This window comes from Podarcis cretensis, assembly GCF_951804945.1.
Source record: "Podarcis cretensis genome assembly, chromosome: 4".
In the NCBI taxonomy this organism is placed as follows: Eukaryota; Metazoa; Chordata; class Lepidosauria; order Squamata; family Lacertidae; genus Podarcis; species Podarcis cretensis.
The window spans coordinates 38,774,364-38,846,452 of NC_137173.1; the positions used below are offsets into that span (position 1 = coordinate 38,774,364).

At 40.8% G+C, this 72,089-nt stretch overlaps 1 protein-coding gene across 1 annotated transcript; it reads left to right on the plus strand.

Annotated features, from left to right (window-relative positions):
• The first annotated feature begins 14,103 nt into the window (after positions 1-14,103).
• NECTIN3 (nectin cell adhesion molecule 3) lies at positions 14,104-57,068 on the plus strand. Its single transcript, XM_079974439.1, has 8 exons — positions 14,104-14,460; positions 23,504-23,842; positions 31,929-32,225; positions 33,346-33,463; positions 37,147-37,298; positions 48,874-49,012; positions 50,761-50,845; positions 55,094-57,068. The coding sequence occupies exons 1-8, from the start codon at positions 14,289-14,291 to the stop codon at positions 55,268-55,270; spliced, it is 1,479 nt and encodes a 492-aa protein (XP_079830565.1). The 5' UTR covers positions 14,104-14,288; the 3' UTR covers positions 55,271-57,068.
• The last annotated feature ends 15,021 nt before the right edge of the window (positions 57,069-72,089 follow it).

Consider the following 72,089-nt stretch of genomic DNA (forward strand, 5'->3'; position numbering starts at 1 on the left):
CCGTGGCCGGTCAGTCACTAGCAGAATCCGTCAGTGGGCGTTTCTTGAACCTCCTCCAGCATAAGAGCTGTTTGACGCCAAGTCTCCTCCTACTTTCCCTGCGCGGAACTCGTCTGAGCAAGTAAGGGGAAGGCAGAGGCGTGTCAATGCTCTCCCCACTAGTCTCTGGTGAAGGGTCTTGGAGCCCTGTCTCCAAATCCTTCATCTCCTTCTCTTCTCTACTGGTGTTACGCTGAATTCCTTCCCCCCTGCTGGTCCCCTCTCCTGCATCGTTTTGGAGCCTTGCCTCCACCTCTTGCTCTGATGTCAGTTCCCTGACAGAACCCAAAGCTAAGACACTATCAAGAATGTATAACCTGCTGTTGAAATGGAACACTGAGGATGAATTGGTAAAACCTGCTATGATAAAATGGGCACAAGATATCGGACATGACATTATGTTTGCTGATTGGGAACAGTTGTGGACCACATGTATGAAATTTATGGCATGTAATGCCTTAAGAGAGAATTTTATGAAAATGATATACAGGTGGTACATGACCCCAGTCAAGCTTGCAAAAATCTATCATTTGCCCGATAATAAATGTTGGAAATGTAAAGAGACTGAAGGTACATTCTTTCACCTTTGGTGGACGTGCCCAAGGATTAAGGCTTTCTGGGAGATGATATATAATGAAATGAAAAAGGTATTTAAATATACCTTCTTGAAGAAACCAGAGGCCTTTCTCCTGGGCATGGTCGGCCAATTGGTGCCAAAGAAGGATAGAACTTTCTTTATGTATGCTACAGCAGCAGCAAGAATACTCATTGCAAAGCATTGGAAGACACAAGACCTACCCACCTTGGAAGAACGGCAGATGCAAGTAATGGACTACTTGGAATTGGCGGAAATGACTGGCAGAATCCGAGACCAGGGAGAAGAGTCGGTGGAAGAAGATTGGAAGAAATTTAAAATCTATCTACAGAAATACTGTAAAATTATTGAATGTTAATGACGTTGGAATGAAACGAAGTGGTTCTAGCAATAAGGAAAAATAAGAATATGTATGAAGGGATTGACATTAGATGAAAATTTGAAGTTAGAATATGTGAGGATAAATAATTAAGGTTAAATTAAGAGGGTATGAATTTGATGAACAAATTTTTAAATGGAATACAAAGAAGGGAGGTGTGAGGAAGTCAGGAAAATAAGTAAATGATTGTAAGATACCAGAAAGAGGGATTTTTCTTTTTTTTTTCTTTTTTCTCTTTATGTTAAATCTCGGTTTTTGTATTGTATTTGGATTTTCTTTATGTGTTTTTTGTTAATTGTTTATTCTTTTTCTTCTTTTTGTTAAAAACTTAATAAATATTATTTTTTTAAAAAAGAGAGAACAGAAATTGTGCAGCGGCAGCGGGAAGCCCCATTAGCTAAAGTGGTACCTCAGGTTAAGAACAGTTTCAGGTTAAGAACGGACCTCCAGAATGAATTAAGTTCTTAACCCGAGGTATCACTGTATCACTTTCTTTGTATGAGAGAGTGTCACACTAGTGTGCACTCCATTGCTTATCAAGCCACCTTTCCTTGAGAAACTGACATACAGGCCCAAGTGTACAAACAGTGCTTTTTCCCTAAGAAACAAAATGCTGGAACTCACCGCTCCACTCACCAACCCATACGCTGACGCCATCTTGAAACCAAAATCACGTGACACCAACTTACAGAAAGATTCAGATTGTTTCCCCTTCTCATTGCCTTCGCTCATTAGCGGGCAGCAAGGCGTTCATGTGCTGTTCTGGGCTGCTGTTTCATACCCTCGTTTCTTTGCGCGAAGCTTCCCAAGCAGTGTTACTTGGTGGGCACGCCATGCGGCACAGATTTCCCGCATTGCACACGGCCGTGGCAGCAGCCAGCAAGCACCACCTTCCCCTTCTGGCCTGCACCCGGCATCAGCCTGGCTTGTGTTACACAGGCGCCCTCCAAGGGGCAAGTCTCGATGCATTTCTGCATCACGAGGCAGCTGGAGTGCCCCTTCTGCCCCACTGCTGTGCGTGTGTCGCTCTTTGGCTCTCGCCAACCGCTTGGAGGCTGTGGCTTTTGGAAACAAGTAGCACTATCATCATCAGGAAGCCAACCCACAGTGGCACCCACCTGAGATGCGCCAGAACTGCATTTTGGCACATCCAGTCAGAGAAAAAAAGCCCTGCCTACAAGTAATCTGCTGTTATCCAAGCCTTTCACAGTGTCCATCCATGATGTAGGATATTCAGTGTAGACCCTTCAAACCAATGTCTCTGGAATGAATCCTTTGTCATTTGAAGGGGTCTGCCAATACAAGTTTGGGTAGCAGAGCTTCAAAAGATCTCTTGCTGAAACCTTAAGAGCTTCAGCCAATCTAAGGGAGCAATACTAGACTAGATGAACCAGTGTAATTCAGCTGATGCAGCATGTAAAAGTTCAGTGCAGTGGGAAATCAATGCACGTAGGATATCCATCAGCATGTAGAAGTCTGCCCAGCACATTCCTTCTGTAGATGTGGGTTTCCCCACCCACAGTCCTTTCTGCAGCCCTATCCCCCACTTGCCCTCTTTATTCTCCCCATATCCCAAATCATTATTTCTTCTCTGTATCACCAAAGGTCTCTCTGAATCCTATATCAACCCCACCTCCCTCTTTCCAGCTTTTCTTACTCTATTGGTTTCTCTCTCCCACTTCCTCTCTTATCTATGCTGCTTGCTGAGTTCAGTGGCAACCACACGCAAGGCTTTCAACCTCCCAGTAATGTGAAGGAACATCAGCCATTGTGAGCTATGCATGGACTGGGGGGCAGCAACAGTCCACCACTCACTTCCGTGGTGAGGAAGAACAATGGAGAAGGTGGTGTTCTCCCATGAACACTTTGAAGAACTGAGATTCCCACAAAGTGGTGGGAAAGGACTACATATTATGAATTCAGGAGGCCACAAATGGTCCTGGTGGAAGTTGCAGTTGCAGTTGGGCCACAGGTCTTGCCTTTTGCAGGGCTGTTGCAGACAGCATCAAATAATAGATATTCACTGGGCGAGGAAAAAAGGGGAGATTTAAATTTTATTTACTTATCAATAGTCTAGCAAATCATCTTGTTCTTTCTAAGATCAGGTAAATCTGTGGCTTGGGAACTAATTCCCAACATTCCACTTTCACATAATCATAATAATCATAGAAAGCTTTGAAAAGAACAAATGGCATATAATATATTCCATAGTGAAATACAAGGTTCGTATTTGCACAAAATATTCATGAATGTTGCCAAATAAACTCATATTTAGTAAGAATGTGCCAACCATGAGATTGTTTTGTCTTATAAATCACAAACGGTCCCCAAGCAGAAGCAAAGTCAGATGGGTCCACATCATCCCTAGTGACACGTATTTTATGAGTCAGTTTTTCGGAAATGGCAACGAATATGACTTTTTAAAACCATAGGCCCATAGATCTTAGCCATTGCCATTGCAAATTATGATTACAGCAAGCCAGGAAAAAGAAAAGGTAATTTCTGTGTGGTGGTGGTGGTGGGGAGCTGATGAGCCTGTAGAATAGTGTGACATCTGAACTGAATTGTTAGCATGATTAACACGATGGGTGAAAACCTCAAGATGTATACTCCAGAGTAGTGGGAATCTGCACACACAGTCTGTGTGATATGTTAATCACTGTACAGACCTTGTCGTAACTAACTAATAAATGTTCCAGGTTCTTCTAACACAGCAGTAGCACTGATGCTTAACCCTTGTTGATAAATATAGTGTAAGAACGCAAGCTGGGTTATAGACACTTTAAGAGCCATTGCTAGGTTAGAGTTATGGCATTTTCCAAATTCCAAATAGAGACATAATAATCTCATAATATTACACTCCAAAACAATGTCTTGCTGTCTTGCCTTTATAGCCTTGCTCTTAACTCTTAATAGATATGCACATGCACGAACAAGAAAACATATCTACATATTTAATACTTCTGTATAAATAGGTGCATATCATTAACTGAAATTAATGCCTGTAGCCTTTTCATGTATAAAACAGTCACGGTGTAAGGTATAGTCACACGGTACATCATTTCTAAAGCCTTGCACATGCTTCACACATATTTGGAAGAAATGCCTGTGGAGATTGCTGCAGTCCTGTGAAGCTGTGCGCTTGTGTTTCTAGTTCACATGGAATTATTACCTGCACAATCACGAGGATGCTCAAGCCAGAGGATAATCACACTGAACAAATTCAGTAGTACTACTCCACCTGTAATTCCTGACTGGAATCCAGAATTTATTCCTCACTCCCCATTGGTTGGCCAGGGAAGGAAAAACCTGCAGGCAAAACAACCCATCACCTGAAATGTATAGAAGAGGGAAAGAGATAGAACCTACTCGCATGAGACGCAGGCCTTCGACTAGGACTTGTAATCTCAGTAACAGTTGCTGAGATCAGACTGCATCTACAGGAAGACAGAGAACATAGAAACCTACCTTATACCATCAGACCATTGGTCCCTCAAGCTAGGTACTGTCTACACCAGGGTTCCCCAAACTTGGGTCTCCAGCTGTTTTTGGACTACAACTCCCATCCTCCCTAGCTAGCAGGACCAGTGCTCAGGGATCATGGGAACTGTAGTCCAAAAATAGCTGGAGATCCAAGTTTGGGAAACCCTGGTCTCCACACTGACTGGCAGTGGCTCTTCAGGGTTTCAGATAGGAATCTTTCCCAGACCCACCTGAAGATGACAGGGATTGACTCTGAGATAGTTTGCATGAAAAATCCACTAAATTAAGGTCCTTCATACACAAGTTCTGTGGAAGAGAGCCCTCTTTGGGTTCTACAAAAGAAACCTCTTAAAGAGTCTAATTCTTCTTCTTTTTGGTCCTTGCATTGCCTTTCACACCACCATTTGACATGCCCCCTTTAAACAACAGACTTAAAACAGTTTGACACGGTCAACAGGAGCACCTGTTCATAGGTAGATTTATTTGCAGACAGGCACCCAAGCCACTGCTTCAAGCACCCCATTTGTACTTGTATCTTTCCCCTCATTTCTGTTCTGTTCTAATATTTACATATGCAAACTTGAAGCATTCATAGATGAATTTGCTTGGGAGAAGTGCATGTTAAATCTCTCTCTCTCTCTGGCTTATCAGTTAACCACAGGGTGTATGCTTCTATGGTGTTTTGAATAAGATTACTGTATATGGTAAAAGATATGCAGGTAGTATCTAGCACTGTATTATACTTATCTGTGTTAATTTTTTCTGCTTTCTCAATACAGAGTATTCCTCTCTTTCTTATTTCTTCTTCTGCTGCTATATGACCTTTTTCATGTACGAAGTATGAATTATTGTGTTGCAGTCTGTTATAGTTCTTTCACAGTCTTCTCTCTCTTTCTCTATATATAGAGAGAGTTTGCCAGAGGCAAAAGGAAGTTATAAGTTCTTTGTTTCTTTTTAATAAGTCACTTATATTACAAAACTGAAGTGAGTACCAAAGTCATTTTGAAGCAATATTTAACCATCACTCCAAAGCCATCAAAGTGAGAAAATCAGTTAAGGCTGATGCTCTAACTTGAATTCACAGTGAAAGAAAATAAACACCAGATGCTTGGGGGGTGGACGTGATATACAGAATTAAAATTATACACACTATTACACAACAACTACTGCTGTGTTGATCCCAGAAGATGGAATGTTGACTTGCTCAAATGGAAATGAACAAACACCAAGTATCGTAATGAAATACATAATAATGAGGGTTATCACCAAAGCATTCGCAAGGGCAAAGTCCTAGCTGAACCCAAAACAAAAGTTTATGAAATAATCACAGCATCAAAGGGGCCTGAGAAGAGGGGTGCCCTGTTCCTATTTGTAAGCATCAATGGGGTTGCTGGTGGAAGAGTACTATAACAGAAGCCAACAGGTGACAGCTCACTTTGGAAATGCTAATACCCTACTGGGGCAGGAGAGGAAAGGGGATCAGGCGTGGGTTGTTTGGCTGTAAGTTATGGCCAACTGGACCGTCTCTCCACCTGTTCCTCCACCAGCATCCCATCATACTAAACTGTTCTCGAAGAGTAGATAAGAAAATAATTTAAAATACAATATGCGCAGTAAGTTGCAATACCATTACCAATTCAGTGGTTACAGTTTATTCAAAATAGTCATTTCCCCAAAGGGAAGAAAATGACTGTCTAAATGGCTTGGATAATAAGACTATGATTCCAAAAATTTACAGCCACTGAACTCACCTGTCCTCTGAGGTGGGAGAGATCTTTCACTTTATGTTGGGACCTGTTCCAAGTTCTCTGCTACGTGCAGAAAAGAGACCGGAAGGGTCAGTCTCTTACTTCAGCCTGTAGTCGAGTGACCCTTGGAAACAGTGAGAATCTCTGTTGATGCTTCTATGTGTCTCCCAAAGCAGACAGGAAGTGAGACTGAAGCCTCCTTGTTATCCTCCACTCCCCTGTCCTCTGCGGATACCAAAGAGTTAGAAGAAAGGCAGGATTTGTCTCTCACACCCAGCGTAAAGGGACAGAACACTCCCATGTCCACATTCTCTGCAGTGCTTGAGAGAACTCGGGGAAGGGGAGAGGTTTCTGACTTTGAGATGACACATAGGAGTAGCGATTCCCAGAAAAAGTGATGTGGTTGCCACCGGTCATTTGGCAGCTACATTTGTAGACCCCTGCCATATCGCTAATTCTCTACTGTACTCTAAATGCATGTATAGTACAATCTTACAGGGACGCGGGTGGCACTGTGGTCTAAACCACTGAGCCTCTTGGGCTTGCCGATCAGAAGGTTGGTGGATCAAATCCCTGCGACCGGGTGAGCTCCCATTGCTCTTTCTCAGCTCCTGCCAACCTAGCAGTTCAAAAGCACACCAGTGCAAGCAGATAAATAGGTACCACTGTGGCAGGAGGGTAAACGGCGTTTCTGTGCACTCTGGTTTCCGTCACAGTGTTCTGTTGCACCAGAAGCGGTTTAACCATGCTGCCCATGACTCGGAAAGCCGTCTGTGGACAAATACCAGCTCCCTCGGCCTGAAAGCAAGATGAGCACCGCAGCCCCATAGTCGCCTTTGACTGGGCTTAACCGTCCAGGGATCCTTTACCTTTTACCTTACAATCTTATACATTGTACTTTCCTACTGAGTTTTACTCATTTTCCATAAGGTTTTTCCCCCAGATTGCAGCTCTTAGAGTGGCTTTACAATAATAAACCTTTAAAATACCAAACCCTAAAGTATGCCTGTTATACAATCCCAGCATAAGACTAACGACCTGGATAAACGAAAGGGAGTTTGCGTGCTTATGAGAAAGAAAATAACAGATACGGCATCAAGCCACATTTTGCAGGAGAGGATGGCACAAGTGAACCAGCTCTGTCTTTGGCCACTATCTGTTATGGTGGTGGCCTGAGACCAGAGTCTCAGAGGCCTAAGTGTTCTTGCAGCGGAATGGATGATGTTGCCTTAGGTTGGGAATAGGCATCTGTTCCAGTGTTCCTTAGTAGGTTGTTCAAAGCCTGGCTAAAATAAAATATATTTTGCAGATTTGGAAACTGCAAACATACAAGAATAGGGAAGAAATAACAAAATTTGACTAGCTTTTGCTCACAATTTAACTTCACTGCCATCCTAAAGTTAAATCTGTCCCAGAAACATTCTCTGTGCTCTTATAAATATGTGTTTTTCTCACAATTCTTAACAGAATATTATTTAGTGACAAAATTAATTATGTATTTGAAGGCTTCTTTAAGTCACATCACAGAGGCCCCATTCAGATTGTATGGCTTCCAGCAGAAGTGCAGAATTATGGCAGCTAACAGATTGAGGTTGAATCCTGACAAGACAGAAGTACTGTTTTGGGGGGACAGGAGATGGGCGGGTGTGGAGGACTCCCTGGTCCTGAATGGGGTAACTGTGCCCCTGAAGGACCAGGTGCGCAGCCTGGGAGTCATTCTGGACTCACAGCTGTCCATGGAGGCACAGGTCAATTCTGTGTCCAGAGCAGCTGTTTATCAGCTCCATCTGGTACGCAGGCTGAGACCCTACCTGCCCGCAGACTGTCTCACCAGAGTGGTGCATACTCTAGTTATCTCCCGCTTGGACTACTGCAATTGGCTCTATGTGGGGCTACCTTTGGAGGTCACCCAGAAACTACAACTAATCCAGAATGCGACAGCTGGGAGCGGCCGCCAAGACCATATAACACCGGTCTTGAAAGACCTACACTGGCTCCCAGTACGTTTCTGAGCACAATTCAAAGTGTTGGTGCTGACCTTTATAGCCCTAAACGGCCTCGGCCCAGTATACCTGAAGGAGTGTCTCCACCTCCATCGTTCTGCCCGGACACTGAGGTCCAGCACCGAGGGCCTTCTGGCGGTTCCCTTGCTGTGAGAAGCCAAGTTACAGGGAACCAGGCAGAGGGCCTTCTTGGTAGTGGCACCCGCCCTGTGGAACGCCCTCCCACCAGATGTCAAAGAGAAAAATAACTACCAAACTTTTAGAAGACATTTGAAGGCAGCCCTGTTTAAGGAAGCTTTTAATGTTTAATAGGTTATTGTATTTTAGTGTTTTGTTGGAAGCCGCCCAGAGTGGCCGGGGAAACCCAGCCAGATGGGCGGGGTATAAATAATAAATTATTATTATTATTATTATTATTATTATTATTATTATACTTAAAAGTTCTTCCATGTAAAAAAACAAAACCCCACAGACCACCCCCCTATGCCACATTCATAGAAATTAGTACACTAGGGAGAAAAACAGACAGCTTGGCAATTTTCAAGGGTTAGTCATATGCTAAAGAAATAGCATCCACACCTGCAGTTGGAACAGGTATAGTCTCAACACAACTGTATCATTTTATTATTCTGAATATGTAGACTGACTCTTACAATAATAGGTTATTTAAGAGAAAAGGAACAAACTACCGTAACTTTGGCAGCTGAAAAACCCTAGACCTTGATTCATAAAACCTTAATTTAATGTGTGTGTGTTTTCTATAAGCTGCCTTGGAAGAGCTTTTAGCTTTGAGAGGCAGCCAACAAATAGCTCTGAAACATTTTTAGATTTGAACTGGATTCAAAATCCATACCTGTGTGCCTATGGGATGTATACTTTCAGTTCTACCAGGAGCTACGGGGTAGGAGAAAAGGCCAACTAATAGCTGCAGTGTATTCCAATTTACAGCTACCCCATGGCCTGTGACTTATGTTATACAACCTGAAATCACTGAGAACTCCCCAGCACTTCACACTGCAGACTCTTCTTCGAGCTCTCTACCTTTTGCTCTTCAAGCACAGCATGTTCCAAACAGGAAGGAAGGAATAATGCAGTTTGGCCTAAAGCTGCTCCTGTTAGGAGGTGCTTTTTCTTTGCCTGCCTACGGCTCCTTTATGTTCTTTGCTCCATTTCAAGTCAGGATTTTGACAGAATTGTCGGAAGTAGCAGAATCTGGCTAAGACAAAGGCTACTCCTTCATCAGCCACATCAAGGTCTACCTAGTCTGGCACCTTGTTCCTAGCTAGATGTTTCTGAGAAGCTCAAAAACAGGTTTTAAAAACAAAGAAAGAAACCAGCATCCCTCTGGCATTGCTTGTCCTCAGCATCTGATATTGACTATTTGCTACTTTTGCCTTGCAGGCTTCATTTAAAACCCATGGCTGATAGCCACAATAAAGCCATTATCCACATATTTGTTTAATACCAGGTGTTAAGGATACAATCCAAAGTACATTTACTAGGAAATATAGGGCTGTGCACACATTACCATTTATGCTACCTCTAGTATTTGAAGGAATGGACACACAATATTCGCCACAATCCAAATCTATCCTGTAGTTTCTTGAGGAATACTGCTGTTGGATTTCCCCTCACATCAGCTTCCATCCAATTTGAAAACATATTAATTCTTATTCTTATTCTTTATTGAATTTAGATACTGCCCTATACCCAGATGTATCAGGGCAGTTCACAGAACAAAATCAATACAAATCCACGAAATTCATAATCAGAATAAAAACAACAAACTAATAACCCTGTCAAAACCCCCCACATTTTTAAAGGGCATAGAATGTTAATAAGATCAACCAACAGCCTGGTTGAAAAGGAATGTTTTTGCCTGGCACTTAAAGGTGTATAATGAAGGCACTAGGTGAACTTACCTGAGAAGGGCATTCCATAGATGGGGAGCCACTGCAGAGAAGGCCCATTCTAGTGTTGCCACGCTCCAGACCTCTCAAGGAGGCACACGAAGGAGGGCCTCAGAAAATGATCTCAGGGACCAGGTAGGTTCATATGGAAAGAGGCAGTCCTTGAGGTATTGCGGTCCTGAGCCATTTAAGGATTTAAAGGTCAAAACCAGCACTGTGAATTGGGCCTGAAAACTAATTGGTAGCCAGTGCAGTCAGACCAAGATTGGTGTAATATGCTCATGGCCACTGAATTCTGTACTAGCTGAAATTTCCAAACTGTCTTCAAAGGCAGCCCTATGTATAACACATTACAATAATCTAACCTTGAGGTTACCAGAGCATAGACAACAGTAGTTAGGCTATCCCTGTCCAGATAGGGGCGTAGCTGGGCCACCAGCTGAAGCTGATGGAAGGCACTCAGAGCCACTGAGGCCACCTGAGCCTCGAGCGACAGCAAAGGATCCAGGAGTACCCCCAAGCTACGACTCTGCTCCTTCAGAGGAATGTAACCCCATCAAGAGCAGGCGATCTCTCACCCATCTAGTCTAGGGAACCACCCACTAACAGCGCCTCAGTCTAATCTGGACTGAGTTTCAGTTTGCTGGCTCTCATCCAGTCCATTACCGAGGTAAGACACTGGTCCAGCACTTCCACTTTCTCATCTGCAGATGTAAAGGAGAAAGAGAGCTGAGTGTCATCAACATACTGCTGACAACGTACTCCAAACCTCCAGATAACCCCACTCAATGGTTTCATATAGACATTAAACAATGTAGGGGATAGGACTGAGCCTTGCAGAACCCCACATTGAAGGTTCCATGGGGCGGAAAAGCATTCCCCAAGCAGCACCCTCTGGGAATGAAATTCCACTGCAAAGTGGTGCCAACCATTTAGGCAACATTCACTTCATAGGGAAGCTGAGGCAGCCCTTGCACATGTGCAGAAGAAAGCTTCATGAATAGGATTTGGGGGCTTACAGATGTGGTGAAACCAAACAGGTAATGCATATCAGGTGAAAGCATCCCTGCCTCCTATCTGGTGTGAACAGTAACATGCAAATGGAACTTGAAACACAACAGGGGGAAAACAACTTTGCTGCATTGTAAGCTGGGATACAGGTGGCGCTGTGGGTTAAACCACAGAGCCTAGGGCTTGCCGATCAGAAGGTTGATCAGAAGTGCATGTATAGTACAATCTTATAGGGATGTGGGTGGCGCTGTGGTCTAAACCACTGAGCCTCTTTGGCTTTCCGATCAGAAGGTTGGGGGTTCGAATCCCCGCGACAGGGTGAGCTCCCATTGCCCAGTCCCTGCTCCTGCCCACCTAGCAGTTTGAAAGCACATCAGAGTGCAAGTAGATAAATAGGTACCGCTCCGATGGAAAGGTAAACGGTGTTTCTGTGCGCTGCTCTGGTTCGCCAGAAGCAGCTTAGTCATACTGGCCACATGTACGCCGGCTCCCTTGGCCAATAAAGCGAGATGAGCGCCGCAACCCCAGAGTCATCCATGACTGGACCTAATGGTCAGGGGTCCCTTTACCTTTAAGCTGTTAATGTGTGCATAGTCACAGTGGTGTAGCGTGGGTTGTCAGCACCCGGGGCAAGGCAAGTAATTTGCGCCCCCTAACCCGTGAATTTGCACCCCCAACCCGTGGATTTGCGCCCCCTAACCTGTGGATTTGCGCCCCCTAACCCTAACCCCCAGATGTTGCGCCCGGTGCGGCCGGCCCCCCCTGCACCCCCCACGCTACACTACTGCATAGTCATAATTGAATCAATGGGACTTCCTAAGTAAAGGTGCTTGGATTTGGGCAGTAAATAACATGCTTTGTGACCTGTTTGGTCCTTTAAAAATGAGAAAGTTTGCCAAGTTGCACAGAGACTTGATAATAAGAATATCACACTATGTAGACAGTGATACCCAATAAGCAGAAATCCCAGTATTGAATCACATTTGTGAAAACACACTTATTTAGCATCCTCAACAGGTAGTTTGTGTTCAGTTTAAAAGATTGTATATGAAAACAGAAAAATTACACAATTCAAAAATTGATTTTGTTAACTCTCTCAGTTAATTTGCTCTTCAGGATAATAAAGCTAAGCAAGTTCACATAATTGGAAACTTAATTCTTATTTACTCTAACATGATTTACAAACCATGCTTTTACAAAGTACCGTTCGGATTCTCTAAATGTGTAGTACATACATATATACACTATTCTCAAACTTCTCTTCATCCTTGTTGAAGTAACATCCCCTCAACAACTGTGTTTCACTTGCAGTTTTCTTCAAATGCTCTGACTGAGATGCTGAACCATTTTATTGGAGCCAAAAGAACCTCCCCGGATGAAGAGAGTATTGCAAAATCAGGTTCTTAATATCTGCAAGTATCTCCATCCCACACTCAAGATCTGTTCATAAACATCCTTCTGCCTTCCCTTCATCTCCAAACCCATTATTTGCTAAAGAGATCTGATTGGCTAAGAGGATTGGGAACATGATACCCTGCTTTTCACTGGTGCCAGTTCTAATCTGTTTCCACAGTGCAGCAAGGAATGAAGCTTACGCCCATCCCACATCTTCAATGGACTGTGCAAAATGAGTTTTGTTGCAGTCTTATCGGCAGAGGGCAAATGCCCACATCCTAGAAATGACCACAGAAACGGGCAGTAGTAGTTGGGATGCAGGTTACAGAAGAAGAAAGCTTCTGTACCTTCTGTCACTTTCAGAAAAAGGCTGCAATAGATGGACAGGGAAGTAAAGGAAAGCTTGCACTGTCACTACCTTCATTAACCCCCATCTCCCCTCACGCTTTGAACGGATGCAGAAGGTGCAACTGCTGCAATTGTCAAGCCCGTATCCTTCACCAGCAATTAAATCTGCTGATAAACAAGCATTTAATTTTCCAGTAACTGGTTGCCACACCTAACTTTGTCAGGTAGCCTGTAACCTTTCCTCCTTCATTCCGGGTCACATGTCCTTTTCCATTCACGTCCGAAAACTCTAATTCCAAACAACTTTTTCCTTTCGTGGTTGCTGATTTTTATTTTTTTTTAAAGCGGCAAATGGGGCGGGGAACGAGGGAGGACCAGAAGGTGAACCTACTGGTGTTAACAGTCTCCTGCTGCGTCGTTAAGCGCTCCTGAACTCAGGTGATTATTTGAAGCCATGCCACGGTTGGAAGAAGAAGATGATGAGGATGAAGAAGAGTGTCGGGTATTTGCTTGCTCGCTGACGGTCGTTTGCAAGACAACCCTGTCGCCTTTCTGTCTCTTGCTGTGCTCCTGGTGCTTCTTCCAGCTGGTCGGAGGAGGAAGAGGATTCTTGGAGGGTCCTAGCGTGGAAGGAGAAAGCAACGATTTGCAGACGGAAAACCAGCAAGCCTGTATTTTTCACCAGGCACGAAGGACTTAATCACCACCCAGAGTAAAACTGGCAGACGAGTCAAAGGAAGGTAGAGAAGGGGAAATCATGGAGAGCAAAAGGAAACTCAATCGTGGTTAGAAGCAAAGAAAAAGAAAGAAATGCTACAGAGGAAAGGGGGGTGGGTAGGGAAAAAAATAGAAATGAAAGTATAAAAAACGGAGTGAGAAACACTGATTATCTCTCTCTGCCCCGCCCCCCCGCCTCTAAACCCCCCCTCCTAATTTGCAAGTAGGGAAGGGGAGGGGGAGGGGGAGGAGCGGCATGTACCACTAATTCTCAAAGGGAGGGGGAGGGAGCCATTGTGACATACCCTCCGCTCCCACCTTCCCGCTCCCGGGTGCCCGGCTTTCTCGTCGGAGGCGTCGAGTCGTTGAGACCGGGGACGTCCCGTCAGAGAAAGGCCTTCAGGGAAAGAGAAGCACAAAGGAGGGGGGACCCGCGCTCTCAACGCCCCTCCCCTGGCGGTCGGAATGGTCCGTCCCGTTCCTTCGGTGGGAGGAGGAGGAGGAGGAGGAGGGGCAGCGGGCGCGACGCCTCCCCGCGCAGCGACACACGGACCCGGCGCTGCGAAGGGAAGGAGGCGGAGGAGGAGGCTGCGCTGCCGAGCCGTAGCGGCGGCGGTTGCTGCTGCTGCTGCTGCTGCTGCTGAGAACGGAGCCCCCAGCATGGCCGGGTCCATTGTGGCGGCGGACGCTCCGCCGGCTCCTCCCGGCCGCCGCCGCCGCCGCCGCTGCTCGTCCTCTTCCCCTCCATCTCGGCTCTGTTGCCGCCGCCCGGCTGCGCCCGCCCTGCCCGGCTTGCTCTCGCTGGGCTTGCTCCTCTCCCGCGTCTGCTGCGGTGAGTCGCCGCAGAAACTTTTCTCTTTTTTTCCGCGAAGGGGGCGGCGGCTCCTCTCCGGACCAAACCAGTTCCCTCTCCCCCTCCGTCGTCCGAGCGCGGGGCGCGAAGGGGCCGCCGCTGTGGGAGGGACGGAGGTTGAGAAAGAGCGAGCGAGCGAGCGAGGGAGGGAGAAGTGGCGGGCGGGACTAGGGGAAACTTTTCCCTCAGCCGCTAGTCGGGAGAAGTTGCGTGTCCGGTGGAGGCGAGGTGGGCCAAGCCGGAGGCGAGAGACCCCGGCCGGAGGCGCAGGGGCGGCGGGAGGAGGGGAAGTGCCTCGTGGGTTTTCTCTTCCTGAGGGGAAATGGAGGAACCCACCTCGAGGGTCCTTCCCTCCCCCACCCCTTTTTCAACATTTCGCGAGGGGGGGGGCTGGAGGGTGAGCTTATTCGGTGGGGGGGCGGTTGCTGCTTCTGGGTGTGGCGCTGGAGGGGGGCTTCTTGTGAAGGGGGGGGCGCGAAGCCGGGCAAGAGTTGTGGGGCGTCGAAGAGCAAGCGATGTGTGCGAGGGTGTGTCTTGTCTGCAGCTCATGTTCCTCTGCTGAGATAAATATTCGTTTTCTCGTGCGCTCGTTAAAAGGCACACACATACACAGAGGCAGCGCTTTCCGAGCCCGTGGCTGCGCTAGCACGATCAACGTCGCCACCCGTTACAGAGGCGGGAGGTTCCCCCCGCTTCCCCGACTTGTCTCCGGCAGGCGGGAGCCCCGAAGGTCCGCCGCTCTTTTTAATAGTTTGTGTGTATTTGTGCGTTGCCAACCCCGCGCATCTGCTATTCCGGGAGCGCTCCTCTGCCCGGCGTCGGCGCGCAGGCGGAGAGAGTGAGCGTGTGTGTCCCGCCGCCTTGTTGTGTTTTGTTGTCGGCGCTGTTGCTGGGAGTTGGAGCTGTTGGGATTCCACTTGTCACTTGGAGCCGCCGCCGCCGCCGCCGCCGAAACCGTTACGTCCGGCATTCTGGGAGCTGCGCTGGCTGGAAGCTGCTCTCGCTCGTCTCCGTTCTGTCTCGGCTGATGACGGGGCAGCCGTGATTTGTGGGCAGGACAGGCCGGTGCCGTGATGTAGCTGGCCGCCGCCCTTTTAAATGCACCCCCTCCGGCTCTCTCTCTCTCCCACCCCATCCCGTCTTAGGGAAGCCCCTGACTTCAAAAACAACTGGTGTGCTTTGCCGGAATTGGCCAATAGCCAGTTTGATGGTGAGCAGCAGGTGCTGAAGCAAATGTGAATCTGTGGGGATGGCTTATCTTGGAACCACTCCTTTCAGGGACTGTTTGTAGAATCGTAGAGTTGGAAAGGGAGCACAGGGGTCATCTAGTCCAACCCCTGTAGAGTACTCTATAAGGAGAGTCAAATCAGCTGAGTGCTCCACTCATTACACAGCCACAGCCATTAACAGAGTCTTCCAGACTCTGATATACACCTGAAGATAATTGTAGGGTGGTGCAACAGATGCTTGTGGATTTACCATAAAAATGGTGTGTTTCATCCATGTATATACATCACTTCATGTCTACCTTAGTTTGTGCAAAAGCCAGAAATCCTATAGACCTCTGACTACTATACTTTCAATGCTAGTTTAATACATGCTTTTTAAAATTATCTTTTATTTGCAGGTGAGGTGCTTAATAGCTATTTGAGATAATTTGCTCCTAGAAGATGCACACTTTGTCCCTAAATTCCTCCTGGCTGCTTTCAAAGCAGTTGTTTAATGTTTGGCTCTAAACATTTCCAGGTGCTAGATATGATTGTAAACAATTATATTCACCTTCTTCAGTGTTATGGTGCGCCACCATTTCTGCATGATATCTCAGTGAAAATTCCATTAAAGACAGCAGGTTTCAGTTGATTTGATCTTTTTAAACTTAGAATTATAGAGTTGGAAGGGACTCTGAGGGTCATCTAGTCCAACCCCCAGCAGTGCAGGAGTCTCAACTAAAGCAACCATGACAGATGGCCATCCAACCTCTGTTTAAAAACTTCCAAGGAAGGAGAGTCCTCCACTTTCCGAGGGAGTCCGTTCCACTGTTGGAACAGCTGCTATTGTTAGGAAGTCCTTCCTGATGTTTCATTGGAATCTACTTTCTTGTAAGTTGAAGTCATTGGTTTGGGTCCTACCCTGTGGAACAGGATAAAACAAGCTTGCTCCATCCTCCATGTGACAGCCCTTTAACTATTGGAAGATGGCTATCATATCTCCTCTCAGTCTCTTCCTTTCCAAGCTAAACATACCCAGCTCCCTTGATGGTTCCTCATAAGGCTTGGTTTCGGACCCTTGATCATATTGAGCACCCTTCTCTGCACACGTTTCAGCTTGACAGTCAATATCTTCTTAAATTGTGGCACCAAGAATTGGACACAGTACTCCAGATGTGGTCTGAACAAGGCAAAATAAGAGCAGTATTATGACTTCCATTGATCTGGACAGTATACTTCTGTTGGTGCAGCGTAGAATAGCATTGACTTTTTCTGCTGCTGCATCACACTGTTGATGCATGTTAAGATTGTGGTCAACTAAGACACAGATCATTTTCAGGTATGTGTGTTATACAATCACCTGCATCCCTTTTTCTCATTCTAGATAGTATTACTAGTCATCACAGCTTTTTCCAAAATTGAAAGCTGAGGAGTTGGCTTATTTACAGCTCTTCATCTGAAGATTTTTAAATCTTCAACAAAAGGACTAATGTAATGAGGTATTCAAGTTCAGCTATATAAGTAAACATGAAATATTTACAAATCACCATAATATTACAACATTAATCGGAAAAATTAACACACACTGGCTCATCCTCCTTGAATCTGTATTTAAGACTATCTGTGAATTAGAGATTGGTAATGTGACATTTTTAGTCCTTTAGCAGGTACCAAGAGTGATAAGTTGTTCAATATCAAAATATTAATAACGTAACTATCATTTTAAGTTGTGTACATCTTTGAATTTTGTGGTGGTGTTCTTGGCTCAAAACTTACCAAAAGTGTTTTGAAATGTGTATTTTAGAAGAAAGTATGTTTAGAAATTCATACACTGAGGTAAAATACACTTATGTATGTTGTGATAAAATAGGAACATATAGCTGAATTCATCTGCACAGATTCCCCCTCCCCAATCCAGTGATAGACAGCATAGACTCCTGAAATGCATTTCAGTCATGAAGGGAATGGAGCTGGGCTGGATAAGGACCTGCTGAGTCCTAAGCTGATCCAGGTACTGGCCCAGCTGGCAGTGGATCATATATGTCTGCTGTGTCAGCCTGGAGATGCTGCAGTGACAGTCAGCATTCTTAATTGAATTCATGAGGACTGCAACATTGTTGTGCCTAAGATACTGAGATGTGAACCATCTTGTCTGAGGTTTAGATCTTGTCTCTACCATGAACTCAGTAGATGACCTTAAGCAAACAACTCTTGGCCTTGGTCCCCATCTGGTATGTGGCTCTAGTAAAACTTGCCTACATTGCAACCGTCTTGTAAATACCACTGACAAGAATATACGTATGTAGTACTCTGAACACACTAAGTAAATCCTAAGTTAGTATTTGTCCTAGACATATGCTTTAAGTTCCTTGAAGAAACCTAGCTATTGAATCTGTAATGTTTTGAATTACATATTGGAGATGATGAGGCATTACAACACTGAAGAATCGGGGAAAGCCAAATTCAGATTTTTGAGGTATTTTAGTAAAAGATTTACTTAGTGAAAATCCTCTGCAGACCATGGCATGTGGCCAAATGTAGTTCTTGTTGAATGAATCCTTGTCATATCTGTCAAGGTACTTAGAATATTTCAGTAAAAAATTAAGAGAGCCATATTCTACAGGATCTTCCTCTCTTCCTTTATATTGGCAGCACTGAATATTTTAATGATGGGCATGAAAATGAAACTAGTTTCATGTCTATAATTTTCAGGAAGAATTTTGTTCTTTCCTATCATACTTTTTAATCCTGGAAAGTCTTTCATATATTTATCAACACAAATTAGTCTAAGGACTCATTAGTAGCTCCAGGTATTTTTGAATGATACTGATTCCTTCCAATCAAAATTTTTGGCCCAGTGTTGAAATGGAACCTACTTTGGTTGCCCTAGTGGACCACTTGTGCTGGGAAATAAGAAAAGAGAATGTAAACTTGTTGATTTTCCTGGAGCTCTCAGTGACAGTTGATGGCATCGCATAGGATTTGTGTAGGAGGGGACTTTTTTCTATACATGGTTCCACTGATTTCTGGGGTGTTTGCTGCAGAAGGTGATGCTGGGGGACTGCAGATCTGCCACTGAGGTGCAGCAGAGAGGATATTGTTTCCCATGCATTTCAGTATCTATATGAAATGGCTGAGTGAAGTCCAGAGACACTTTGCTGAGCAGTGTGTTGGTAACACCTACCTTTTTATCTCTTCTTTACCTTGGAGGCTAAGGAGGCAAGGAATCTTGAAACTGTTTGAGTGTGAGACTTGATAGGATGTAAAAAAAATGAAACTTAATCCAGACAAGATGAAACTGCTGTTGAGTGGGATATTTTTCTAAATCTGGATTTAGGTGATACAGATTGTTCTGGACATGGTTACACTCCCTCTCAAGGATTGGGTTCATAGTTTGGGCTGTTCCGTGACCATCATATTTGTCCTGGAGGCTCAGGTGACATCAGGACATAGGAGTTCCTTTTACTAGCTTCAGCAGGCACATTAGCTGTGATACTTCCTGGCTGAGTCGAACCTCACCCATCAATAATGCCCTATTAACCTACAGATTATTGCAGAAATGTGTGATAAAAACAAAAACGTGATACAAAATGCTAGTGCCTAGGCTGGGTTGTGTGATTAGAACAGATGGTTGGAGTCTTGTATTATCTGTGCTAATTTTCTTTGTTTCTAGGCTTAAGGTGCTGGTTTTAACCTTTAGAGCCAAACATGGCATTGTGACAGGGTGTCTTAAGGACCACTTATTTATGTGCCATCACTCTGTTCAACACCTGGGCCTTTGTGCCAGATGCCATTGCCAAATAAAGTCCAGTAGGCATCTACTAGAAGCAAGATCTTTGATAAGGGTTACCATATAGAATGCCCACCCCAGAGATTTGCTGGGTCCTGTTTTTGTACTCCTGGCTGTAAACCTCCTTTCAGTAAGCTGCAGCTTGTTGTGGCTTGTTTATCTGATGTGCTTTTCCCGCTTTGTACTTCTTGTTGTATCATATATTGGTTTTATTTTGTGAGCGGCTTTGATTTTTATTCCTGATAAGGTGGGATATACATTATTAAAATAAACAGATATATCTGGAGTTTTTGGCTGTCTACCAAAGCTGCTGCAGGATAATAATTTTGGTGCTTATTTTATTTAAATGATTTATTATATCCTGCTTTTAAAATAAATTATTAAGCAGTTTGCTGGAATGAAATATGTATGCTAACATTATAATGCATACATATATAATATACCGTATTTTTTGCTCTATAAGACTCACTTTTTCCCTCCTAAAAAGTAAGGGGAAATGTGTGTGCGTCTTATGGAGTGAATGCAGGCTGCGCCACAATCCCAGAAGCCAGAACAGCAAGAGGGATTGCTGCTTTCACTGCGCAGCGATCCCTCTTGCTGTTCTGGCTTCTGAGATGCAGAATATTTTTTTTCTTGTTTTTCTCCTCCAAAAATTAGGTGCGTCTTGTGGTCTGGTGCGTCTTATAGAGCGAAAAATACGGTATGTATACAAATTTAGCATTAATATCAGAATGAAACAGGTGGTACCATTAAAGTAACAATTATAAACTGCCTTCTAGAATTTTTTTTAAAGGTTTCAGCATCTTTCTCCAAATAGAAAGGGAGGATGTTCTGTATTACATTGAGTGAGAATTTCACCATTTCCATGCCACCACCAAGAAAGCCCCATTCTTGCACTCCTCCACATTGAATATATACAAAAGGCAATCCAGGGAGTATAGCCTACAGTAGAGATCCTAACATCAGGCAGGCTCATATAAGAGTGTGAAGATATTTAACTGTGTCAGAGTTTAATACCTTAACTTTAGATTGATTCTGGAAACAAATAAGCAACCAGTATAACTGCTGTAGGATTGCTGCGCTATGCTCTGACCATCTCCCCATATTTTGCACCGTGTGAGAGGCAGCCTTGTGAGAGAAGAGCCGTAATAGTTTGGTCTGGGCGTAGCTGGTGCACAGGCCAAATCTTCCTCTTCTAGACAGAACCATAGATTGTAAAAGTTGCTACTGGACACCAGCACCACCTGGGCATCCAGGAACAAAGAAAGGTGCTTCTAGATCCAGTACATGGCATACTTAATAATTTCAGGGGGATCACAACCTAATCTGAGACAGGATGTACAGCTCTTTACAGACTAGCAATTCTCTGGATTAAATTTAAGTTTGTTCACTGAAGTTGAGCTGGGCAGGATGTGGTAGATAGTTTTCCCTTGCTAGCTGAAAATATGGCAGGACTTGAAATGATGTGGCAAAGTTAGCAGCCATCACATTGATAACCTTACCCAGCTTCTAGTGGTGATGAAAGCAAGGGAGGTAACTGTTGTGGGAGGCTACTTTAAGTTGGAAAAGACTGAGATAATTGGGTTTCCCCCTCTTATCTTTCCCCAAAGGCAAAGAGAGTTCAAATTTGAACACTCCAGGAAAGAGCATGTGGGGAAGAGTATTAGGAGATGACAGGAGATAACTGTGACCACAAGAGGGCAATCCTGTCTAGGCAATCTGGTTTAGAGAGTTGGGGGGTTGTTAAAACGCTGGAAGGCTTGCACTTTGAGAGTGGCTATATAATAGCTATTCTGCATTGGCCTTCTTGCTTACCAAAACTACTTCTGCACACTGACTCAGAGGTTTGCATCCCCATCCAGCCATGAAGCTCACTAAGGTGACCTTGGGGCACACACAGCCTCTTAGTCTAACCTACCTCACAGGGTTTTTGTGAGGAGCTCCTTGAAAGAAATGTGGTATATAAATGAATTCAAGTAGAGCCTGAATGCTGAACCTGGTTCCTTCACATGGAGTACAACTCAATCTAAACAAGAGAGTGTTACTCAATCTCAAGTCAGGTTGTATACCCAAACATCAGTCAGGTTTATCATAGCTAACATAACTTTTGTCTTGTATGAATTAGGTAAGTTTTTGTTGTTTTGGCCCATATCTTTTTCTTCACAGTTTTAGAACTTCTCTCCATCAAATTCCTGGAAGACTATAAAAGAGTGAGCAAGATGTGCCATGGTCATACTGACCTCTTCCATTAGTTTAATTAGGGTTGCCATGTTTCAAAAATGGTTGAGATTTTTATTTTTGCCAAAGTTGCTGAGCTATGTATGTAGGTCAGTAACAAAGATAAGAACCCTGGTACCTGGCTGGAATAGGGTTCATCTTTTTAATACTGTGTAGTAATGATGCTCCCTGTATATATGCAATGATTCTAGCAAGTTGATAGTCATTTCTTAGTTGCCAGACCAGGTTTTCAGTTGCTATGGTGATTTTCCAGCATTCAATTCTCTGGTAGATGAAGTCAGTGTTACTCGGCTTTATATTTTAAACTTAGTTCTCTCAATTTTAAAGTGTTTCCAACCACAGTCATGTAAATGATTTCATATTTCAGATCACAAAATGTTGCTTCCATTGAGATGAACTTAAAGGCTCTTGTTCAAAATATGGCTTGTGGATTGTGAACGTTATCTTTAAGTTACTTTGCAGACATATAGTGAATTTTTTTGAGTTAAATGCTGTTAAGCATGAATGCATTTTGCTTTTAAGAACTACTTGGGATGGAAGTTGGCATGATCATGCAAGTCTCTTTCAGTTTCAGTGGAGAAGTTTAGTGTCCTGTCTTATCAAGTGGTGCAAGAGGATGTAAACTTTCTGGTACCTCTTGTTATAACATCCCTGCTTTATTCAAACCTTTGCTGCTGTTTTAAATGACCACTTTCCTCCCTTCTCATGCCCATGGTGTAGACACTGGTATTGTACAATCTGCTTTCTCACCCTGACTTCAAACAAATCTAGAATTGTGATGAGGCACTACAAATCTTCCAATGGGGCTTTGTGTGCACATGTGTATGTGTGATAAGAAATTACAACTCTACTATGTACATCAAATAATTCCATATCAATAGTTATGTAAGGGAACATAAACAGTACGGGCACTTAAAATCATTTCAAATTAGATCTAATGTCTTGAAATTTTGTGTTCTAGTAGTTATTAGATTTATGAAAGAATGGGATTTATAATCAGCTCAGCTCTCTTTATGTGATACAGAGTATGTTAATTTTGTTAGAAAAGATATAATCCATATTTTTGTACACCACTGGTGTACATTAGATCTGGTATAACCAGAGATTTTCAGTTAATTGCTATTTCTAGCTTTGCTGCTGCAAATAATGTCATCATAATCTCAACATCTGTCTCATTCAAAGCACCTTTTATGCAGGCAGAAAACATGGGTTCAAAGCTGTATTGTATCAATTGCTATCATTTAAGCCATGGTTTAGTGGTATGTGGATGAGCCTCAGCAACTACCTTTCTCTTGCCACTTGGTGGGGATTAGTACTTTTGCCAAATTTACTTCTGGTTTCAAAGAATCACAGATTAGCATTATATGCAAACCAAGAAACAAACAATGGGGAAGGGTGCCCAGGGGAGGAATGCATTGCAGCAGAGAGGGAGAAAATCCATTGTGCAAGCCAAAGTCTGTTGCATGAGCAGAGCAGATCTTCCCTGAACACAGAAGTAGTCTGCAAATGTGTGTAGGTACCAGCATCCCAGGAAAGTATGGTAATGTTCAAATTTATGTCATCTGTACTAAACTTTTTATTGTAATATATCAAGCAAATCATTGCTAAAATTCCGGATAAAGGTGGTAATTTTGCTATGAGAAATTGCAATTAATAGCAGCTAAACTTTCACAGTGGTAAAATACATATGGACTCCATGATAACAGAACAAATTTTCACACAAGAATAATGTGTGATGCAGAATGACTCATATTTTGTTCTCTTTCTACTTTTTCCCCACCTTCAGGTGCCTTAGCTGGACCAAAAGTTGATCCACGTGTGAGAGCAGTATGGGGGAAGAGTGTTACACTGAAATGCATAATTGATATAAATGAAACATTAACACAAATTACATGGGAGAAAATGCATGGAAAGACTCCACAGACTATTGCTGTACATCATCCTGATTATGGATTTTCCGTTCAAGGAGAATATCAAGGAAGAGTATTTCTTAAGAATGCCTCACTTACAGATGCATCAATCATCCTAACAAATATTACCTTCTCTGATTCTGGAGAATATGTATGCAAAGCAGCTACATTTCCTCTAGGAAGTTCCCAGTCATCAACAACTGTAACTGTGTTGGGTATGCTTATTTTTTATTTATTTTGTAGACATTCTACCTACATGTTTGAAGATCAGTATTAAAACTGGAGTTTGCTATATGTGTTTCAGCACAAGAATTGTCACTTTTGTTTCTTGAAAGTCCTTGCTTTGTTTAGAAAATTAACTAACTAAAGCAATGGAGATTCAACCTGGTAAAACGTTTATCTTCTTGGTCTTTTGGCTATTTCATACCTCACTGTGTTTCAGTTAAGGTGGATTTTTTATTCCATTGATTAAAGTTTATGCTCCTTGTAAGCCACATTGGAATCATTCTTGAAAAAATACAGTAGAATATATACCTAAATATATCTAGATAAACTGGTTCAGCATTATGAAAATGGTAATGGCCAATGAGGTTTCCTGAAAGACCATTTGATTACCATTCCTGTCTGCCCCTACAGTAGAAAGCTGCAGAAGAGGGCATTGCATGGGTGCTGTGGACCAATAATAGTTTCAGTATACAGTGGTACCTCGGGATGCGAACGGGATTCGTTCCAGAGCCCCGTTCGCATCCTGAGTAGAACGTAACACGTGACTGTGTGGGTTGCGTTTCGCCGCTTCTGCGCATGTGCTTGATGTCATTTTGAGCGTCTGCGCATGCGCGAGTGGTGAAACCCAGAAGTAACACACTCCATTACTTCCGGGTTGCCACAGAGCGCAACCCAAAAATACTTAACATGAAGCTACTTCAACCTGAGGTGTGACTGTATGTACTGTTTCCATGTATATTTGCTTCCATGTATACTAGCTATCTCAAAACACTTTATGTCAAATCTAATGGGTTTGTTCATTAATTTTAAACCGGTTTCATGGCCTCTGACTGATTTTTTTGTTTGTTTGTTTATAATTATTGCCTCTTAGTTTTTATTTTTAATTCTGTTTTACTGTATTATAGTTCAGCTCATTGACTTGGAATACCTCAGAATGAAGGGCTGTTTAGACATTTTTAAAATATATAAATACTTCTAGCCCCTTGGTAACAAATTGTCTACTGAGCTGATGATTTGCCATTACTTGGTGATATTTTCACACATTCTCACTAGGGGGAACGTGACCTTGTAGCTTCTTCAATGAATAGAGAAAATATGTTTTATTATCTGACGGATTTGTCTAGAATAGTTTTAGTTAGCTAGCCTTGATTTAGGTTTGAATGCTATTGTCTGGAAATGGAACATCCAGTTAGATTGTATTACAAAATTCTGCGAAGTTGCAGCAATTAGTATTGTAGCTTAGGAACATAAGAAGCTGCTTTATACCATGTCAAACTATTCTTCTATTTAGCTTAGTATTGTAACTGTGCTGTGTGATAACTAACTTTAGCCCCTGAAATCTCTCTACATGCCCTCTCTTAAAATAACTGTTGGACAATTTCCTTGTACTGTCCTTCCCATATTTATTAGTTGCTTAATTAGATTCCAGCTTTCCCTAAGTTGGGATTCAAGGTGACTTACAACATTTTAAAAGACAATAAACAAAAAAACCTATAAATTAACTAAAACAAACTAGTTAAAAACAAATAATTAAGACACATCAGAACACATTAAGAACCAGGAATTAAAATACATTTTGTCCTGACAGTAGACTATTGATCAGCATCATCTGTGCCTTAAGTTTTCAAAGGCCTGTCTTAGTAGGAAGGACTTATCCTGCTGATGGATAACAAAGATGGAGCAGCCACAGAAAAGACTGTGTCATGTGCCACCAGCACCAATGCTTCTAATGTTGATGGAGCTCAGAGGAAGCTATCACTTGAGGATTTTAGTACATAGGCAGTTTCATATAAGGAGGTTTTTCAGGTAGCCTGGGCCCAAAAGCTGCATAGGCTCTTGACAAGGTTGCTGGTGGTGAAGTTAGAAGTGTGTCCTTGTTTTTTTTTTAAGTCCTTAACAAGATTTTTTTTCTTTGTTTACAGAATGTTATAAAATATAAGGAATTGGTTCTAGCAGTTCTTGTAATTTGTTCTGGTAAAATATGCTTCTCCTTGAGAAGGTGCTTGATCTTAATCAAAATGAAGCATCCTCATCCTATGCTTCCTTTTTTACCTTTGTGCACAGCAACAAAATGTTTTTTTCCTCTCTTTTAGAAAGCTTAATTCTTGGCAATAAATGTGGCCTTCACAAAATAGCCACAGCATTCTACATAATGCTGTATACCCTCTTAGCATTGTTGTTTGTGATGCATGGTTTGCTGTTTGATGCCTGCCTCCACCAGTAGATTCTTATATTGATCAGAGGACAACACATTTCTGAAATGACCCAGAACATAGAATACGTTCCTATTGCGTGCACTTCTGCTGCCACAGGAACTTTCCCTGGTGACTATGACATCAACAGTTGTTGGTGTGTTTGGAAAACATTAAGACTTGCTCTGCAGTGTGAATAGGCAGAACCTGCATGGTTTCTATCAATATTATTTTAAATGTTAACTTTAGTATTTTGCAAACATGGGGAGATTATTTATCTGTGTTTAATCCCTTTGTTTGCAAATGTTGAAATTTAAATCATTATTTCTGGTAAGCTAAAGCAAGCTGGATGAAGCTGTGATATGGGATATTCTTTGTTATAAGATTAGAATTTAGAATGCAATTTCCAAAATAGGGGTGAAATGAAACAGCTTAGATAAAACAGTGGTCTTCTAGGAGGAGCCCACAGCAAGTGTTAATAAGGTTCACATTCTATGCAGCTTCAGATGTATAGTAAGTTGGATCTTGGTTTCTGCATTTTACAGGTTTTTCCTTTAGATTGTAATAAAATGCCCTGCCTTTAATTCTGATCCTATTAATGGAGGCATTTTCATAGAAGAAAAATAATGCTCAGTACAATTTAAATACTGGAAATTCTCATCCTGTTCCTTTCACTGGTCCTATTCCCAAGTGCTAATTCCCACACCCTGTACCCTTACCCACCATCTTTGTGAGATAAGGAAGGGACACACTTTTTAAAGTTTATACCTCCTTGATGTGGTATGTTTCTGTAATAATGTATCACACCCAAGGGCAATTTCTTACAAGTATTAGATTAGACAATGCTGGTTATTATTTCATATAACTTGGCTGCAACCCTTCAAAAGCAGATTGAATTGAGAGTTAGGTCTGACCCCCGCCTGGATTTATCATAAAATATTAGTCTCTAAACCCATTATATCAGTGAAGATCCACATGAGACAGTCTCCAAGTTAAGACTTGGCAGGGCAGACAGTAGTCCTAGTTGCATGTAAATCTATTTAAGGGAAAATGTCTAGTCGTCCCAAGGTACATTGCAAATAAGTACTTCATTTAGACATTCTTACTTTGCTCAAGGAGGAAATAATATCAGGGTGAGGTTGTGAATTTTAATAGTGGTTTCCAAAGAAAATAGCTGCTGTGGACAAGTCTTCAGACCATTTTCTGCCTATTATTGGTTGATATGACCTCTTGGAACATTGCAAAGAAGTGCTTCACCCTCTACATGAAGCAGAGTCTATCAATCTATGATCTACTTTATCATTTTTCCAGTTACTGAAAATAAGTAATACATGGCCCATCTCTTAAGCCCTTTACTCACCCCATCATTCATTTTGGAAAGACATTGACTAAATTTTCACTTAGTTTCCATTACTAAGTTGACCAAACTTATTTCAAAGTTTTCAAATCTTCTCCCCCAGTATTCCTTCAGGTTTAGTCAGTTGATTTATTAATATTGAAAATAGATTAGTTACTTTGATCTTTATATTTGTCTTTCTCAAAATCCAACTTCATGTGCTTCTTTATTCAGTATCCAACTTAAAGTCTTTTTTCTTAATCCTGTATCAGTTCTGAATCTAATGTTCCTAATTTTATCTTTCCTAGTTTCTCTTATCACACAGAATTTATCAACAACTCTTATCTATGTAGCATAATGTTTAGATTAACGTATTTAGAACAAAAAGGGTAGAAAAATGATTATTTTTCCATAGAGCATAATATATAAGGCATTGCACACAAGTGCTCATAAAACTTGTATTGGACAAAATTTATTGTGATTGGAACAAACCTAGGCAAGTTGTGGTTTTCACTCTCCTCTCTGCAGTCTTCTCATGTGCAGCTGCAAAGAGTTAAGCTTCATTTTCTGTTCTTGATTAAACCTAATTTACGTTGCACACATCTGACAAATTTAGGTTCATCTTAAATCATGGGTTATGAAGCTGTTTACCTACAGTGTGGACATAGCCCTATACTGTGGTTAATCCAAAATTCAAAACCAAAGCAGAAAAGCTCTGGCAGAAAAGAAGAGGGAAGGATGGGAGTGGACAAGGTTCATCTATGGCAAGTTGAGAAATGGTGTGATGAGTCAAGTACTCTTTCTCTGAAACACTCGTGGCTTGTTTTTTGTCCTTAAAATGCAAATGAGTTAAAATGGGAGAATGGCTGCAAGTTTCCTCTGTTGGAACTGTTGGGTAGTTGATTCTAAGATGGAAACTTGCCCTTTGTGCTTTATTTCCTATGGGGCGGTGTGGCAGGAAGAGGCTGGGGAAGAGGAGAGGGAAGCAGGGATGTTAGCCAACTGTATTACTAGCACTAGGAAAGATCAATAAGTGGTCCACTGAAATGTCTAGCAATTTTCAGGTGAAAATTGTTTGGAAATCCCTGCTGTTTAGGATTGAGCAGCATGCGACAAGCACTGTTACTTGACTGGGACCATCATTTTGTTCTCAGATATCTAGTAGTGTAAAGAAAGACTTGTGGTTTAACTAGCATGACTGAGAAATTACCTAAAACAGCAGTTATTCAGTGCCCAGAGTGTAAAGGACAATATTTTCTTGCTTAAGTAGTTTACTGTAGGCTAAGAATTTCTGCTACTTCATGAGAACTTATCTTTCAGTCTTTCTCTGCAACAATAAATGTTAGAAACCCATATTTAATCTTTGCAGTAGTAATTCACAGAAAGACAATTTTTAACATACATGGATGGGTTAACCTATGTGTTAACCTGTTCCACCCCCACTGATATTGGCAGTAGCAGAAAGAAAAACTCCAGTGAACACAGTGCTGGGGAGGGTGCACTGCTATGATGGTGGTGTAAACCATTCCCTCCCTGGTTGTTGCGTTGATCATTAGAATGGGGTGTGCCTGTTTCTGTGCCTTGTGTGTTTGTGACCTGTATGCATGGTGGAGAGGGAGGAGTGTACCCACAATCACTGCTTTGTAGTAGCTTTCTATACAGTAGATTTATGAAACACAGACTATCTAGAACATCCTGATACAGATAGGTAGCCGTGTTGGTCTGCCATAGTCAAAACAAAAAAAATTCCTTCCAGTAGCACCTTAAAGACCAACTAAGTGTGTATCTGAAGAAGTATGCATGCACACGAAAGCTCATACCAAGAACTAACTTAGTTGGTCTTTAAGGTGCTACTGGAAGGAATTTTTTTTGTTAGAACATCCTGAGTATTCTATCATAATTTTAACTATTGATGTAGATAACAAAATAAATTTAAATGGCGCCATACTTCATGGTCTAAGCAAAAAAGTAGTATCATCTAACTTTGTTTCAGAATCAGCATGTGCAAATAGCCTTTTCCCAAATTTCAATCACCCCTTCATTGCAGCCACCTGAACAACACCACTGCATTCTGGGGCAAAGTGTTCAGTGGGGATGGGGGTGGAAGCAAGGCTTACTACTGACTATGTAAACTTTCCTCTCTGGTTCAAATCTTTACTTTTAAATGTATATCCCATTCTTCCAGTGGAAGATCGGGAGGGCTTACAACAAAGGAAAATAACTATTCTGTTAAATCGACCATTTAAAAATGGATGTTTGGTTGAACTTCCAAAAATGCGGTCTACTGCATAAAAAATAAAGTGCTTGGTAAAACTGAAAAGGGCTAACCTTCTGGCAGAAAGCACAAAGGGAGTGGGGGCGGAGGGTGGCAAACAAATCTCATCGGGTAAGTTATTCCACAGTCTGATAGCTATGGAATACGATCTCTCTCACCTCAATCATGCTTCTGCTACAGGCAGACTTGGGAGAAAGGCCTGTCCACAAAAATCTTAGGAACAGTGTAGGCTGGTAAGGAAGGTATCTTGGACCCACACAGTTTAGGACTAAAGGTAAGCACCAAGACTTTGAATGCTACCTGGAAACAAATTAACAACTAGTGCAGCTGTTGGGTAAACACTCACAAATACCCTTCCTGTATTATCGACCAACTGAAGTTTCTTAAGATTCTTTCAGGTAGCCTTGTGTAAAAGTACATCTGTTCAGGAATGGACGCATCACTATTTGCATTCAGATGCAAAGCTGGAAACAGGAGTACCCCCAAATTGCAACACCGATTTTCGTGGGCAGGAGTTACTCTCCAATCCAGAATAGACTGTATCCCGGGGGGGGGTGGGGGTGGTCTAACTAGGAGCATTGTTGTCTTGATTCTGGGCATCAACAATTTTTCTAATGTCTGATGAAAATAAGAATAAGTGTACCCTTAAATTGCATGCTGTTGACAAAATGTTCTAAATCCCTAAATCCAGAAGCTCCATGTAGATATTGAAATAGCATGGAGGACCAGACTAAACCCTTAGGTACACTATTGGCCAATAGCCAAGGCATAGTATGAGTCCTCTAGTTTTATTTGAATGAACTGCGGAACTTGCTATGAATAAACTATGGAACTGTAACAGAACTCTTGACTCTGTCTTGACTCTGGCAATAGGTTTAATTGCTTAAGTGGGCAGTAACAGTTTGTCTTTATTAATGTTAATATTTATCTTCAGATATTCCCATTGGAATGTACTATATCCTCATATTTCTTATAAATGTGACATTTATTCAATTCAAGGTGGCTCTACTGATCTGATTAGGAACTGAGCTATTATAATACTGTGTCTGATTACCTTGGCAGAAGAAAGCCCTATTGAACTGTACAAAATAGGTTTGCACTGCTCACCTACTTGTTGTTTACTGGCTGACTAATTATTCAGGTAGGCAGTGATGGACTACGTGGTGTCCTGCCCTATTCAATTAGTACGTCTGAGAAGAATTATCACAATAAGTCAAGTAGAGCACTTTTCTTTTGAAATAAAATTGCCGATAACTTCAAATAAATGTAATGCTAGTTACCATAACAATGTATAAAAAAAAGAAGCTATGTGAAAGGCATTCACTATCAGGCTGGAAGCCCTTCCATAAGCTATTTAGGAAGATTATCGATACAGTAATTGGCAGTATTTATATATGTCTGTGTTGAATATCTGGAGGTTGTTGGAGGATGGATGGCGGTTAATGGATTGAGGTTGAATCCCAACAAGACAGAAGTACTGTTTCTGGGGGGGCAGAGGGTGGGCAGGTGTGGGGAATTCCCTGGTCCTGAATGGGGTAACTGTGCCTCTGAAGGACCAGGTGTGTGGCCTTGTGGTCATTTTGGACTCACAGCTGTCTGTGGAACCACAGGTCATTTCTGTGTCCAAGACGACTGTTCACCAGCTCCAGCTGGTGTGCCGCCTGAGACCCCACCTGTCTGTCCACTGCCTCACCATAGTGGTAGATATCCTGTTTATCTCCTGCTTGGACTACTGCAATGTGCTCTATGTGGGCCTACCTTTGAAGGTGACTTCAGAAACTACAACTAATCCGGAATATGGCTGCTATACTGGTGACTGGGAGTGGCTGCTAGGACCATATAGCACTGGTCCTTAAAGACCTACAAGGTGTTGGTGTTGACCTTAGAAGCTATTAACAGCTTTGGCCCTATATATCGCCAGGAGTCTCCACCCTCCATTGTTCAGCCCAGACACTGAGCTTCAGCTCTGAGGGGCTTCTGGCGGTTCCCTCGCTGTGAAAAGTGAAGTTACAGGGAATAAGGCTGAGGGTGTTCTCGGTAGTCACACCTGTCCTGTGGAATACCCATCAGATGTCAAAAGGATACATAATTATACAGCCTTCTGTAGACATCTGAAGCCAGCCCTATATCAGGAAGCTTCTAATGTGTGATGTTCTCTTGGGTGGTGGTGTTGTTTCTGTATATTATGTTGGAAGCTGCCCAGAGTTGCTGGGGCAACCCAGTCAGATGGGCGGGGTACAAAAAATAAATTATTCTTATGTATTTTTCTGTAGTTGAACCAGTCGTGAGCCTAAAAAAGGGACCAAATGCTTTAATTGATGGTGCCAATCAGACACTTGCCGCAATTTGCACAGCAGCCACCGGAAAACCAGCTGCAGAGGTTCTCTGGGAAGGTAGTCTTGGTGAAATGGAATCCACTTCAACTTCATATCCCAATGAAACTGTGACAGTGGAGAGTAAATACAAAGTGGTCCCCACAAGATTTGCTAGAGGAAGGCATATAACATGTGTTGTGAAACATCCAGCCTTGGAAAAGGAGATTAGAATGGTGTATGTGCTTGACATTCAATGTAAGTAAGTTACAATATGTTCTCTGTTCTCATCACTTTGTCCTCTAAAAACATTTCATATTGCAAGTGATAGCATATCTTGTTGATATCAAATATCTCCAGGCTTTTAATACCTTTAAATGGTTCTAAATAGCCTTTGACTTAGACCTTACCCTTTAAAAATAAAAGCCCTGGGTTGGGAACAAGGAAGAATGTTGACATAGGTTTCCTCTCTCAAGTCATTCTACCTTGAGAAGTAGCTAGTAGCTAGCAATTGCTCTTTTCCATATTCTGATTTGGGTACCATCCCAAGGTAACTTGTGATTTATTGTTCGGCCATATTTATAATGTGGCTTCTCCCAGAAATATCTTGATCAGATTGCTTAAATGGTCAGGACCATTGCACAGCACATTTGAATTATTCCATAGTAACATCTTAATCTTGTCGTTACTGGCTATATATAGTCAAATAGGAAATAATTATGTATTTCACACTCTTACTTTGGGTCTTTGAAGTACCAAAACTTCAAGTTACATATAGACTTAAGAGTTTATATGTAACTTGAAGTTTTGGTACTTCAAAGACCCAAAGTAAGAGTGTGAAATACATAATGTGTTAACTTTAAGCTACAGGGTGCCCTGGAATAACAGCAGTTATCAGGGGTGGGGGATCAATTCAGGGGGTGCATGGCAACCATATTCTAATTAAATTCCAGGTTAACTGAAATTGATAACCTGCAGGATAGTTACCACTACTTAATGCTTATTTATTAGAATATGTTCCTGACAAATACATTTTGAAGTTGTATATATGATCTGTGCAGATAAAGTGCAATAAATAGTATCTAATTTAGATAATGTTAAATGTGTTGAGAATGTTAAGATGGTTTCTTAACAGCCCTCTGACTGACAATTTCACTTAAGACTGTTCCTTAATGGAATCAAATGCATTATGTCCAAATTCTATTGACGGTGCAGGTTGACAATGATGGCAAGCAGGCAGAAGGTGAAATCTGGGTAGGTTAGGTATTCATTAGAAGCTAAGAAAATAATTTAGATGGGGGCTGTTTAAAGTTGCTAGATTCTACAAAGTCTTACTTGTTTGTTTTCCATAGTAGCTTATGTTTATATATGTTTGTAGATTCCCCCGAGGTTACAGTGACTGGGTATGATGGAAACTGGTATATCGGAAGAGAGAATGTTTTACTCAGGTGTAATGCTGATGCAAATCCACTGCCAATGGAGTTTACATGGAGTCGGTAAGTTCTTGTTTAATTCTGGCATTCTTAAAAATGTAAAATATTTTTCAATTTTGTATCTTAATTTCTTAAATATATATCAGTCTGTGAATGCTATGTTGCAAATAGTTAATTTAAATTGCAAAGTTATGGAATTAATTACCATCCAATGTGGTAGTAGCACTTAGCATATGTGACTTCTTTAAAGGATAAGGCCAATCCAAGGAAAATAGGTTATTCAATAGCTATTAACCATAACAGTTCAAAATGTTCATCTTGAGTGGCAATATACCTCTAATTTACCAGATGCTTGGAGCAAACAGAGCGTGGCTGTTTGAATCTTCCAGAAGTACAGTGGTACCTCTGGTTGTGGACGGGATCTGTTCCAGAGCTCCGGTCAGATCCTGAGGTTTCCACAACCAGAGGGAGCGCTTCTGCGAATGCATGCACGGTGAAACCCAGAAAAATACTTCCAGGTTTGCCGCGTTCGCATCCTGAAGGTTATGCAACCGGAGGGAGGTGTGCGTATCCAGAGGTACCACTGTATCTGACTGGTCACTTGAGTGGGGAGTCAGAATTGTAGATTAGATGGTTCCTTGGTCTGTTCTAGCAAGAGAAATATTTTAAGCAGCATATTTGTCATAACTCAAAGCTTTCAGGGAGAATGCAACACTGGTTTTCACAGAAAAAAACCATCTCCTGCATATGCTAACAGCGTAAGAGAAAGACACAATTTGAATTATTTATGAATAAAATAGTATGCTTTATTGTTAAGTAGTAATACATTGCCACATTGAATTGATCAACAAACATAACAGGCTTCAGTATAAACTGTAGAATAGTTTTTTTGCAGAATGATCTATTGATTTTATGTATAGCAGGTTTGGAGATTAGATGGCTTTTTGAATTTCTGCAAAGCTGCTAGTATTTTGTTGGGGGATTGCCAGTCATGATTAATGTTAAACACAAATGTTGCAATTGATTAACTTTGGGTGACAGTTATACTTGATTCAGAAGTAATCTATGATCTATTATATTCATGGTATAAATATACAACAGAGTAAAATGTTGCATAACATTTTAAAAAGTTGCATCATGTCCATAACTAGTTAATAGCTGCCTTGTATCATTTTAAAGATAATTTTATTTTAATGTCATTTTATGTATAATCAATTGAAATGTAGTTTCCATCTTAATTTGCTGGCTCTGCAAATTATTTGAAGTTAAAATGCTCTCTGAAACTACAGTCAGTATATTTGTAGTAATGAAATCACCACTACAATTCAGTTCCAAATATAGCACAATGGAAGATTTCTTTCTTCTTTTTTTTAAAGGTCCAAACGTGTCCTATTAGAGGAACTGAGTTTGGATGTTAGTAGTAGTGACCTATACATTTTCAGTTCTTCTGCCCCTGATTTTGAAGCCATTCAAACCATTCTTTTGAAACTTGAAGCACCTTGTATTTTCATTGTCACTTTGGAGGATATCTGGCTTAAAAGCTCCCCTTTGGGCAGCTCTAGGGGCCCTGTTGCAGAAAAATAACAGTTCTTTGACCACCCCCCTTCAACTTTGGATCACAACAACACCAATCTTAAGTTGAAAAACACTGTCCATAACTGAAGATAGAAGATGAAGTGATATAAGTATTTAAAATCAACACTGATCAGGAGCATATCATGTTATTTTTTCCTTGTGACCAGGCATTTGCCCTTTTCCTTTATGTTAGGCTGAGGCTGTGTACACACCATACATTTAAAGCATATGGCTTTCCCCATAATTTTCCCTCGCAGGGCTACAGTTCCTGGCAACCTTAACAAACTCCACTTCCTAGGATTATTTTGGGGAAGTAAAGGTAAAGGTAAAGGTACCCCTGCCCGTACGGGCCAGTCTTGACAGACTCTGGGGTTGGTGCGCCCATCTCACTCAAGAGGCCGGGGGCCAGCGCTGTCCGGAGACACTTCCGGGTCACGTGGCCAGCGTGACAAAGCTGCATCTGGCGAGCCAGCGCAGCACACGGAAACGCCGTTTACCTTCCCGCCAGTAAGCGGTCCCTATTTATCTACTTGCACCCGGGGGTGCTTTCGAACTGCTAGGTTGGCAGGCGCTGGGACCGAGCAGCGGGAGCGCACCCCGCCGCGGGGATTCGAACCGCCGGCTCACATTAATGGAGACCAGGTCTAGTTTAGTAGGTGAATTAAGTGATGATATGCCACCTTTGTGTAGCGCTTGCATGCAGCAAGAAGAAAATATAATTAAATGCTCTTGAGAAGTCTTAATTTCTTCCTCTGTTGCATTGTGGGCAAGGTACTTTATTACTGAAGATGATATAGCTTCACATCCTGTAATCTTGCTGCAGTTGATCTTATTACATAACCGTTAAACATTGTTAACAAGACATTTAACATTTTTACTGTAGTAGTTTGGTTTGAATTAAAGTGTTGGTGCTTCTGCTTTGTAGCAAAATTCTGCTTATGTTCTGTTTATATTCATGGTGTTTACATGAATATATACAAATGTGAACATGTAACTTAAATGGGGGTGGGAGTGGGCGGTCCTTGGGTGCAACTAGTTAGGAGATTTAGAATGCTCTGTTCTCTCCTCTCCCTCAGTTTTGTCTGTGTGCCATGTATGAAGCAAATAAAGGATTTACACTTCTGTGCTGAACTTGCCAAAGATATGCATGTATACTTATAGAATAATTAACTCAGACTGATTGAGTTGTGATGCTGCATTGGAGGTATTGTGAGAAATTTAAATAGCACCCCACATCCACTCACCATTGCCATCTGATAAGCTGCTGGCTTGCTGATATAGGAAAAGGGCTCATCAAATGGCACTTTGCTGAAGGCTCTCCCAATTCTGGAGCCAACCCTAGATGAGAGAAAAGCAGCTTTGTAGCTAATATAACTAGCATGGAGGTACTGAGTAACACTGATGAGTTTTCTGCAGAGGTTCAGATGAGGAGCTACATACATGTATTCTGTACAGCATAAAAAGTAACTAAACAATTTCCTAGTCATTTAGATTATGATTTATGTAATATTATATGAATGAATTATATTAATATTATATGACTTAATTGTGTGATGTGAGATGATTGACCAGAATTTAATATACATTATTTGGAATGGGTATAAGGCTAAATTGATGTATGGACTAATGCTCAGCTCAGCACCCTGAGAAGAGAATTGTTTTAATACCAAATTTGACATTGTACACATCTCACCAATATTTTAAAGTAAATGACTAGCTCTTAGGAGTATGACAAAGTCTCAATGTTTGTGGCAATGCCTGCTGGGATCTTAGAAGTCAGTACAGAAGTTGAGCAGAATTTCAGGATGTCGAAACATGACAATTGAAATCCTTGTATATTTCTTTGTATGTCTTCATGATTCTCACAGTTGCCTAGCATGGAACTCTGTTTTGGAAACTGAGGGAAGAGTGTGTTACAGAAACCTAAGGCTGTTCAGTGGTTCTATATTAGTTTTAGAATACATGAACAAAATTACTTCTGAACTCCTTCAGTTCTCATATTAAATATAATTGTGAAATTCAGTTTTTTATTCCTCTTACTTTGAGATACTCTGCACATGAACTTATTTGCTTCTAGAGAAGGAGAACCTCTTAGCTATTTAAGAGGTTAAATAGCTATTTGAATAAAATATTAGATTTGGAACACTCAAAAATGCCTCTTTGTGATTCAGGTTGGATCGACATTGGCCTGAAGGTTTACAGCCTTTAAACAATACTCTGCATTTCAACAGTCCATTGACATATAATTATACTGGAACTTATGTTTGTACAGTGGCTAATCCACTTGGTCAAAAAAGTGATCAAAAGACTATCTACATACTAGGTAAGTCACTGGGTGTTTTTTTCTTCAGTATTTGAACAAACTTCTTAATGAGAGGTCAGCAATATAATGGTCATAGTGTGTTATTTATTGTTTCATTTTAACTATTAGCTTGAGAGAACATCATCCAGTTTGCTTAAAGTTCCTTGTAAGAACATTTCTATTGCATGGGATGTATATTATATAAGCAAAAATATAGGGATGTATCTGTACACAATGCTGACAGAAATAATGGTTGGCTTTATAGTAGCTGAAGCGACAGGGCTTTGGATTAGCCTTAGGAACACAAGTGGGCTGTAAGTGGGCAAATATTTGCCCTCCTGTAAAGATGATTGACATGACATAATCTAGTATGATCTTCAAAAGCAAACCAGTACACTTTTCTTTACTGTTGACACAGCTGTGGTTGAAATCAGGAGTTGGGGAAATGAAGTTTTAAGTAGGAGTTTTAAATGTACTTAACAATTATTTAAGGTATTGTTTCTTGTACTGTGGGCTGGGGATTGCCAGTGGGCGTAGCCCTGGCACAACAGCCCATCTAGTGCCTCCTTACTTTTCTGCCCCCTGGTCTTTCTGTAACTAAGACCAGCAGCTCACTGCATGCACATGTTTAGACGTAAATGACGGTTAGAGAATGAAGCTGTGGCATGCACAAAAAGGGGAAGGAGAAGAATGGGTGGGCTGACAGCCTGGCTGTATGTGAGAAGGAAGAGAGAGAACAGGAAGAAGGGAGGCAAAAGGAATGGACAGATGGAGAGAGAAGCCTTCTGGGAACTTCATTTCAACAGTGCTTGCATCCCATTCCTCTTGTTCCCCACACAGTCTCCTACCGAGTGATGATGACCTCCTGTCTAATTTGTGGCAGTAGAAGAGCAACCTTTCACTGACATACAATGAGAACCGGAGAGCCTGTTTGTGTGTGCATGGCCACAGGAGGGTGGGAGAGCAGGTGGGCCTAAGAGACCAGGGAACTGAAGAGTTTTTTTGTGGGGAGGGATGTAAGAAGTAGAGTCCTTCAAAAATCAGTTTTGCTATGTGTGCTTTTAAATTTGTTCACAACTGACCTGGAATTAGGTTAGGGTAAACAGTGAGGTAGCCAGATTTACTGATGATACCAAAGGGTTCAAGGAAGTTAAGAGAAAAATAAATTGTGAGAAGCCAGAAAAAAGGATATGATTTATGAAAGGATATGATTTATGAAAAGATCTATACTTTGAAGTGCTGAAAAATAGATGGTAGACCTCCAACAGTCGCATTGTTCATTCTTTTAAAAGCAAACTTGATATGAACATTCAATTACAGTAGAAAAAAATGAAAACTTGTTAAAGTTAGGGTTAAATTTTATCCTTTATATAAGGATTTGCTGCAGTCTGACTTTTACTCTTGATCTTCTCAAGAAGCAGATATATGTTCTTATGTTTTATGTACAATACAATATCTAAGTCCATAATGGGACATTATTTGTATGTTTGGTTATTTATTTATTTATTTATTGTTCAAGGTAGCATACATAGGTAAAGGTAAAGGTACCCCTGCCTGTACGGGCCAGTCTTGACAGACTCTGGGGTTGTGCGCCCATCTCACTTAAGAGGCCAGGGGTCAGCGCTGTCCGGAGACACATCCGGGTCACGTGGCCAGCGTGACATCGCTGCTCTGGCCAGAGCCAGAGCCAGAGCCACACACGGAAACGCCGTTTACCTTCCCGCTAGTAAGCGGTCCCTATTTATCTACTTGCACCTGAGGGTGCTTTCGAACTGCTAGGTTGGCAGGCACTGGGACCGAACGACGGGAGCGCACCCCGCCGCAGGGATTCGAACCGCCGACCTTTCGATCGGTAAGCCCTAGGCGCTGAGGCCTTTACCCACAGCGCATAATTCTACCCATTTTATCCTCATAATTCCCCTGTGAGGTAAGTTAAGCTTTAAGTTAGTGAGTGACCAGCCCAAGGACCTCCAGTGATCTTATTGGCTGACTGAGAATTTAAACCCTGGTCTCCCCAGGCCCTAATTTGGCAAACAAACCACTACACCACGCTGGCTATCTTGTTCTAAATATTATAGTCAGCATCCTATACAACATATATCAGCATCTATTGCATTTAACAGAACATCTTCACTTTCAGTTGTTTAAGAGATAAATGTAGTTACTTTGCCCTGAAAACATCCAATCTTACATGTTCAAATTCACGTTAGTCATTAATATTCCAACTTCATAAGCTATATGTTCATTATTTTCTGAGCTTAATGCCTGGCATTTGGATTTTGTACTCCAGTGCATGCAAACCTCTTTTTTTCAAACAGTTGTATTTTGGCAGGTCACACTTTTGCACATTCACAGGTTGCTGGATCAAGCATGGTCTCAGGTACTGACAGACCACGCAGTGTCTTGTGTAAGACTTAGGCTAACTCAAGCTATTTTGGAGGTTATTGGCCTGAGCTGAAGCATTTGACAGTGTCTTATGCCTAAACAAAGCATTAAACGTACAGACATAAATCTATGCCATCTCATAGATGTCACTCTTCTGAAGGTGTGGGTTTATGATTTGTAGCAAGTCAAAGCTGCTTATGGGAGTGCACACCCACTATTGTTTATTGATTTCTACAGTGGCATGGTGATGCCATGCTTGGAAGTGATTTGCACCCAAATGAAGTGTTGAATCATGCATGTTATATCTATATGTAAATTCCTATTGATTATTCACATACATTTTTTTCCTATTGATCAATCGTTCCTATTAAGTTTTGGGTCTTATTTAATTTAGGGTGCTTATTTAATTTAGGCAACAGTTAAGCTATAAGTGTTTGTATTTGAACAGAAGTCATGTGTAATAATGCATGGGTTCTCATTATATGAAGTTTTGAATTTGAAATATGTTAAAGTTAAAGAGGTTGGGACCATGGAAAGTCCTGTATCAGCAGGGATTGAAGGAGAAGACTGAAGGAAAGGAGTTGGCTTGTAAGGAATAGAAAGGAGAAGAGTCTCTGAAGGAAGTTTAAAGGGAAGCAGCTGTTGAAAGCAAATTCCAGACGGGTAGCAGTCTGCTACAACAAAACCAGTCTTGTACACATTTAGAGACAAACAGATTTATTTTGGCATAAAAGGTAAAGGTAAAGGTACCCCTGCCCATACGGGCCAATAGGTTTCATGAAATAAAACTCATCCAATGCACCAGGTGTCATCCTTGGTTGGCAGATATACCTGGGTAGAAAGAAAAATAATAATCAACAGTGGGGCCGAAAAGCCATGAAGGAAGGTCGAGGGAGGGGTACTGTACATAGACTTACTTTCCTCTATTCTTCCCACTCCTCAATTTATCTGCCGTCTTACTGGGACAGTCTGAGCAGCCCACAAGCTTCAGGTCCCATCATTCCTCTGCCCTCTAGCATCTAATTCTGATGTGACCTTGAAAGAGGGAGGGACTAAAGGAAGAAGAGGAAGCCACCAAGCCCCTTCCATTGCCACAGCTTTGGCTAGTTTTGCATGCCTTGGCCTGGGATCATGAAAAAACTCAACAGCCACTCCCTCAACAATGCTCCCTGTCTCTCTAGTGTGGACAGAAGGTCCTCTGATTGCCTACTCAGGCCCATGGTGTGCTGCAAATAAATTCTGTTGACTGGATTGGTATACTGTAGAACAGGTGTGGGATGGAAGAGGAGGAGGAGGAGGAAGAGGAGGAAAAAGCTCCCTGACATCACCCTGATCAAAAGGCAACCTGATTTTCAAGACAACAATTTCAGCATGTTTCCAGATTTCCCCCTTTTCTTTTTTTCTTTTTAGCCTGGTGATACTTCTGTTTCGGAAAATGATAGAAACTAATTAAATCTTTTTCACCTCCTTCATACAGGATCAGAGAACTTTATTCACTCCTTTTTAAACATCATTACTCTAGATCAGGGGTTTCCAAACTGTGGTCCATATAAGAAAAAGTAGCAATTAAAATATGATTGGAAATTATACAGCATTTAGCACAGTGCATTACAGTTGCTACAACAAGCGGGGGGGGGGGGGAGAGAGATCATGAAGTTGTCTACCAAGACACTCAGCAATTTTCAAGTAGTCCGTTGGAAGAAAAGTTTGGGAACCACTGTTCAAGATCCCTATGTTCATCTATGTAGTATCCCCATTTTACAAATTCCTCTCCTTTCTCTTGTTCATTTAATGTACTTAATATATGCATAAAGAATTAAACAGTTCACTGATGAAAGTGAGTGAATTATGTTACTTAATGACAAGTGGCATAATAGTAGTAGCATAGACCTAATGTTAGTAGAATTTTTTGAGAAAATTGGTTTGTTATTCAAGCATGTCAAAAAAGGCTATAAATATTATATTATGAAAGTTACTGTTCATGGTATTTTAGGATTTAAGTGAATTATTCAGTGTATAGCCAGCTAAAATTTAATAATAATAATTATTAAAATTACTTAGATTGTATTTCAGTCTTCTAGATTTTGTCTACTAAATTAGCGTACACAGCTAATTATTTATTTGAAGAAGTAGTCTAAACGTTAACAATAACATTTCATGAATAGCCTCCTCCAGTGGGCTATTAGTTTTTAAAATAGTTTTAAAAAATAATTAAATATTCTAAACTGTCTCCTATCCTTTTTTATATCACCTAGAATCCACTTGATAAATGTGAAGTATATTAATACTATTATATTTAGGATCCAAAGAACACTGCTTTATGTATGTCTTAGGGTTTGGGCATGATGAGTAGAATTTTTTTGTTTCCTCTGACATATCCATGGGCCATATCACAAGCAGCTTATGCAACTCAACACAATTTCAAGATCATTGCCATATGAGACTGAAAAGGGACCCACTGTTTGTTATTCACAGCTTCAGGCTGTCTTGGGTACATAGAACAACTTTTGTTTCTTTAAGCAATTTCCCTATCATCCACATACAACAATTTCCAGTACCCAAATGTAGTCTTAAACACATCTTGCATAGTCAACCCTTAACAAACCTGAGCAATACTGATGCCAAGTAAAGATTGTATGTGTTATTTGAGCTTTTAAGTACCCATACCACAACAGAATAAACCTGCAAATTGAGGTGTCAAATATTAGAAGGTTCATTAGGTGCTTTTCGTAGAAACTGAGTGAATCATAGAATTGTAGAGTTGGAAAGGAACCCTGAGGGTCAATTTTGAAATAAGAAACAAATTTCTTATGCTTTGATTTGTTCCACAAGTCCTTTGTTTTTTTTAGAAGGTTCCTATTTTGATTAAAATGTTTCTTTAGTACTAATGAGAATTTTGGAAGCATTGAAGTGCACAACAAACTTTTTGATGCTGCTATCTTTTAAAATCTTGTAACTATCAAATTGAATCCTACCACTACATACATGGTCAGGGGAAATGAAAATAATGATGAACTAACTTCAGCATGCAGCTTATAGTTTTTCATTCTCTAACAAAACTATATATAATACATTATTTCTTTCATTCTTAACTCTGCCTTGGAATATAAGAAAAGGTTGACTTTTCAGCTGATGGCATTGATCCATGTTTGCTCTAAAACAGCATGGAAAAAATTGTTGATGATATTGTTAGAGTAAACTATTTTTTCATACTTCAGTAAGCTGGTCCAGAAGTTAAGTCTGCTCCCTCTACCCAGAGTAATGAAATTAAATGAAGAATGAAAAACTATGTTGAAGTACACTTACTTACTCATCAACTGTGCTTTCTTATCAGCTCTTAACTTAATTTAGTTTGCATTGACATTCTCTGCCTTTTCTGTGTCTTGTGTATCTCTGCTCTTTCATTAGATCCTCCTACTACTACCACTTCACCACCCACGATTCCATGGCTTCCTTCAACTGATGGCATCACAGGTTTAGCAACTCAGCCAAAACTAAAGCTTTTTCCAACATCACCATGGCCAGCAATGCAGGACGACAATTGGGGCACTATCATCGGTAGTGCAGTGGGCGGGGCTCTTTTCCTGATATTTGTATGTGTCTTGGCTGGAGTTATCTTGTATAGGAGAAGGAGGACGTTCCGTGGTGACTACTTCGCTAAGAACTACATTCCACCATCAGATATGCAAAAGGAGTCCCAAATAGATACCCTCCAGGTAGAGGATGTGGATTCTTACCCTGACAGTGTGAAAAAGGAAATAAAACATCCTGTGAACAGTCACATAACTAAAGACTACTTGGGAGAATCTGAAAAAACAGACTGGAACAAAGTAGACACTATTAACAGGTACCAGGACAGGTATGAAAGACCAATGGATTACTATGAAGGTGGAACACTGGGAATGAAATACTTAGGTGAAGAATGTTATGAAGAAAATGAAGATGACTTAGTTTCACATGTAGATGGCTCTGTAATATCTCGAAAGGAGTGGTATGTCTAAAGACCACCTTCAAGTCTTGACTATACATAAAGCTCCTTCATTAGCTGATCACTTTCAAATTGTTTATACTTTTTCTTGAGGAATAGGTTTTTGAAGTTGATTTTCAAGCTTTTTATATTCTAACTTGACAATTGAAATGTAAAAACCTCATTTAAATGTATTGAAGCTGCTTTATTATTTTTTTCGATGCTGTACTACTGTCTTTCACAAGATATGAATTTTAATATAGTGCTTTATTTGGCCTATAGCACAAGATAACCAAGTGCTAAGTGGAAAAAGAAATTGTTATAAAAAGTTTGAAATGAAGCAACTGTCTTTGCTTGTGACTACAAATTTATGATCAAGACTTACCTTGATAGTACTTTTTGATCCATAATTCTAGTAAACAGTAACATGAAACCGATTCAAGTACAGAGCTGATCTAAGGTACACTTTGTTTACAAAAAAATTTATGACATGAAATATTCTGATGGCACAGTTTTTTCAAAGCTTTATTTTTAGGTTTTCTGCACAGAATTTAATACCTCTACATTTTTGAGCCTTGCCATTTAGATACTGTAGTAGGTGGTACCTTTTACAGATGACTTGTTGCACTGAATCTGCTGCAATAGACTTTTCAATGAATAAAGTCTTGCAGCATAACAGGAACTCTATATTTTTACACTGCATTTTATTTCCAAGCACTGGGATGTAAGATTCCAATCACTTCAGTTGTGGTTCCAGACTCATCCTTTCCAGAAGATCTATTAAATGTAATATCGATACAATACAAACAGTTTACCCTACGTAAATGGAAAAAAGTAATGTTCAGGAAATATTAGGTTTCCATAACATTAATTAAGCACAGAGCTACAAATGCATTGAGTTGAAACCCAGATGCAACTTCTGTATTTGAATGAAGATGCATTTTAAGAAATAAACTTTTGGCTTTTCACAGAATTTGATGGTACAAGAAGTATTTGGACTGTCTGAAGAAATGTTGGCTAAAAAGCAGGGAAGCATTAAATGCAGGAGCAAATTTAGACTTTGTAAGCATTTGTCACTATGAAAAGCATGGCATATTTTGAAAGAGAAGGCTGAAACACTTTGGCTTAAACAGAAAATATACTGGCATGGTATATTTCATATGAAGCATTTTGAGACATTTAAGCTGCTTGAAAAGAATTGGAGTAGTGCAGTAAAATTACTATTAAAGTAAATTATTACTTAATAGATGGGAGAAACAAATATATGTAAGGAGGGATTTTCTCTGAAGGACATAGGAAATAGAGGCAACTGTGTTGTTTAAAAATACATCTCACATACAGGCTTTAGAATACCTAGTTGGTTGTGTAGAGAATATAGCACAACCAATAGGAGCCCATCATACTTGCTTAGAAGCAAATGCCATTGAAAATCTTATGTTCAAACATGCTCAAAACTGAAAAGGTAGATGAGTGTTTGCTTCAATAGAAACTTCTTTAAAACATTTGCATATGAAGGATTAGATGAATTTGGTAGCATGTGTACAGACAATATTAATGCTTTTTAGCTTCCCAGTAAAAACCTTGGAAGTAATATGAGCACATTACATAATGACTTGCAGTATTTTAGAGCTTTTCAGTCAGTACAGTATCTGTATTAAGGTGCAGTTTTGACAGCACACTGTGACTTGGTTGCTATGTCTTCAGAAATGTGACTGCAGTTGAGTATAAATACATGAAACAGGTTTTCTACGCGTCTCTATCACATTGATAATTTAAGTGGTAACACTATTTTACTTCACCAAAGTATGTCTTCAATACATTTGGAAGTAAAATTATTAAACCATGCTTGCCTGTGAACTCAAGTGAGTTTCAATAATTGTTTCATGGATCTGATCCATCAATGGCTGAAGTTCTTACTTCAGTTAGCTTTTGATCAGGCCACAAGGTAGCAGGTCCTAATTTGTGCGTGTGGTTTTTTTTTAAAGCTAGCTCATGGTCTTAGGAACATCTCCATTGTAATGCCATACTTTTCTGTAAGCCCTCTAGAAAGCTTTCTTGTAACACTCAAATTTAGAAGCAAGTACCTAATATTTTGTGTTTTCAATATAAATTTGTTAAAATTTGATCAAGAGCTTTACAGTTTAAAATGAAGAGGTTCATACTAGGTTTAAGATGTTCAGTGTTGCAGTGTTTTTACCTAATGTATGTTTGGTGTAAATACAGAATTGATTGTAAGTATGAATAGTTGTGTGAAATAAATCTTTTGTTAAATTAATTTCTTGAATGCAGGTCATATGCACAAATGATGGAAAGGCATATAAAACGTAATAGAGGTTAGATTTGTGGTGAGGAAACAGGTAGACTAGAAAATGAGAGCTGAATACAGAAAAAACTGTTGAATTAGTACTTCTATATAGCATCTGAAATACTTAACTATATTGGTAAAAGTGTTCATAGATTACTTACTAGTCAACATAGCTGTCCTTGATGACAGATTGTATATTTTGTACTCCATAGTCTAGGTAAATTGCAGAAAAAGCTGTAAGGTTACACTTAATTTTTAGCTGCAGAATGACCGCTCCCCGCTTAAAACGGGGGGCGCCCTTTGCGTGGACGCGTGCAGCCCCTAGATCTGGAGCGGCCCCAACAGCATAGGCTTGGCTTTGCCTTCCCCCAGGTGGGATACTTGGAGGTCTCCGCCTACCTCAGTCAGTTGTCCAATCCCACCTGGGGGAAGTGTTGCCAAGGAGACCAGGCCAGGTAGGGGAGGGATTACCTGCCCACACAATAGAGGGAGGATCTTACCTGGGAATCCTCAGTTTGGTCTTCTGTTTTGCTTGAAGTTGCCAAATTATTTTACTCTGTCAACTATGGAGAAAAGTTGATAACGATAAACACAAGACTTGCGTTGGTCTTGCCTTCAGATGACTCTACGCATATAAGAATCCCCAAACAAATAGAATCCATACACAGGACAAATATTGATTGTGCCCAGTGTATTTTGTAGTACTATTTCTCAGCATGTCCAGAAAACATTTGCTGCTGTAGCCACAACATGCCTTTAGTGTTTATATACAAAGTAGCTATCATTGAGATGATCCTTGTTTAAAATCAGATGAGCCAGCACAAGTTGATTTCCAGAATGAATGAAAAACAATTGCAGCGTAGCATAAACCGTTTGAGTTTTGTGAGTTGTATCAGCTGGGAGACAACCTAATACATAGCTATGTATGTATGCTTTGTAATGAAGATTGTATGCTTGTGCGATGAAAGCATATGTGCCTATTTTGTCAATGCTGCTAAATATATGTATACTTTGGTGTAATCATGTTCGTTGGATTAATAGCTTGGGAGTTATTATGCAGTAGCAAACTTCCAGACACTCATTCTTTGCCGGTTGGTTGTTGCGCATTCCATTCTTCCTGAGAAGAACTGATTTTGCAGCTTGCTAATGATTCCCAGGCAGTCTCCCATTCACGCAGTTTTCAGAGTCAATTCTATGTAGCATCAGTAGAATTGCATTGTGTGCCTTCAGACCATTCTTTGGGCTGCTAAGTCAAAGAACTCAGTTGATAGTATTCTGCAGTTTGCAAATTACATCCAGTGTGTAATAAATCACAAGTCCTCATGAATATTGATGTTGAGTGTGAGAAGTACTGATTGTTCAGTTGGGAAATAGATTGGAAAGGGAAGGTGTGTACCAGATAAGGGCAGATCATACTTAATACTCATATTTGCCATGAATGAACAGGCTTTCTTGGGTAGGGGAAATACAGTAATGTGGCCCAAGTGAGCTTAAGTTAGATCCCCTGAAAGCAGTGGCCTTTTTTTTTACTTAGTTTTTGCTTTGGTTAGCCATGGTTTCAATAAAACATTGTCTTATATAGCTTGTCCCTGTATACATTTGTCGATGCAGGTGCGGATCTTTCCTCCAAGATGACAAAAAAAAAAAGCAGTTTGGGGGTAACCAGTATACATTATATGGGAATGAATTAAGAAGTACCCCACCTGTACCTTCTGCTTTGGATTTCATCCTCCACAGCCACATTTTGCAAAAGGAAAAACATAGGGACAAACTATACACCGTGTGTAGTTGAGACATGTATAAGTAATATTTTAGGTGGATTTGGGCCATTGGTATATAGACCTCCGAAGTCTAGACCTTTCCCCCTTGGAAATGATGTCAAAATTCAAAGTAGGCTGTTATATGAACGTTTTTTCCCCATTCTTGCAGCTGTCTAAAGCTTTTCATGGCAGTGTTGCATGTTGGTGAAGCAAAAAGCAGTGCATGCATTCATATATTCTGAGATATCTGAGATATGGTGGAGATAAAAATAATGCTAAAGATATTTTTAAATACTTCTGAAATACTTAAGCAATGATTTGCACATACAGTACAGGTAACACATTTCATTTAACAGAGTAACTGGGCAACTAATTAACTTGCCACTAAAGGGTAACACTCTTATTGACCTACCACTGTGGTCCACTTCTGCTATGATGAGTCAGTTGTGAACATTTCTAATGTACCTGGTACAGTTCCTGGTTTTCAGCATGTCATTGAAAAAAGTTACAGGCCTTCAGATTTTTAGAGATTTTGTTTGTGTTTTAAGTAAAATAAAACAATGTCTACTGATTTCTACAAAAAAAGATACAGCTAGCACATTTGATAGTAAAATTAGATAACTTCAGATATTGTTGTTTTGTCCTATCTCAGGGATATAGAATAAGCAAAGTTGCTTTGGTAAGTATAACTTCAGTAGCTTCTTAAAGTATTAGATAACTATTTCTAAACCAGACGGAACTTTCAGTATAACTGCCATTTATTTTTGTATGTTGTTCCTATGCACAGTCTAAAAACAAATGGTTCTGTTTGTAGATTGAAATACAAAAGTTTGCTATGCTAAAAATTACTTTTCTAGACATTGTTAAAGGCATCTGTCTCAAATACTTAATGCCTTGTGAGTTAAGAATTGAAAATCATTTTCATGTCATCATATTTTGATTCCTCTTTTTTCATCTTTAAAAGTTTAAGACTGTATGTTCAAATTCTGCCTTCAGCAATCATTTTTTAATATTGCATAGCTGTTTATGACCCGCATGCAGTGGAAATGATAAATTGTAGATTCCACAACATGTTTAACTCAGAGGCAGCTAACTTTATTTCTTTTTCCTGAATTTGAGGAGTTTTCATAACATGACTCATTGCTTGAAAATCATAATGCATGCTGAATTACATTTCAGATGTTCCATTTAAGCAGTCGTCATCAGTAGCTGTAGCTGGGGCTGTAATAGGAGCAGTACTTGCTCTCTTTATCATCACCATCTTTGTGACAGTACTACTGACTCCCAGAAAGAAAAGGCCCACTTACATGGACAAAATGTAAGTTTTTTGTTTGTTTCTAAGCTGATATCCTTGCTTTCTAAAAAGCTTGAAGTGTTTACTCTCCCTTTTCTCATGCTATACCATTCTATTCTGCTTTAAGTCACAGTCCCTGTAGTGCTAATACAAAATGTCAGCATACACTACTCAAAAAATATATACCTAGTCTAAGAACTTTACACTAGCACAAATTAAAAATTCTTTGTGTTTCTAATGTGTTTATTTTATTTTTATTTAGAAAGATCTGTAGACTGCTTAATCACAAAACTCTGTAACCAGTATACATTATATACTTATTGAAAAAGCACAGCTAAAATGATGCCATCTGCAGTGATATCAGCAAAGGCTAATTATCTGTTATTTGTAAAGTTTGGCTTTTATGTTTCTGTTGAATATGTTGGTGGTGGGTGGGTGGAACCCGTAAAATAATATTGTTTACCTGCCTCTATTCGTTGTACACCTAGACGTACAATAAAGGTGTTGTTAGGTTTAAAAATCATAGTGCTTCCCTTTTAATTTCTCAATAGTCTCTTACTGGCTATTCAAAATCTAGCATCTTTCTGACTTTCTTTAAAATATTCTATTGGCTTTTAGCTTTAATTAAAAAAGAAAAAAAGAATGAGTCTCGGTTTCCTGCTGAGTAGGTGTGGGTGTGGGAGAGATAAATATGTTGATCTAGAAATCATTCATAGTTCTACCCCAGACTGAACTTAATTCACCTTCAGTTCATCCAGCAATGTTAAGCACTACTTTCAGAGATTTTGTAAACTAGTTCTGTGAACTTCATTCAGCTGACCTGAGGGTCATATTAGATAGCTCATTGAAGATATTGAGTGAGTGTGCTAGCGATCATTAGGAAAGGAATAAAACTACCAATATCCTAATGCCATTATAGAAATCTCTGGTGCGGCTACATCTGGAATACTGTGTACAGTTTGGGTCACCTCACCTCAAAATGCATATTGAAGAGTTGGAAAAGGTTCAGAAAAAGGGCAACCAAATATCAAGGGGATGGAACGATACCCTTATGAGGAAAGATTGCAGCCTTTGGAACTTCTTGGTTAAGAGAAAAGGCGAATAAGAGGTGACATGATAGAAGGTTGTAAAATCAGACATGGCATGGAGAAAGTTGCAAGCGAAAAGCTCCCCCAGTTCCCAAACATAAGACTAGAACTCCTCAACATTCAATGTAGCTGAATGTTGGAAGAGTCAGGACAGGTAAAATAAAGTACTTTTTCCATAGTTAAACTATGGAATTCTCTCCCCCAAGTAGCAGTGATCGCCACCAACCTGGATAGCTTTTAAAGAGAATTATACAAATTCAGGGAGAATAAGGCTGCCAATGACTACTAGCCAAGATGGCTATACTCCAGGGTTGGAGGCAGCAATGCTTCTGGAAACCAGTAACAGGAAATTGCAGGAGGGGAAAGTGCTCTTGTGCAGTCTTCCCAGGTGCATCTGTTTGGTCACTGGGCTAGATGGGCCACTGGACTGATCCAGCAGGGCTGTTCTTATATGATGTGCTCTGTTTCTCTTTATACAGGTAATGCTTGACAAATCTATTGAGTTATTCAAACCAATGCCATTTAAGAATTTATCGCAAGTGGGATACTTGCAATTTTATATTAATGGCATTTCCTATTATATGACCAAGGAAGTTTCCATTTTACTTGTTTACAGCTGTAATCTACACTTGATTCAATTATTTCTCCAATAGTGGTGACTAAACTCCAAGTTTTCCAATGCAGGATTGATCTTCCACCAACACACAAGCCTCCGTCTTCATATGAAGAAAGAGCTCGTTCCTTGTCTCAGAAAGAAATAATTCTTCCAGTAAGTTATTGATGAAGCATACTTCCAAAGTAAAAGGATCTTTTAATGTTGCTTAATACAAATTGATCTATAGAAGATATTCAGTTGACATAAGACATTATTTTGTTACTCAGTTGATATAGTATATTTCTGCCAGCCAGACTTCTAAGTAATTACACTAATCTATTTAATTCCCATATGAGGGTTTAATCAGGTTCTTGAACCTCAAAAGACTGTTATGGGTTTATCCCAAGCTGGAGTCCTCTTTGAGAACGAACCTCAGATTGCATTATATATCTGAGTAAATGTCTGTGTGTCTTGTCAAGTCTGAAGGGTGCACGCTCATGAACTTCATTACATGTCCCTTTTAAAATACTTGGAAGTGAGTGTTGAAGGAATTGCAGGTAGTAAATCTTCTGCAACCCATCCCCACAAGAGTTTTACTAAGACTCATGGCAAGAGTGGCAGCAAATATTTAGGGGTGGGCAGGGGAAGGTGGGAGAAATACTTGTTCAGTCAACTTTATTATTAAAGGTAAAGGTAAAGGGACCCCGGACCGTTAGGTCCAGTCATGGATGACTCTGGAGTTGCAGCGCTCATCTCGCTTTACTGGCCGAGGGAGCTGGTGTATAGCTTCTGGGTTATGTGGCCAGCATGACTAAGCTGCTTCTGGTGAACCAGAACAACGCACGGAAATGCCTTTTACCTTCCCACCGGAGCAGTACCTATTTATCTACTTGCACTTTGATGTGCTTTCAAACTGTTAGGTTGGCAGGAGCAGGGACCGAGCAACAGGAGCTGACCCCGTTGTGCGGATTCAAACTGCTGACCTTCCGATCGGCAAGCCCTAGACTCAGTGGTTTAGACCACAGCGCCACCCGCGTCCCTCAACTTTATTATAAGCCCACACAAAAGTTATTTTAATTTCACCCCCATTCAAAGGAATGCTTACCCACTACCCACTGAAAGTAATGAAGAAGTCTAGGCCACATACTTTGATTCCGCGTAATGCATAATGGATTTCTGTACCACATTAATTGGCTTTTCAGGAGTCCACATTCTGTATTGTTATTTAGCCACCCAAATCTACTGTTAGGTTCTTCTACAGCTATAGAAACCAACAGGATCGGAGGAATGCAGCCACTCCAGAAAAAGCTATAGTTAGCCTTAACAATATGAGGCAGTAATCTTTCTAGCCTACGCAGTCAACGACATGGTCACCATTGCATTCTGACTAAGAAAATCTATCAAAGGCATGCAAGTTTCTGGTCACTGAAGCTTTCAGTATAAGATTGTGTAAATCCTTGTGTTCTCCAACTAGCAGTTGAAGCCCCTGAAATACTGATGTGAAAGAATATTGTGAGCAAAACGAGGTTTGGGGTCAAGCTGCCTGGTTAAAAGTTCTAGACATCATCTAATAGTGACTAAATACAGTCTAGCCAGGCCCCCAGCACACACCATTCAGACGTAATTGTGCAGTATTGTAGAACTGAATAGTGTTTGTTTAGTACACTATGAAGCAAAAAACGTTTGGCTTATATTATAAAATATCAAAGGAAGTAGAATAAACCCAGACAAAATATGACTACCAATCCAGAAAGCAGTATGACTCCATCAGAATCAAGTGATGTTCTAATGTTTGGCTAGCAAATCTCAGAAGAGACTGGCATTGTTAAGCTTTGGCATCCACTTGTAATGAAAGCTGATTGGCTTTGCATTAACTATTGGCTTTGCATTAACTATTGCGAATTCATTGCATCTAAAACTACAGCTAAAATAATTTTGCATATTGGAATCTTTACAGAATGCAAAGCTGCTTCGCTATAGTTGCCCAAAATTATGTAAGGATGAGCTGCAAGCAAGATACTCGTGTTTGCTTTCTGTGTTAAAGATTAAGCCAGTGTTGGGTTGAGGTTGAGGTTGAGGTAGGGGGTTGGTATTCATTTCTGAGGTTTGGAGATAATTTGTGTGCAAGTACCGTAGAACTTAAAAAAAAAAAAAATCCTTCTCAATTCTTCTAAAATCAAAGTGCTTATGAAATTCTATTTGTTTTCTATATTATTTTGTGGAATGATACCAGGTGATAAGAGGACATAAATGCATTCTTACTGTGTACATTGCTGTAGCTGCATGTGATTTTGGTATGAGGCACATTCATACCTATCTTAAGTCAAGATGTTTTCCTTAATTTTTTTTTTAAATATTTAGTGCCTTTCATCAAACTTCCATAGAAACAACAAAATAATACTATGCAAACAGAAAACAATACAGCAGTAACTAAAAGCACAGCAGAGTGATTGTTAATTTCAAACTTCAACTGATACAAAACAAATACTTGACTTTCTGGACAGCCAGCAAGGATGATACTCTTCACTTGGGGCAGAAGTTCTCTTAATACTGGGTTGCCTACAGAAATGGCCCTGCATTGTGGGGAGGCTAGACCTTCCCTACAACATGGATGAATCTGTGGCAGGTCCTCAGCATTAGCTCTTAAGTGTCAGGAAGATCTTGTTTCTTGAAGCATGTAGTGACTGCCCCAACACTGGTCATCACAGCAATCTCAGTAAGTTTGGCACCCAGCAAAAGTCCCGATGTGCAAGTGGACTGGAGTACTGCCACTGTCGTGCCTGCTACTTCTTCACTGGCCACAGCTGGTGCAAACATTTCAACAGCAAAAGATTATGCCATAGATCATCTACTGATGAATCCTTCTGCTCGAAGCACTCCTGAGACATACCACAATGCCTACTCTCAGACCTTCCCCACTTTTCCACATTGATCAGTCTTCTTTGAGTCTTAGGATCCAGATGTTTGCAGTGACTTAGAATCTGCTTCTAGCCTTTCTCCCTTCTAGGCAGCAAACAGTTGCCTGGTGTCCAAAACTGGATGGAATGCAAGGTGCTGTAAGTTTTTATAAACCTGAGTTTTGAATGAGAAGGAGGACATGGAGCCAGAAGAAAAGAAAATACCCTGTTTCTGAATAACAGTTTCATATTTCTGCCTCCAATTCAAAGTGTTGGTTTTGACCTTTAGGGCCCTAGCTTGGATTCAGGGTACTTGGAGGATAGCCACTCCCAACATGTACCTGCCTTAGACAGCACCAGCATCTTCAGAAGCTCTTCTCCAGGTGCCCCAATCAGGTGAAATGTGTCAAATATTTACCAGTGGAAGTGCCTTTTCAGTAGTGGCGCCCCAGTTATGTAATGTCCTCTCCACACTTTGCACAATATCGCAACCTCTCCTGTGCTGAACAGCCTGGTAGTTAGGAGTGGTTCCCAGAATGCTGGATTCCTCACCTCTAACCAAGGGCAAACAAGATAGTATGCATAAACTCAGCCTTCTGCAACTCAGCCTTTCCCCTGAAAAACACTCAAGGAAGAGGTCACGTGGACTGCTGAATCAAGCAGAGGGAGCAGGTGCCACACATTATTCACTGTTGGGTTTTTGCTTCAGATGATCCCTTGGTAAAAAAATTGTCACTACTATATCACTTGGGACGTGGGTGGCGCTGTGGGTTAAACCACAGAGCCTAGGACTTGCCGATCAGAAGGTTGGTGGTTTGAATCCCCGCAACGGGGTGAGCTCCCGTTGCTCGGTCCCTGCTCCTGCCAACCTAGCATTTCGAAAGCATGTCAAAGTGCAAGTAGATAAATAGGTAGCGCTCCAGCGGGAAGGTAAACGGTGTTTCCGTGCGCTGCTCTGGTTCACCAGAAGCAGCTTAGTCATGCTGGCCACGTGACCCGGAAGCTGTACGCCAGCTCCCTCGGCCAATAAAGCGAGATGAGCGCCACAACCCCAGAGTCAGTCATGACTGGACCTAATGGTAGTAAAGTACCTAATGGTACCTTTACTATATCACTTAGTATGGAAGATTATGTCCATATGCAGAATAAATGTGAGCTTAAAGGAAGCTTTTCAACCATTAAATAATACTAAGTTTTGAAGAATACTGTAAAAGGGAGAATAGGCCTTCATTCAATATTTGTTTTTCTTTTACTGAGCTGTCTTAATACTGTTTTAAATTGCATGTTGACAAATATTAATGGTACTGAATGTGCATTGTATTGAAGAAAGTTACAGAAAGTCCATATCATCATACTATAAATTAAGTAATTGTATTTATTTATTATTTAGGATTCCACAGCAATTAATACGTCTAGTTTGAGTATTGTCATTCAAGGACATACCTTTTAAGAAGAAAGCAATATGATGAAGAAGCCAGATAGATTTTTGTATCATACTTTAATCATCTATTTTGTTTTTTTTTAGAAGATGGTAAACTGCAGGCAACTGAGCTACGAAGAAGAAAATTCCTTGGCTCATGATAGCCATCAGCAAATGTGCCCAGCTTTCAAGCAAACAAATTGCAAAGACTGGAGTAGCAAGAAGCATCCAGAGCCAGACAATAGACGAGTGTATATCAATCCCAGGGAACATTATGTTTGACTTCTCACCTGTAAATTGATGATCAAAAGTAATATGACTTTTCTAATAACTGTTTTATATCATATGGATTTCTAGATTATATGATTTAGGTTCAGTGAATGCTTTGCCTTCTCTTATTGTGGAAAAAATGAGGCAAAGGAAATGGGAATCGTAGTAAAACTCAAATTTGTAGAGAACAGTGTTTCTTAATGCTTTACTACAGTAATCTGTCTACCACAGATTTCTGTGTATTTTGAAATTTCTATGTATTTTTATTCAACTTGGGTGGGGGTATAATGGTGAAATTAGAACCAATTTTTCTTAGCTATTCCTCTGAATTGTTTCTACCTAACTAACCCTATAATATTTACTGCTGTGAGTTTGTCCAATCTCCCCCACTCTGCAGCTTCATTGGCTGCTGCTTTTTGGAGTATGGAAAGTTACATTGCAATGACATTGCATCATGTGTTTTGTAATCTTAGATATTACTGGAAGGGAGAAGAGAAGGCATGGGGTCTTGCATTTGGCTACAGCCATGAATGCTTGTAACAGTAAAAACCAAGTGCTCATTTACTGATTCGTTGCCTTATAGGAAATGCCTACTTCATAAATGGACGGTTTTGCTATTGTCCTGGGTTAATGCTAGCCTAAATCGTTACCTTGCCATTTAAAACAGTGGAGCACAAATTTTCAGGATTCACTTTCATACCAGTGATTCTTACCTGAATCAGATTATTTTAGTCATTCGCTTAATCAGGCATACCAGAAGTAAAAATTGGAATATTGAAAAGGTAAAGAGTGACTTCATGTACTACAGAAAGAGAAATAAAAATAACGTAGCAAAAATAATGGATAAGCTGTTTGTTTTTGTTCCATTATTTACATGAGTGTAGAAAACAATTTAACAGGGAACCCAGTTGGATGCAGTTTCTTCTGAATTTCCCATATTTAGTATTTTTAAGCTAATTTCTTTGGCCCAATTATGTGTAATCCCATAGCCATAAAGGGCTCCTACGTTCAGTCTTTTCATTTACATTGCAAGATGCATTGACCAGTTACTGCTTTGTTCTCAAATGTAGTAAAAGGTTGGCTTCACCTAATGTGTCTTATTTAGACCTGCAAACAAGTGGGGAGGTCCTATCATGCTGACAATAACAGGCCAGTGGGAGGTGTAGATAGTTCTACAAGCCTACATTTCATTGGTTTTCATCCTTATTATGCGGAACAATGTTAAAGGTTCCATGGGGTTTATAGAAATGCAAATAGGCCTTTGAACAGAGTTTCAAGTTTATTGCTGAAGGTAAGTAGCAAAATAAATGGCAAGTAACCTTGAAATGCAAATTATGTACTAAGATGTAGCTTTTATGTAAAAAGCCTGGCTAAGTCAATTTGCCTGTACAAAACAAATGCATTTCAGTTCTATATGTAAAGAGGTGTAGCTTGATTTAGGTGCATGTTTGCCTACATGATTTTGTGTTTTGAGCACAGAGCTTAGAAAAATGGATGAGGTATGTATAGGGAGATTAGTGAATTTAGAGCAGACGATAAAGTTTCAATAAAGATGAATTTGATACACTGTTTAAGGTCTTGTGTTGAAACACTAAACACATATTCATATTTTTGTTGCTTAAAAATGTATAAGTGGTTTTGCATTTTAAACACAAACTTTGTTTTTAATACTTATATATGTGCCAATGTCAGTGTGAAGAAATGTGAAAGTAGAAAATTTGCATTGAACTATTCTAAACATGCGTGGGTGGATAGAAGTTGTTTCATTTATTTCTGCATAGTAAGCAAAATAAATTGGACCCAAGCAGGATGAGTGGATTGGGCCTTGGTTTTATGTATGTTCCCACCCCCATATAGAGATTCATTAAGATCCGGTCTAAATCTCTGTGATTTGCCACCTGAGAGGTCTATTTCAAGACTCCCTCCTCACTGGGTCCCCTCTTTCAAATTTAACTGAACGTGTAGGCATGACAGAAAGGAATTTACAGAATTTGCCACTAGGCATTTTTTAAAAAAATATGCAGCAGTATCTGTGGCAAGAACCATGGAAAGTGTAGTTCCTGTGGTTCTTGCCATAGGCATTAACTTGCATTCTCATAGCACTGCTTAGGGCCCAATAGATTCAATACTGTGAGTGGTTCCAACCATTACCAGGTAGGTTTGCAAAAGAGCAGTGGCAATAGCACTTCTGGTAGGGTGACAGCCTTCACTGGGCTCAGTCCAAGTCATGGGTTGTATTGAAATACCTGGAAACAGAATCATATAATCATCTACTCCAACTGTCTTCAGGTACAGAAAATTTGCTATGACAGCAGTAGCCACTTATCGGTGATAAGTGGCTGTCCAGCTTCTGCTTTAAAAACCTCTAACAGGAAAATCCACCACCTTCCAATGCATTCTATTCCATTGTCAGATAGCTTGTAACACTTGGAAGTTCTTTGTAGTGTTTATCCCATTTCCTTTTTCTTGTAATTCTTCTGGTGGTTCCCTTGCTGTGAGAAGCCAAGTTTCAGGGAGTCAGGCAGAGGGCCTTCTTGGTAGTGGCACCCGCCCTGTGGAACGCCCTCCCACCAGATGTCAAAGAGAAAAACAACTACCAGATTTTTAGAAGGCATTTGAAGGCAACCCTGTTTAGGGAAGCTTTTTAACAGACTATTATATTTTAAAATTTTGTTGGCAGCTGCCCAGAGTGGCTGGGGAAACCCTGGCAGATGGGTGGGGTATAAATATATCATCATCATCATCATCATCATTTCAGAATCAACAGCAAAGAAGAGTATCCCTTTCTGTCCCCACTGCCTTCTAAATTTATCAAAACATGTTTATAGTATGTTCTTTTCCTTTTGTCATCAGCTGTTTCAGAGGCCTGTTTTCAGGTAGAAAGGTAGGGCTCTTTTAAAAAAAATATGTTATTTCAATTGTTCTGGCAATAGGAGTATTACTTTTTATATATCATGAGAATTGCATTTCATTCTTCAATATAGTGTTTTATCTGGTTCACTTATTTAGGGCAAAGAAATCAATGTACTGTGGATTTTTTTTAAAAAAAAACATAGCTCCATGAAATAGTTCTTATAGTTAAGTATTTGAGTATTAAAAATCTGAAACACTAAAGCGTTGAGCCAGTAGAAGTTACACATTGGTGGAATTTTTGCAGAAAGTCATTCACCTCAACTCTTGAATTTACTAATTTATAATTGATACTGAGCTTTGAATTTGGTTGCAATTGAAGGTACTACAAAGCATTTATCAACATAATTTGTTTTTTCCTACCCGTAACTTTGAAAGCAAACTTGTAAATTGCATGCTTACAACCAGTTCTTCTCTAGGTTAAAGATAGCTATTGGAAAGCTATAGCTAACTTCTGTCATCATAGTGGTGTGTCCTTCCTCAAGGCCATGCTAAAATATATTTCCAAATGCTTTCTTTATTGCGGAAGCGTATCTTAGTCTGTTACCAATACTAGTTTCGGCCTTCTGTCCTTTTAAAAATTCCCTACTAAACGGATATGCTTGATGTCACTCTTGAATTGCAAAGTGGAGTATATGTGTGTTTAAAATGTATATAAGGGCAACTTTTCAGCATACGTATTAGCTGATAGTTATGGCTTGACTCCTTTTATTTTTTAAAAAAAGTTCATCGTAAAGTGAGCTGTCTGTAGCCCATTAAAATGTTAATGAAAGCTTCCTCTTCACTTGAGCATACTTGCTTTATAGTAGTTGGAAGGGTAGTAACTTCTATGGGCTACTGAAGATCCTGCCATATCACTTGTTAATCGTTATGAAGATCATTAATGAGAAATGGGTTAAGAATAATTCTGAACTTATTTTGCAGGAAATACTATACTGGCAGCATTAAGAAAAATATACCAAGGCTAACTCTGAATTGAAGCTGTGAACTATCCATCAGAGTGAACTGTTTATCTGCTGCAGCTCAGCAGATGAGGCAGCATGGAGTGTTGTGTTTTCCTCAATGCAGACTCCCAGCAGATAAACATTTCTGTCTGAAGGTGCTGCTGTCATCTAACCACTTTGGTTATGTTGGTCATCTTGTGATGAAATATAGACTGCATTATCCAAAGTAGCTTTCTATAAAGCCCTATACGGCCTAGGGCCCTCATACCTACGGGACCGCCTCTCCTGGTATGTCCCACAGAGGAACTTACGGTCTGCAAATAAAAACATCTTGAAGATCCCAGGCCACAGAGAGGTTAGGCCAGCCTCAACTAGAGCCAGGGCTTTCTCGGCCGCGGCTCCAATCTGGTGGAACGCTCTGTCACAAGAGACTAGGGCCCTGCGGGACCTGACATCTCTCCACAGGGCCTGCAAGACAGAGCTGTTCCACCAGGCCTTTGGTCAGGGCGCAGCCTGACCCCCTCCTCTGGCAATCTGCACAGAATTTTGCTTAATGGTTGCTACCAATTTGATTTTAATTAATTTTTATAATGAAATGTTTTTAGAACGTTGGATTATTTTGATTGTTGTTAGCCGCCCTGAGCCCAGCTTCGGCTGGGGAGGGCGGGATATAAATAAATTTTATTATTATTATTATTATTATTATTATTATTATTATTACTGGTCATTTCTCCTGGTTCTTCCAGGTTTGGACTGAAACTTTTTGTTGCATTGGTTTTACACTTTTAAGGATGGGATGGACTGGGCTCATGAAATAGGTTGTTGTTGTTGTTGTTGTTGTTGTTATACCATAGAGCAGGTGTGGCCAGTATGGTGCCCTCCAGTGGTAAGGTAAAAGGACCCCTGACAATTAAGTCCAGTCACGAACGACTCTGGGGTTGCAGCACTCGCTTTACTGGCTGAGGGAGCCAGCGTACAGCTTCCAGGTCATGTGGCCAGCATGACTAAGCTGCTTCTGGCGAACCAGAGCAGTGCACGGAAATGCCGTTTACCTTCCCACCGGAGCGGTACCTATTTATCTACTTGCACATCATGCTTTCAAACTGTTAGGTTGGCAGGAGCAGGGACCAAGCAACGGGAGCTCACCCCGTCGTGGGGTTTCGAACTGCCGACCTTCCAAACGTCAAGCCCTAGGCTCTGTGGTGTAACTCACAGCGCCACCTGCATCCCGTTGCCCTCCAGTGGTAGATCCATGCTATTGGCAATGCCAGTTGGGGTTGATGGAAGTTCTAGTATAGCAACATCTTATTGGTCCCTCATTAGTTACCCCTGCTATAGAGTTCATGGCAACCTGGGGAAATGTCAGCACATGCTTAACACTGGATAGTTCAGATAAGATGCTGACGAGGACCAGACAACAATTCAGGCATCCTGCCTTAGGAAAAGCATTGAAATGACAAATCATCTAATGGTATGCAAAAATATTTTCATCATATTACTAGGGCTTTCCAAAACCTAGAGTTTTCCAGATGCATGTACAGTCGTTTTTATTACATTTCCGTGTGAGATGGTAATGCAGTTTAACTTTTCAAAAGCATGTCAGATTTTTTTTTTTCAGTCTTGTTAACCCAAGCCCAGAGAATTGCGTTCTGCATTGGTGGTCATGTTACAGAACTAAATCAATTTCAGACTCTGAATATAAACTGTCTACTCCTACCTTTTGCATAGGACTAGCAATTGAGATATCACTATGTGTTTTCTGCTTTTGCCCAGACTAAATTCTGGATTATTCAGCCATGGACAATCTGGTTCTCAAGGAGATGGGTGAAATATGTAGACAGTCGCTACACTTAACTGTATAAAGGAAATCAAAACCTGATTAAAATTTAGCAGCCTTCAGTATTTGCCTGTATGAAATGCTTCAATTCATGATGATAAGGGAAGAAGAAACCAAATAATATTTGTTGCTGCATTCTAGAAAACCTTAGCTCAACTATAATTTCCCTACACTTGGAACAGTGTTTCTATAATGTTATTTGCCTGCTGTATCCCAATTCTCATGGTAAAATTCAGCAATGCAACATGACATAATATTGTTTTATCAAGTGGAGACATATCTACAAGTAGCTAACAGAACTGTAGAACAAACAGCCTTACATTTTTGGGTTACTGTATGGTGTAGCGAGATCTCACTTGGTGAATCACAAAATGTGAATCACTCTGCCAAATACACTTAAGTCTACCCACTAACAGGAACTCCCTATACAATTTAAACTCTCGGGTGTTCACAATACCTGAACAAGCCTATGGTGTCTTTGCTCATTGTGGGCAGTTTGCTTCCTTATCCTTTTTTTAGAAGGCTATTCTAGAAAATGAATTGATGGTGGGTGCGTGGTGTTTCCCCCTCCCCCAGTCTGATGGACAGGTGATTTTGCTTAAATGTACCATACAACTGGAGTAGTGTAGCTAATTATTACCATTATTATTATATATTAAATTTGAATACTGCCCTTCACCCAAAGATCACAGGGTTCACAACATAAAAATACAGTTCATCGTTGAAGTTGCTTCTCTGCCTTCATAGAAATGAATTTTGAGCAATGCATGCCAGTGGCGGGTGTGACCAGAGGAAAAAGTGAACAGAATAATGAGAGAGAGACTTAGCTTTTTGCACACTAGGCTGCATTCCAGCCATTCAAAAGTCAGAGGCTATTTCTGTGGATTCAGTATGCACATTTAGCTGCCAGTCAAGTAATGAGAGTGTAGAAAAATTACATGGCATACATGCATGTGCATGTCAACTGGTATTTTTTTTTTTAATTTGAATAAACCAGAGAAGTACTTAATAGCATAGAGAATCTTGATATGCAGTCCAGGTGCTTTCAAGACGATGTTCTTTCCTCAGACCAGAGTGAAAAGTGATCCCTCCCTGTTGCGTGCTAGCGGAGAGCATACCCAAATATAGAACAAAACAGTTCTGGAACATTTTTGCTGCCCTGACTCTTTGACATTAACAATTGTGCAATGGATTGACTTCATAATCACCACATGCCCTGCAGCTTGGAGCCAGGGATGCAGCAGGGGCCCCAGATGGTTACCCAATGTGATCACGAATTGGATATGCTGCCACTCTTCATGGGAAGCAGAAGAGTGCCAGCACTGGGTAGTTGTATTCCAAACTGTCCCCATTTTTGTTCTACATACTTCCCCCTTCATTTTCAGCATCAAACTTGCTTCTAGTTTCTACAAGCAAACAGGTCACCTCGTTCCTGCCCAGACAATGAAATTTCAAAAAGGATAGAAAAAGTGTTTTTTTTTTACTCCCTTTCCCAATATTCCCAGATTAACCATGGTTTATTTTAACCTACTTCCAGAATCTTTTGGTGGCTCAGTTCAAGTCATGGATTGTATTGAAAGAACTGGTTGCTGCAAGCCTATATTGTTACCGTTATCATTGCTTATTAAATTTGTATACCAACCTTTATCCGTAGATCTCAGGGAGGTTCATAATATTATTATATGTTTAGGGAAGCTTTTAATGTTTGATGCATTACTGTATTTTAATATTTTGTTGGAAGCTGCCCATAGTGGCTGGGGAAGCCCAGCCAAATGAGCGGGGTATAATATAATTATAATTATAATATTATATTATATTATAAATTTGTACAGATGAAGCCCCAAGGTAAACAGCATCTGTTGGTTACTGTCCGTTGTACTGGAATAAGGGAACCTTTCATTGGGAAGAACCAATAAAAATGTGGAATTCACAGTAAGATGTGATGATTAGAGACAGGAGGTAGTGCTAATTGAACTGTGACCTTTTTGTTAAACCGATTCTCTAATAAGCTGGCAGCTCCAAGGTTTTAAGGTTAGTTTGGCCCTTGCATTTTCCAACAAGTTTACAGTTAGGCTACAAGCACTATAATCCTCTGGCACTGAATGGGACACTACAATCAAACTTCATATTTACTAGCTCACAGATTTTGCACTACATATCCTTTTACAATTTTATTTATTCGTTCAAAAACCTATATCAGCTTTTCACCATTTGGTTCTCCAAGCAGCTTACGACAATAGCATATGCACAACATACAGAATCTAAAACATAAGCCTCCAAAATTAAAAACCTCAAGTGTTTAAAAACTCCAGAAAACAAAAGAAAAATATGAAAAGCATTAAGTGTTCAAAGGCCTTGGGAAAAAAACCATTCTGAACAGGCACCTGAAACTCAGTAGGGAATGTTGCTTGCTTAACTTCTTGCTTAACTTGCTTAACTTCTTGGTGGAGGGAGTTCCATAGATATGAGCTCACAACACTGAAGGCATGATTCCTCAATGACATCTGTTGTACTTTTGGCTCTTGGGGAACCAAATGATCTGAGTGACCAACTTGGGGTGTCTAGGATAAAACCATCATGGCATAATGCCAGGGAGGTTTGGGAATCTACCCTCCTCCTCTCTCCCACTCCAAGAAGAAAAACATGGATATCTATTTGGTGGTGGTTGTTCTGGAATGCCTTATACATTATGATGATGGATAGAAGGTGGTGCTAAATGACCTCTGACCTTTTGTGATTTCCTAGATAAACTTGAGGTTCTTAATCTGAATTTGACATAGTAGCTCTATTAATGACTGTTCTGTCATAGTTCAGTTGCCCTGTGCATCTTTCACTGCCTTTCGTAATAAATCAAAGGCTATCTGTAAACCTGATAATTAATGGAGTTGTAACTGCAGTTCAGTCAACTTAGGTGTGCTTAATCTTGGAGCTCTTTGGTTACTCCCCAAGCTTTTATCAAATTGCAACAAATCTCTCAGTTCAGTCTAGGAGCAACATATTTCTTGCCAAGGCATAGAACACGATTGGGCTATGGCTAGAGAGGGAAGGATGGGGAGAGGATTGTAGTGCTCAGCTCTCCATAATGCGGCTGCACATTACGGTGTCATTTGTTAATACCAGATGTATAAGAAGGATGTTGACAAGTTGGAACATGGGCAGAGGAGGGCTACCAGGATGATCAAGCCCTTGAAGGGGCTTGAGCCCCCAGTGGCACAGGTGGTTCCATGAGTGCCTCCAGACTGCACTTCTGATCTTCAGAGATGGGCCAAAATGACACCCACCATTTCCCCTCCCCACGTGCCCCAGAATAGCCTTTCCTAACCTGGTGCCCTTCCAGATGGAAAACATCTGGAAGGGTACCCTAGAATGATGCCACATTTGAGACACCATGGAAGAAATAAAAAGGCACCTGGGCTGCCAAAAGAACTCTTGCTGCCACAGAGGCCGTGGCTACAAGGAAAAGGAAGACGCTCCCTTGCTGCTGGTTGGTGAGCTGCCTTGGATCCCGACACCAAGCTTTGCACATCTTCCCTGAAGTAATCATTGCTCTCTTCTTTCAGAGGCTTAAAATATGACTGTCCCCCGCCCTAATTCAGCTGGGGGAAAAATATGTTCAGTCCTTTGTATAAATATTGTAGATCTTGGGGATGCAATTACCCACCCTTTGCATCTGAGTCATAAGATGCCGGTTGTGTTATTCTGAAAGCAAAGCTTAAAGTATCTGCCTCTCTAGTGCCTCAGATGTAGCTATCATCTGCCCCATTACATGCTGCTATTATCTTGGTGGGGAAGCATTTGTGCAATGTAGCCACACATCCTGCAGGACTTCTATTTTCATTAAATCAAAGGCATAATTTGCAAACAATGGCACTTTTAATAATAATAACAATGGTGATTATGTTATGGTTCCTTCTTTGTGCCAACAATTTAAAGGGCGAGACTTTTTTGCAATACTGCTTGCGGGGGTGACTGCGGGGGCTGTTTCTGCATTTCATCATTTACTACTACACCACTGTTTGTATGTGTGATTAGAAGTTGCACCGATAGGCATTTTAAACAGCCATGTATCTTTGAGATGCTGGAAGAACATTGGAAAGAAACCAGATGCACATCTGTAATCTCTAGGCATTAGGGGCTCCTGATCCTAGCTTCCTGCAAAACATCTACGTAGCTACTGTTGAAGTCAGAATCCTGCACTAGACAGAACACCTGCAGGTTCCAGCAATACAATTGCGGCTCGCTCTTATACCATGGAGATAATCCAGACTCTTGCTACTTTCTTTCTTCCCCTTTTGTCAGCTGTATAAGACTTAGTTGAGCTGAATGCCACTCTTAAGATTTGAAAGAAAGAAAGAAAACAAGAATTGAATCTGACAGATGTATCCATCTCAGGGACTGAATGGAGGGCACACAAGGGAAGGAGAGATGGGAATCTGTTAATAAGACCCATTGGTTAAATCTAGTCCTGACAATTTATTTGGATTTTTAAAAACCCAATAAGATTTAGTGAAATCAAATGATGGAACCCCTACTTGATTTGGTGGTACCCAGAGTTAGGTGCTATGGTGGATCAAATCTGGATTTCAGGGGTAAATATATAAAGGTGGTAGCATTTTTTTTCTCCTGTGACCAAATTTCTTAATCCAGATTGGCATATTAAAATCCAAATGTTTGAATACCTAATGGGATTTGCCTTGTTAGGATTTGAAGTGCACAACTAACGTTTATTTTATGGGTGATTCTTGCACATTTGATACTGTACTGAGAACAGGAGTTCAATCCAGGATGCTTAGTAAACACCACCACTGGTCATAAATAACACATAAGTACTTATCCAGCATCATCGGTCACTATAGATGAGGGGCTGAAAATGAATATGTGGAATGTTTGGATTTCTTGAAGCACAGAGTATCTTGGTCAGTTACACAGTAAATATCCAGGCACCCTATAAAATGGAAGGGTTGTGTTTTATGGAAAGTGGGGAGGGATATTATATTTTAGTTTATGCTCAACTAAAAAGCGGTATCTGAAGAAGTGTGCATGCACACGAAAGCTTATACCAAGAACAAACTCAGTTGATCTCTAAGGTGCTACTGGACATTTTTTATATATATTTGAAAAGTAGTCAACCTTTCTTTCCACTCACTTGGCTGCCCAGTTCCAGACGGTTGTATCGTCCCCCAGTGTGCTGCTTCCCCTCACAACATGCGGTGGCATCGCTTGTCTTCCCACTGACTGGTACTGTAATTAACCTGGCTCTAATTACATGCAATAGCTGTTTGCACAGGGAGGCTGTATAATTAAAACACAGAGGTATCGAGATTAAATTAATTCCACTAGAATCAACAGAACTATCCTGCAGGGAGGAACCCGTTTTCCTTGCAGCCTCTGCAACATGAGCTGTTACGGACCCACTCCACCTCAGTATCCTGGCTGTCTATAACTAAGCACACTCATTGATCAATATAAGTACAAGACCTTTTCATACTTACTTTCTTCTTTACCTGGTTCCCTGGAGTAACTGCCTCTGATCTTACTTATGTGGTGACTTTAATAATTTTGCTTCCATCTCATTTGTGTTCTGTAATTTAATCTTCATCTAATTACTTACCATTTGCATTTTTTTTTCCTGCCCTGCCCTTCGTGCTGGTAGTGACCTATGCTGAGGTTTAGCCATAATCACCCGTGTAGTCTGCACATAACAGCATTTTAATTTTATTTATATATTTATTTACTGGCGTGCACACACACGTGTGTGTGTGTGTGTGTGTGTGTGTGTGTGTGTGTGTGTGTGTAATGTCTTTTCCACCTTCTGTGTTTTAAAAGACAATGAATGTAATGGAAATTAAAAGCCAGTGCGGAATTAACCAAAACGTCAATTTAAAAGGCAGCATATATGCAGCAGCAATCAGAAAGCCCGTTTTTCAAAGCGGCACTGCAAAAATCCTACCAGAAAATGTACAAGGGAATTGCGGGGAAATACTTACAAGTCCTACAACTTTTTTCTCTGCCTTTTAAGTCTTTTATCTCCCTGGATTGTGGGTGGTTTTCCGATCAATAACTATATCCCACATGATGATAGTTCCAGGTTCAGATATACCATGATTCATGAAGCTAGGATTGATTGTGAGGAAAGAAGGCTTCTCCACTTAGGTGCCATTTTGATGCACTGTATTAAGGCAGAGTTTGGCCTGCTCTGACATCATAATGAAATCTGTCTTCCGAAAAGTTTAAAATAAAGCATTTTTCATGACCCATTTCAATCAGGTCAAAACAATTTACAAAACATAAAGCAGGGTCAAGGATTGTTAGAAGTAAAGCATCTACTATTGCATAATGAAGTGGAGTAATTGAGCGGGCTATTAAAAGCTAGCTCGCTGGCAATTTCAAAGGAATACGCATCTTACATGCAGCTTCCCGGCTACCATTTTACTCCCTCCCAACACAAAAGTTATTACTATAACCACGAAGGAGAATGTGGTCAGATGGGGGAGTTGAACTTGTGGGGAACTGTTGGTAATTCAGGCTCGGTCAGAGGTATGTGCCTATCTCTCCAGGCACCGGCTGAATTCTTTTGACCTCCCTCCGGCGACTCCCGGCAGGAAAAACACACGAGGTCCGTTCCGGCGATTTTCCTCAGGCTGTGAGAAAAACACACCAACTGCTTCTCCTCCTCCCTGCTCCCTGCATATCCCCAGGGGGGGGAATCAGACTCAGACAGAAATGTATCTTACATACTTTTATTCCTGTCCTTAGCAGTCATACAGTGAAAGATGTCCGCTCTCTTCAACAAACAGAGAGAAACTCCAAAACTCCACCCATGTACATCCTGTACAGGTCATATGACACACTGAGCTCACATCCTGTGCTCAATAAACAGAATGGACTGCCCCTTTGTTTCCATGGCAACAGTCACATACATCCTGTCTGGCTGGGGAAGAGAGGGCCATCCCAGCACTCACTCTTGACTCCATAAACCAGGGATCGGCAACCTAAGGCCCGTGGGCCTTATCTAACCGGTCCATGGAGACCCCTGCTGCCCCCTCTCATACCGGCGTGGGTTGATGGCACCTGTGCACATACACACAGGCGCTCCGACCCAGAAGAGCGCGCATGCACACATACTCCAGCCCATCCTCCGACAGACAAAGCGTCCACCGGCCCATCCTCGGATAAGGTTGCCAACCTCTCATAGACAATGGCTTTTGAAGCCTGAAATGATTGTCCACATCAGGCCTGCCTTGGTTTAAAATAAGCAAGAGAATTGTGTCTCTTCTGACAATAGCCATTACAGTAGTACCTCGAATTACAAACGCCTCAGGTTGCAAACGCTTCAGGTTACAAACTCCACTAACCTGGAAGAGTTACCTTGAGTTGAGAACTTTGCCCCAGGATGAGAATGGAAATCGTGTGCCGGCGGCGCAGCAGCAGCAAGAGACCCCATTAGCAAAAGCACGCCTCTAGTTAAGAACAGTTTTAGGTTAAGAACGGACCTCCGAACGAATTAACTTTGTAACTAGAGGTACCACTGTACTAACGATACACTGTCAGTAAAATACAGAAGTAGGTACAACCACAGTTGGCTGCAGGAGGTGATGGTATAGTCTAGCCTCCCCCTATCTGGTGTTCCCTACATGTTGTGGACTAAAACTTCCATCTGCTCATAAGCAGGTCTGGGCTGCCTAGAGCTGAAAGGAATTGCAGAGAACCATTTTGGAGAAGGCTGGCATATCCCATTCAGTAACATGGTTCTTGATTTGCCTTGCGTTCAATCCAGATAAGAGTTCCGCAGAACTTGAAGGCATGTTCATTGCATACCATCCATTTTTTTTTCAGACCCAAAATTGGGATGCACATCTTCTGGGATGTGCTCCTAGGTGAGTCATGTGGCTCCTGCTTCATTATTGCCATGAAAAAAAGCCTTTTGGGGTGGGGTGAGATTTTGTATGGCATTCAGAAGCACACATTTTTGGCTGCTGCACAAGTTCGTCCCCCCCCCCCAAAGAAAGGGCTTCTTCGGAGCAATATCACAATGTGAGAGTGCGCAAAAGTGTCAAAACACTATTAATGATAAAAACTGGTTTTAAGAATAACGGTATTAAAATAATCCCCAAGCAATTAATTAATTAATTGCTTGTTGATTAAATTAAGAGAACTGTTGGACTTTTCCCTCTTCGCAAACTTGCTTCTCTGTAGAGCAAACAGGACTACCGTAATCTGTTTTTGAAGTATGTTTTTGAGAAGAAAAATTCCTGAACGTATTTTGCCTCCAGTTTGGTTGGTTGCATGATCTGAGATTAAAGTGAGTTGAAAAGGGATCAGCAACTCTGGGAGCTTGGACTCCTTTGTGTTCCATGTATGTCAAACAACAGTAAAAATTGGGGTGGTTTTTTTTAAAAGCTAACAAGCATCCTGTGCTCTGCTCCCAACACCACCCTGTGGAATATTGAAGATAGAAGATCACTCACAGAGACTTGCTGCGTGGTTTAGAACCTAGATCATCCAGGGTTCAAGATTGCACAGGCAGCCTCCATGAACCTTGCAGGGTGACGGAAATGGCAAGAAGGGGTTTTTGCATGTTCACCCAAACTCTCCCTGCTATTGTGTGCATTTTCCTTGTGAGCAGAGTGTACAGGATGCCTGTATACACCACATAGGTGCATGTCAATGACCAAACACAGAGACCAAATATCTATGGCTTCATCAGCTCTAAAAGCCTTTGACTTTGTTGATGGGGATTGTGGTCCCAGGGTAATAAGGATTTCTGTGTCTTCCATGTAGACATCGTCCTGGCTGTCTTGGCAATACCTTTATAGAAAGATGTGGTATTCCTTGATGGGTTTTCCTTTTCTAAAAAAACCTCTCTTTTTTTGTCTGTTTGCCCTTCCACATTCCTCAGACATTTCATCTGAGAATTTATCCTTATGTTTATTTCAAATTTAATTTTAGGAGAACTCTTGTGGCAATGTAATGGTATGCACATGTCCCTTAGAAATCTTAGTAGATATTTTGAAACCCTCTTGCCCCTCAACAGCCAACCCCTCAGTGTACTCACCAACCTTCACATTTTGCTTTTTGTGGAATTTAATCTGCATAACACAAAGTCATGCAGATAGAGAAGCTACACTTAAAACTACTTATACCATGAAATCTTGCAGCAATTTGCTGAAAGCACAAGACTTGAATAGATACTAGACTCACTGGGCATAATTTAGCTCTTAGCTAGAATGATGGCTTTGGAAAATGTGTAAAAATATATATATTGAAAGGCATCACCTTTTAAAAAATGATCAGGCAGTGCAGCAGGTCTACAGATCTAGGCAATGTTATGTAAATGTTTTAAGATGCAACTATAGACATTCAGTTTTCAAAAGTATCTTTGCCAAATGTGCTTCCATTCTCACTGAATTAAAGATGGCATAGCTGTCCAGTGGTCACCCCTGATTTGCATAAATTTGAATTAAAGTCCGTAGGAAAATGTTTCTGAAAATTGAAGCATTCATAGAAGTGCCCCGTGAAAATTGATAGCCTTTGGATGACAAGGACCAGCTCATATTCCCCCCTCACCACAAGACAAACAGTTTGTCATTAGTTCTAAATCAGCTCAGAAATGAGTTTGCACTGATCTTCTATCCCTGACCTGGAGTGACAGCCTTTCCAGATTATCCTTTTTACTACTGCATCGCTTGTTCACAAGGAATCCAAATGGATTTTTTTCGAGGTAACCCTTTTGTTGTTGAGATGTCATCCTTTCCCAACAAATGACAGCATTTTGTCTCTATGTGAGGCGGTGGTTGGAGATCACTTAATTTTGCTCCCAGCTGGTACATCAATTGTGACTGAGACTGAGGGCTGTACAGAATGTGGTTCACAGGTGGCCTAGGTTCAGCGCTGGAGCAAACAATCCCCTTCTTATCTTTAAACAGCAAATAGGACATGCAGCTAGTTATCCTGCAACATGGCTAGATGCTCACAGAAGAACCATGGGTGTTTAAAATCCTCTAATATGGCTTTGGGGCTTATTCTGGGACTAACTGCAGAAAGGTACTGAAACTAACCCTAGTTGGGTGAGTTGCTGATATGTAAGCGGGGGGCAGGCAGGGGGAGTATTGTGAACACTGTCACTACTCCCTGTGTTGCCATCCTCTGTTGCTCTCCAGCTCACAGAGGGTGAATATATGAAGCATTTATTTGTGGATGTTCCCCATGCAGTTTAGAACTTCAACTATGCAGGTTTACAAATTGCTTGGGGGCACACTATCACACACAACATACTGTTATGAGTTCGTGGGTGCTAGGCCTGTATAATCCCTGGATCCAGCAGGTGTTAGAATTTAATTAAGGCTTAGGGCAGGAGTGCCCAAACTTTTTTCAAAGAGGGCCAGATTTGATGAGTGAACATGCATGATGAGCTTTTTTTAGGATTGAAGTTGTTGAGATTTTTTTACAATTTTACCCCAAAATTGTTGAGCTTTTTTTTAAGGATTTGACCCCAATAAAACCAGCCAGGAGCCCGGATTAGGCCCCCAAAACGGACTTTGGACTTGCCTGACTTAGGGTGTTAAAATGGTTGCCAGAACCACTTTTATCCCCTTGAACCCGCATTTGTTTAAAGGCCAATTAATACTCTTGTGTATTGAGCTGTGTGCTAGACACTTCTAAATTGTGTAATCAGCAAGTGTTAAAAGATATTTAAGCTAGGTTAAACTTCCTTTGTGGAGGTGATAGCCTGGGTGTTGGGCCATTAAGAGAGCAATAGATCAAAGGAACTCGGTGTGAGATGGCAAATAGGTGGGGCCTCTCTCCCTCAACAGATAAAGCCAGAATAATGTGAGTTAGGAGTTATGTGATGGAGAAGCAAAGCAGCAGGCAGAGCATGATGTTTGATGTCTGTTTGGATCCTCTTGAAGTATTACTGATATGAACTCTGCCATCGTAAGTATGTGTAGTGAAACCAAATATCATAAAGACACCACAGTCTCTGGTGTGCCTCATTTCCAACCGGAAACTAAAACTGGGCAAGTACTGGGAATCCCTGGAATCTTGCCCTGGCTGAAGATTGATGTGACACACAAAAATACATTTAAAGGCTGTCCACCCACCACCACAAATAATCCTAGCAGCTGTAGTTTTGTTAACG

What these genes read in the sequence shown, in the direction of transcription:
- NECTIN3 (XM_079974439.1), top strand. Translation starts at nt 14,289, where the DNA reads ATGGCCGGGTCCATTGTGGCGGCGGACGCTCCGCCGGCTCCTCCCGGC. An exon ending in GTATGTGCTTGACATTCAAT is followed by an intron (nt 32,226 to 33,345) that starts GTAAGTAAGTTA and finishes ATATGTTTGTAG; the next exon opens with ATTCCCCCGAGGTTACAGTG. An exon ending in ATGGAGTTTACATGGAGTCG is followed by an intron (nt 33,464 to 37,146) that starts GTAAGTTCTTGT and finishes TTTGTGATTCAG; the next exon opens with GTTGGATCGACATTGGCCTG.